This window comes from Lontra canadensis, unplaced genomic scaffold (assembly GCF_010015895.1).
Source record: "Lontra canadensis isolate GAN:19392208 unplaced genomic scaffold, GSC_riverotter_1.0 scaffold13, whole genome shotgun sequence".
In the NCBI taxonomy this organism is placed as follows: domain Eukaryota; kingdom Metazoa; phylum Chordata; class Mammalia; order Carnivora; family Mustelidae; genus Lontra; species Lontra canadensis.
The window spans coordinates 15,848,515-15,912,089 of NW_022631007.1; the positions used below are offsets into that span (position 1 = coordinate 15,848,515).

The 63,575-nt window shown below is 40.5% G+C and overlaps 2 protein-coding genes across 7 annotated transcripts in view; both read left to right on the forward strand.

Annotated features, from left to right (window-relative positions):
- LRRFIP1 (LRR binding FLII interacting protein 1) overlaps nucleotides 1-7,791 on the forward strand; it is a 139,379-nt gene extending 131,588 nt beyond the window's left edge. For 5 of the 6 annotated variants that reach the window (XM_032857604.1, XM_032857608.1, XM_032857605.1 and 2 more), the window contains 5 exons: nucleotides 1,459-1,508; nucleotides 3,275-3,392; nucleotides 4,059-4,138; nucleotides 5,218-5,322; nucleotides 6,914-7,791. In XM_032857604.1, the coding sequence (XP_032713495.1) occupies nucleotides 1,459-1,508; nucleotides 3,275-3,392; nucleotides 4,059-4,138; nucleotides 5,218-5,322; nucleotides 6,914-7,024 (464 nt within the window). In that variant the 3' untranslated portion in view covers nucleotides 7,025-7,791. The remainder of the gene's footprint in view (nucleotides 1-1,458; nucleotides 1,509-3,274; nucleotides 3,393-4,058; nucleotides 4,139-5,217; nucleotides 5,323-6,913) is intronic. The other variant, XM_032857606.1, reaches the window with a different exon arrangement.
- A 7,641-nt stretch (nucleotides 7,792-15,432) lies between these two features.
- Nucleotides 15,433-53,200, forward strand: RBM44 (RNA binding motif protein 44). The gene is made up of 16 exons (XM_032857611.1): nucleotides 15,433-15,448; nucleotides 26,059-26,149; nucleotides 29,223-30,832; nucleotides 31,309-31,367; nucleotides 32,540-32,716; nucleotides 33,196-33,379; nucleotides 33,469-33,491; nucleotides 33,623-33,707; nucleotides 35,342-35,456; nucleotides 36,174-36,302; nucleotides 39,016-39,095; nucleotides 39,207-39,280; nucleotides 41,421-41,709; nucleotides 44,988-45,133; nucleotides 45,269-45,413; nucleotides 52,856-53,200. Exons 2-15 carry the CDS (start codon nucleotides 26,077-26,079, stop codon nucleotides 45,390-45,392), a joined length of 3,168 nt encoding a protein of 1,055 aa, XP_032713502.1. The 5' UTR covers nucleotides 15,433-15,448; nucleotides 26,059-26,076; the 3' UTR covers nucleotides 45,393-45,413; nucleotides 52,856-53,200.
- The last annotated feature ends 10,375 nt before the right edge of the window (nucleotides 53,201-63,575 follow it).

Sequence of the window (63,575 nt, forward strand, 5' to 3'; positions counted from 1 at the left end):
TAGAAACGCGATGATAATAAAATTGTACAATAGATGGATGAAATTCAAGACCACTTTCTGACATACTCATTGCTTCTTAGGATGCTATGGGTTTTGTATGTAGAATATAAGATAAAATAAAAAGTTACATTGAATAAAGAGCTGGTTCATGACATTGGTGTTTCAGTGTTAGATGGGCTTGTAGAAGAGAAAGAATAAACTATCAGAAACAATTTGACTGTGTAAATTAAAATGGAATTCCAGAGGGTCATAAGTTTGTCCTCTGTTAAGCTTGACATTTCTGGCTTAATTTATTTTGTGGTTGTGTCTTTCAAAGTAACGACGTGGGGCGCTTGGAAGAACAATTAGGAAAGCGTGTGACTGGGATGAGAATATTGACAGGTGATTGTTTAGATGGAAACAAAAGTGCATTTTATGCAGATGATCTATTTCCTCTTTCACGCGGGGAATCAGAACTGTGCAGCATGGAAGCACCGTGGCCTCAGGAGGAAGAGTCTCAGGCTGGGAGTCCAGCTCCGACTCCAAGGTCTGGGTATAGATCTGAAACAACAGAGAGTACAGTGTTTAGAGGTGGGGGCCCCTGCCTGTAGAAGAGGGAGAGAGTAGCAGGGCGTACCTGTAGGGCTGTGTGGGTGAAGGTGCGGCCACTCGGGCCATGCCTGGGACAGAGTGACCATGCAGTACCCATGAGCAGTGCTGTCACCACCCTGTCTTCCTGATTTGGCCTTTACACTGGGGTGGGGTTTTGCCTGCACCCCTAAACTGCCCCTGGGCTGGTCTCCTCCTCTGTACTCTGCAGATTATATCCCTTGACACCCCTTCAGAGGAATGTCTGGGGGGATTTTGAGAGGCATGCACTCTTCAGTGACCGGGTGGCAGGGGTGACAGAAATCCACAGCGTCACTGCAGCTCCCAGGACAAGACCCACTCTACAGGAGCGGGGGAGCAGCTGTGTCATCAGCAGACCTCTGATTTGTAAATGTAGAGTCAAAACTCTGGCGCTGGGGTGTCTCTGAGAGAAAAGAGAAAGATCCCTTCTTCTGGGCCATGACCTTGGGAAGTCAAAGATAATGAAAATGCCGTTGATAACCGATCGCGATGCTCCGTCTGTTTGTACCTCGCTAATGATGTTCCGCCGTGAAGCCTGTGAGATCTTGTGTTGCAGTGTGGTTTGGCCCTAGAGTCCTTGCATGCTAACCCCAAGTAGAAGACTAGCCCGTTTGCATGCAGCCGGACGCTGCCCCTGACGACATAAGCATGTGTGAGAGCTTGACCCACGCCACTCTCCCTCGGCTGACGTCTTCCCCAGTCCCGTGTGTGGCCTCATTCACTGTGGTACGTGTATAATACCTTCATCATCAGTTTCACTAACCTGAATGCTCGCTCTCCGGTTTAGCATTCTGCCAAATGGTGCACTCTGCGGATTCACCCCAACCTCTGTCTTTCTGATTTCTTTAGATATTAGGTTGAAAAAGCTTGTTGATGAACGGGAATGCTTATTGGAACAGGTAACCATCTTTTTATTACTTTGAGTTCCCTGATGGGCGGTCCCTGAGCCTGAGAACCTTCCCATACTTACTTTCTTGCTTTCTCGGGACAACCCTAACGCATCATGCCTGAAAGCAATTACCAAGCCAGCCTGTGCCCTTACTAGTTCTTTCCGTGTAGGACATCGCAAGTCATGTGAGGTTCAGAGAGGATGTCCCAAAGACTGGAGGCCGGGGAACTGAATGTGGTTCGCTCTATGCCGATTGCTGCTTAGAACAAATATTTACGTTTGTATATAAGGGGCTAGATGAACCGTCAAGAGGCAGGTGCTGACAGCACTTCTCCGACTTCTGTTGGCTCAGCGAAGTCGGTCTGGGGGTCCCTCAGTGATCAGCACGCCTTTCCAGAAGGTACTTTCTTCTTGGTGCAGCTGACCAAAGTTGTTGACCTTTGTCACATTCTTCCACCTCCAGAAACACTCACCGACGGTCCTGCTTGGTCTTTTTGTGTGCAGGGCAGTTCCTCAGTCCTTCTAGGATCACTTTCTGAGGAAACTCACTTCCTCTCAGTTTTCTTCATAAGCCTAATCAACGGTATTTTGCTGTACTGTTGACAATTCCTCGGAAGGTTGCTCTCGAAATCGGGGAAAGCACTCAATGTGGTAGCTGCATTGAGGTTCCTGGGATCTTTTAAAAACACGTTTCCATCCTAATTCTGTAGGCATTTCCTTAGAGCAGTGCAGCATACCAGTGGGCAGTCTGTGCCTGAGTTTCTGCTCTGCTCTGTGCTGGCTGTTGGGGGAGGAGGCAGCTTCCACCGGGGGCAGAGAGGTCAGAGGTTAACAGGACAAGGGCTGGGAGACTGCCCATCAGACACCGGAACTTTCTATAGTCCTGGCTGCTGACCGCCCTTCCGGCTCAACATGCCTCCGCCCGAGGGACCAGAGCTGGGCAGAGGCCAGCTCCCTGAGCAGGGACTCTGTGAGGGAGCACACAGTTCTGTTAGGCCCTCCAGATGGTGCTTCTGGGCCTGGAAGGCTCCAGAAGGCCCTGCCCAGCTTCTAAGTGAAGAATGTGAAGGTGACTAGTGCACTGATTTGCTAACAACTCTGAGCTAAACATTTAAAGTATGTTATGTATAGTCTCCTGAATTCAAGAGGAATTTCAAACTTAGAAATAACTTTTCAGGGGCACCTGGGTGGCTCAGTGGGTTAAAGCCTCTGCCTTTGGCTGAGGTCATGATCCCAGGGTCCTGGGATCGAGCCCCACATCAGACTCTCTGCTTGGTGGGGAGCCTGCTTACCCCCTCCCACACACACACCTGCCTGCCTCTCTGCCTGCTTGTGATTTTTCTCTGTCAAATACATAAATAAAATCTAAAAAAAAAAAAAAAGTAACTTGTCACCCAGAGTTACAAAATAATTTCTGCCTGATACGGTGAACCTGATTCCATTTTCACCCATTATGCTCTTACTTCCTGAGAAGAGTACCAGTGGGCCGGAGGTGTTCATCTATTTATTTGGATTGGTTATTAAAGGTGAGAGACCCCCCCCCCCATGGTGGCTGGTGGATTGTAACCATTTACTACCTTTTTCTTGTGCTTGATTATGTAACCCCGATCTCTTGGGCACCTTGAAGACCCAGGAAATAACCCCATAGCAACACTCAACTGTTATTATGGGGCATTGGTTTCTTCACACCTCTTCCTTTGTCATAGGCTCTACGCTCAAATTCCGGCCTCATTTAGAGTCGAGAAATTCACACATTTTATTGGTGGGTGTTTTCAGATTAAGAAACTCAAAGGACAGCTGGAAGAAAGACAGAAGAATGGCAAGCTGGACAACCCACACCCCGGAAATGACATCTTAGAAAACGGGACAGACATTCACGTAATGGATCTGCAAAGTAAATGTCCATCCTCTTGGGGGAGTAAACGCTTTACATGTCCTGTTTGTGTGATCCTTGGGCTAGAGAAAAGCCGTCATGGCCAAGAACACCCGGCGTTCCCCTTGGCCCCCAAAAGCCCTTGAGTACAACAGTGCAATGATGTCTCTGTGTGGGATGGAACTGGAACGAGGCTGGGCAGGTGGGCAGAGTGGGGATGATGCTGTCTGAGCCCTGGGACTCGAACAGGTGTCCCCCAAATGTGCACCAAGTTACCACCATATGATACACTGTGAGAAACGGTGTTTTCCAGGCTGCATAGGACTTCAGCCGATGGTATGGAAAAAGTAAAAGGTATTTTTCCATACAAGTAAACTAGAAAGAGGCTTAAAGGGAGATAAAATTACCAGAAGTCTCCCGCCTTCCCCTCCCCTGACCACTTCTTTGTGTTCTGTGCTCAGAGGGGCTCTCCTACCTCGCACCTGCCCAGCCTGGGCACAGGGAGAGAGTTTGCCTTCTCCAATCTCAGCTTCCCCCTCTCCTCCCCCAACCCTCCTTACCCTCATGGGCCCACAGGCCTGAACTTCCAGGTTTGCATGCCAATGACTCAGTAGGGGACTTGGATCCCATTTCACATTTTAAAAAGCCCAAGAGCTTAACAGATTTTCCTTCTCTTTCAACCTTTAGGGGATGCCAACAGACAGATCAGCGACCTCAAATTTAAACTTGCAAAATCTGAGCAAGAGATAACTGCATTAGAACAAAATGTATGTGTGTGTACTTTTAAGCAATAAATGGGGAGTGAAAGCGGTGATTAACTGAGGTGCACTTGCTAGAACTCGCCCTGGAGGGCTGAGCGCAAAGAGGAGCAGAGAGTCACAGAGCCAGAAAGGGCTGTCTGTGTGTTTCCTGCAGAGAGAGAAAGTAGGGGAGGGAAGATCACTGGGAAGATTCTGGTTGTTATAATGGATACTAACCCTTTATAAACAATGGCTGGTTCTGGAAAATCACTAATGTGGGCGGGAGTGGGGGGGCTTAAAAATGTTCTTTAAAAATAATTAGAAAGCATTTCACGTGGGGCCATCCCTCTTTCCCAGATTTTCTGCCTCTCTCCTTGGTTGGCTCGCTCTGGTTTCTAGATAGGGGGTGTTTATGCCTCTAGCACGTTGGGCCAATCGGGCAAGCTGCGTCCTCAGCCAAGGGAGAGATGAAGTCGGTACTCTAACCCCCTCAGTTATGGGTCCCTGTGGCTAGCACTTTGGGGAGTTTTAGAGGAAACAGAAATGAGAATAGCACGCCTGGGACCAGACGAGTTTAGGAAGCAGGCTTTCGGTCTCAGTGGACTGAAAGTCTCAAGTGGGTGGTGGCTGCTTCTGTCCCTTGCCACAGGCCTGGCTATGGAATGCCATCCTCAAGCCTCCTTCCTTTCCTCTCTACTAGTTCTGGCCTTTCCTTCTCCCTTGCTTCCTCCCCTCCATGCCACCCCAGGGAGAGTGACAGGAGCTGAGGCCCTGGCTGAACCTTTGTCCAGAACATCATTCTGCCTCAACATACCTTCACCTGCAGAATGGCCCCATCTTGGGGAGGGAGGGCAGCACTGTGGGAGCCACGACTTTGGACTAGGATCAGAAAGGGGAGGGGACCCTCACAGCCATCAGCGCTGGGCTGCCCAGAAGGGCTCACTTGGCTAGAACCTATACACAGCCCAAGGTGCTAGGTCTTAACGATTTGCATGGTCTGTCCTCCCATTTGATAACTTTGCCTTTTGATTCCACATGTGATAAAGCAACTGGAGAAAGAAAACAGGCCTGTTAATTTACACATAGGATGTTTCCCTTCCTTCTAGGTAATAAGGTTAGAGAGTCAAGTATCCCGTTATAAATCGGCTGCTGAAAATGCCGAAAAAATAGAAGATGAACTTAAGGCCGAAAAACGGAAACTCCAAAGAGAGGTAAATTTTCTAGGCTGTTGGCAGGGAAAGAATGGGAAGTGATGGTCAAACTGTCAGCCGAGAGGGCTTCTACCCCTCCCCCCACCCCAGACTGTTCCCGGGCCTGGCGCCAAAGCCATCCCAAAGGGCCCTGCCAATGCCCCTGAGAGCCTGGGGCTGAATCCCAGGTCTCCCCATGATGGTGGCTGTGGGGCATTTGTAGGTGGCCTCTTCTCTCCTGCTTCTCTCAAGTTCTTCTTGGTCTTTGATTTTCTGCGGCTTCGCCCTCATGCGTCCTCTGCAGGTTTCCTTGGGATGTATTGTATTTCTTGCATCCATGAAGTCTGTTTCTAAGTCAAGTTTGGAAAGTTTTCACCCATGATCTCCTTATGTATTCCTCTTTCCTAGTCTCTCCACTTCCCCTCTGGGGCTCTGACCCTGAGGTGGTCAGACCCTTTCCCTGCAGCCCCCATATTTTATACCCACCTGTCCTGCCCAGCTCCTTACTGCTTTGCTGGTAGGTCTCCCCATTCACCTTTCATCTTTTTAAAGTGTGTTCATTCCTGATGGTTGCTCATTGTATGGTTGTGTATGCTTCTTTGTTAACTGTATCCTCTCTTTAAAGATATTGTACAGGAACACTCTTGTGTTTTCCATGCCCACCCAAGGACTGACCCATGTTCAGTCTTGGCAGCTCGAATTCCCTTGCTGGCTCAGAACGCTTATCCTTCGTGTGTTTCGTGTCTCGTGAAGTGATGCTTGATTTTGATGTGCGGGGTCCTCCGGGCCTCCCTTGGGGAAATTTCCTGCAGAGGGGCTTGCTTCTGCTTCTGCTTCTGCCTCTGCTAGTGAGAGGGGGTGCAGGGAGACTAACCCATGCCAGGACCCCAGGACCCCACCCCCCAAGGCCTTTGGATCAGAGGTAGAGGTGCAGTCTCCGTTCTGAGGATGCGTGTCTCTGCAACCACGGGGCGGTTGTACCCCCACCTGTCCGCCCTGTGGCCTTGATGGTGTGGCTTCCACTCTGACCCCAAGGCTCTTGTGGCCCGGGCTCTACGGTGTGGCCCTCTTGGCCTCCACCATTCCCACTTTGGTTTCTGGTTGTAGAAACCTTGCCCCCGGCTGCCCAGGCCTCAGGGACCAACTCCTCCAACTGGCCGGGGCTCAGCTCTGATCTGTTCGCCTCACTTATGTTTTGTCAGACCATTGGAACCCCCAAGACTGTGCCGTGTCTGGGGTCGAGTTGTTTCAGAGGAGGGTTGCCTAGTCACTCCTGAGGCCAGGATCTTGTGCTTTGAGTCCCTTAAGGAGTAGTTAAGAAATATACACATGCCTAGTCACTCCTGAGTCCAGGATCTTGTGCCTTGAGTCCCTTAAGGAATAGTTAAGAAATATACACGTGCCTAGTCACTCCTGAGGCCAGGATCTTGTGCCTTGAATCCCTTAAGGAATAGTTAAGAAATATACACATGCACACACACAGGGCTTGTACTGCAAGGAGCTCAGTGTGTCCAGACGACGACTGTCCTTTGCAGTGGGATGGAATCTTGGCAATCCTTTTATGTTGGGAGGAAGCAAGTTCCTCAAAGCTGCCTTTCCTCTTTGCTTCCAGCTGCGCTGTGCATTGGACAAGACAGAAGAGCTGGAGGTGAGCAACGGCCATTTAGTGAAGCGCCTGGAGAAAATGAAAGCAAATAGGAGCGCACTCTTGTCCCAGCAGTAAACATCAGCTCTGTCCAGGAACCCGGTCGGCAGATGGAGAGCATGGTGTCGTGGGCTTGCCTCTGTTCCTGTCCCGGGATTGCTGCTATGTCCCCTGCTTCTGAGAGTGCCCAGGGAGCACTTGGCTCCCACGTGCTCCCAAGCCGGCCCAGCCACAGCCCCGGCAGCCACCAGATGCCTCTGACTGCGGACCCCGACCCGGGCTGGGGCCACCACTCTGAATCCGCAGGTCATTTAACAAGCACACCGGGCCCACGGGAGCTCCGTGTCCCACGACGCGGCAGCCTCGCAACGCCACTGAACATGGCAATCAAAGTAAAGATTAAAATGCGACTTGAGTTTTCTTTTCATGTGTCTTGCTGAAAGTTGAGGGGAAATGTTACAGTGTCGGGACTTCCTTTTGGGGCAGAATCTACAATTGGAGCGACTTTGGTAGTATCTTAGCCTACGCTTTTCATACACAAAACACTGTGGAACCACAAGCCATTACCAAGCAAACTCTTTCACTAGAAACAAGGGGATGGTCTGGAAGTAAAAGTGACCTTAAGAAGACTCTTTACAGGCAACAAATGAAGCTTTTCTAAGGGATTTTTGCATCAGTTCAACCCTATGAACACTTTTTTCCAGGGTAATTAGGCAATAGCTCCACTGAAAATGACAGCTTTCCATTCGCACTATGTAACCCTTCTATTTGGACTTGAAGTTGTGAACTCCTTTTAAAGAATGTACTATTAGAAAAATTAAAAAATGAAATGCTGAAAAATTTTAGTAATGTGGTTTTTATATTCTTTCTCCACAGAGAAAGAAGATCTTTATTCCGTATTCATTGTTCATATGTTTTGGATCATCTCTTTATTTTTTTGTGTATATCAAATCAGTTAATATTTCTTTTCCTAGTTGAAAAAAAAAAAGTGTATTCTGAACAAACAAGAATAGTGAGTGCACTTATAAGAGTCTTAGAATATAAAGCAAACCAAGGAAGTTACACACTAAATTCACCTACATGATCTTCTGGAGCAAAGTAGAGAAAAGTTTGGCTACTTATGGATTTTTAGTTATTCCTTGTGGATGTTGTACTTCAAGGCAGCTTGGGTCAGCAAGCCAGCTTTTCAGGATATTAGCCAGACAGTGTCTCCCAAGTATACGTCATGCTACCACTTGGAGAATTCTGGTGTAAAGGACATGACCTGGGTGTATACCACTGAGACAGCGCTCCTGACATAGTGCTAAAGGTCATGGGGGTCCGTCTCCCAGCACCATCTGGGTCCGGGATGCACAAGGTAACATTAGGCACAAGAGGAGTTTGTGTCTCCTTGTGCCAAGGACAGTTTACAGTTCAGATCTTCTTCCTGAGCATGCCACAGGTAAGATCATCCAGTCCCCAACCACACATTGGTGCCCACAGACATGCTGTACCTGCTGCATATTCAAGACCCATGTTTTTATTTTTATTTTTTTAATATTTTATTTATATTAGAGAGAGAGCACAAGTAGGCGGAGAGGTGGACAGAGGGAGAGAGGGGGAAGCAGGCTTCCCACTGAGCAGAGAGCCTGATGCAGGGCTCGATCCTAGGACCCTGAGACCATGACCTGAGCTGAAGGCAGAGACTTAACCCACTAAGCCACCCAGGCGCACCAAGACCCGTGGTTTTTTTTTTTTTTAAGATTTTATTTATTTATTTGACAGAGATCATAAGTAGGCAGAGAGAGAGAGAGAGGAGGAAGCAGGCTCCCCGCTGAGCAGAGAGCCCGATGCAGGACTTGATCCCAGGACCCTAGGATCATGACCAAGCCGAAGGCAGAGACTTTAACCCACTGAGCCACCCAGGTGCCCCAAGACCCGTGTTTTTAATACAGAAACCTACTCTTGCATTGATCCCACGGAAGCACCAACTCTCCACGACAACATGGTTTCTATATTTCCCTAGGATCTGTCAAAACACATCGGTTTCCAACCACTACTAAACACTTCTAATTTTGAAGTTCTACTTCAGGAGCATTAAGCTTTCCAAGTTCTTTCAAGAATGCAAGGGATCAGGGTCCAGTCCAACAATAGAAACTACCGGTAATCTGAGCAGTGGAAATTTAATGCAGGGAGTGATCAACCCATAGGAAATGAACTACAAAGAAAGGATGGATGAGAACTCTAAAGAATGACCTAGAGCTGAGGAAAAATACCCAAGAGAGGACAAATTGGGACCGAAACCTCACTAGAGGGGTTGGGGCCACCACCCATAAGGGGACATACAAGTCACAGGGCCAGGGACTGATGCCAGCGGGCAGGAAACCAGGGGCCAGGACTGGGGTACAAACTTTGCTGGAGGGTAGGCACCCCTGGGTGGCACACGTTCACAACACAGGCTCCATGTGAACAAGAAGGAAGGAACCAGGAAGGGGAGTCCCTGCTTCCTGCAGGGTCCCTCCAGTACCATCTTCTTGCTATGGTGGGACAGCTAGCACAGAGGAAATGTTTCCTTCCTTGTCTTATCCTTAAGATTTCCTCCACATCATCGTAATACAAACACGTTTAAGTAGCACAACCTCCTTATCCGAGATCACAGATAATACTAAGAGCAAATACATAGAGCACTCAGGTTTATTTGCCTGATAGTTAGATATATATCTTCACTGGATTTTCACAAAAGCCCTGTGATGTTACAAGATGAGGAGGCCAGAGCCCAGGGAGTTAACAGGCTGCAAGTCTTGCCACCACTGGTAAGAGGAGGGCTACTTGTCTCACTGGTTCTGGGAAGATAGCCTGCCCCAAATCTGTGGCTCCAAAGAAGTCAGACCTTCAGTCTCTACTTTTCCCACCAGTCTTTACAGAAATAGCAAATCCATTTTACACACACTTCTGAATCCAGAAGAAGATAGAACATGATTTTTAAATTTATTTCATAGAATATGAATTTTCCTCAAATATCGCTATATGGAATTTGTTGCTGGCTTTTCTCATCCCTGAATTTTCAACCACACACCACTGATATTCTGGGCGGAATCCTTCTTGCTTGCTGGGCAGCTGTCCTGTGCATCGAAGGAAGCTGAGCAGAATCCCTCACTCTACCCACCAGATGCAAATAGGTCCAGCCTGCAGTCGTGACAAACGTAGATATTTCAGACATCACTGAAAGGAAGCACCCTACCCCCCACTGAGAGTCATGGCTTTCACCTGAATTATAAAATTGGGAGAAGAGGTGGCTGAAAACCTGGACCAGGATGCTTATTGGATGTTTCCTACAATCTGTTCTCATCTTTAGAATTAAAGTGGCATTTAAGTCATTTAGGACATAAAGAAACCCATTCAAAAGACATTGTAAATGGACAATATCGGTAGATAATGTAAGTCAAACACAGTTCAGAACTTCGGTGAGGTGCTTTGTTCCATCGTTCATTTTTGACGTCCCATTCCAATCGTCTAAAATGTAAATGAAAGAATCAAAACCTACCATTGATATTTTTGAAATTTTAGGTTATTATTTAGCAAATATGGATTTCTGCTTTGCATGGCGCTGAGCTCGTGGGGAACACCAAGACGAATGCCCACCTTAAGAAGGTGGTCCTAAGGAAGAGAATGGCCACACATGCAGATAATCACAGAAGAGGGCAGCATGGGATAGTGGGGTGGGAAGTGCCAGGTGGAGACAGCCAGGTTCCAATTTTCAAACTGGGGCATAAGCATCTGGTGTGTTTCTACAAATGGTCAGGCCAGATGTGGCACATGTGTGCCCCTGCCTGTCTGGGTATTTGCACGTGAGCTGCTATCTATTGACCTGCCGGGTTTCCTACACCTGCAGCCTCATCCCCACCCAGGTATGGAGAGACCTGAGGATCTAGAGGACCTCAGCTCAAGACTGCCCTGTGTCCAAGAGCCTCCCAAGACTAGGTTTCCATCCAGTTCCCAGTCCCTCAAGAACCAGGCAGCTGTCCCAAGGCCCAGACCCACACTTGCCTCCACACTGCCTTTCCTGACTGGTGTGATGTCTATTGGTTCCCAATACCCACTGCTTGATCCTTTCCCCTCTCTACCAGAATAGCCCCCATCTCCACTTACCAGACAACTCCTACTCTGTCCCCAAGCACACTGAATGCTAGGCAAGCTCTGCTAGTCCGAATGGAGTGGCAATGGCCATGGCTGGGTGTCTCCCTTTGCAATCACCCATACCGTGGGTGGCATGTAACAACACCACAGTCTTGGAAAAAGAGTCCTAAACTCAAAACATCTGAAGTCTTAGATTAATGCTCCTGCGATATAATGATTTATAAGAAATACAGACATGGTCATTCAGATAACTAAAATGTATTTTGGTCTATATATGCTTGGTCTTCATCCACCCTACCTGAAAGTGCTTCAGAGTCATAGGGTGAAAAAGTGTCTTATTAATAAAGGTGATTTGGGGCCCCACCCAACTGTAGGGGCTAATTGCCAAGAGGACCAATCATGTGACTAGAAGGTTGAAACTTTCTGTGCCACCCTGATCTCTAGGGAGAGAAGAGGGGCTGAAGTTTGGATCGGCCAATGGCCAATGACTTAGTCAATCATGATGATATAACGAAGCCTCTATAAAAACCCAAGAGGAGACTTTTGAGTCCTTTTTCCTTTTTGGAGATCTTCCACATTTGGCGAACAAGAACGCTTCCATGTGCCACCACCCTAGGCCCCAAACTCCACAAGGACAGAAGTTCCATTGTTTGGTACCTCACCCTATAGGTCTCTTCATCATACTTCATCAGACTCATATCCTTTATCACATCCTTTTAATAAGCTGGTAAACGTAAGCAAGTGTTTCCCTGAGTTCTATGAGCCACTCTAGCAAATTCGTTGGACCTGAGAAGGAGGCCATCCGAACCACCAGTCTGTAATACTGGTGACAACCTGGAATTCCAACTGGCATCTGCTGGGTGGCGGGGTGGGGTGACAGGGGAGATAGCCTCGTAAGATGAAACCCTTAATCTGTGGAATCGGCTGCTATCTCTAGGTAGATCACGTCAGAATTGAGTTCACACCTGCTGGTGTCCAGACATTATTTGGTGTTTTGTGTGGGGACCACCCCCCCACATTGGCAGTGGGTCCAAGAATGCTAAAAGAACTCCCTAAATCTCAAGTGGTATATATTCTGTATTTAGATGTGGGTAGCCAAGATAAGGGAGGAGGGTTCTTTAGGTTTGTGTTTACCCCCTCACTGCTAGCTTTCTGGGCGGATCACCACCACCACGAGCATGCTGAAGATGGCACCCCTGTCTGACCCTCTTCCACACTGAACAAATTGTTGCCCCCTCCCCAGTTCAGGTGTGCTGAGATTTTCTGCTGCCTGAGCTCTTCTCTTATAAGTTACTCCCAGGGCAAAGCCACATTTGCTTCTCGGCTCAGGCCTGTGTGGATTTTCTTAACCTGCCTCAGCCAGCCTGGAATTTTGCAGTGACTGAGAGTAGTAGTCCCTCACCTACTGTGATTTTACTAAATGGGATTTAAGATCCTGTGGTTTAATGTTTCCATATCAAAACATTTTAATCTGCATCTTTTTTTTAAAGAGAAAGAGCATGGTGCAGGGAGGTGGGGGGAGGCAGAGGGAGAGAGAGAGAATCCCAAGAGGATTCCACACCCAGCATGGAGCCCAATGTGGGGGTCCATCTCATGATGCTGAGATCATGACCTGAGCCAAAATCAAGAGTTGGACACTTCAGGCACCGGAGTGGCTCAGTTGGTTAAGCAACTCCCTTCAGCTCAGGTCATGGTCCCAGAGTCCCAGGATTGAGTCCCCACATCGGGGTCCTGCTGCTTCTCTCTCTGACCTTCTCCCTTCTTGTGCTTTCTCTCGCTCTCAAATAAACAAATAAAATCTTTAAAAAAAAAAAAAAAGGAGTTGGACGCTTAACTGAGCCACCCAGGTGCCTTTAATTTACTAACTCAATAACCTAGTTCTAATTTGGTAAAGGAACACAAAAGGAACAAAACAATCATTGTTCCCTCCTCCCATGAACCATTTGGGCAGTCTGGGGTAATATAAATAAGATGACTGATTTCTATATACCTAATAGAAAACAAGAGGTCAGACCCAGAAAAAGAATTTCCCAAGATTTAGCAAGGTTAAGATTTTGCAAAGTAAAACAGGAGAACACAACCAAAAATGCATTGTCAAAACAAAATACATGGGAAAATATGACTTCAATGCTAAAGCTGCTAACTTCTGTCTCAGGAGAAGGAGCTGCAGCAGCACAAATGACTCAAAAAGCCAAATCAAGGCAAGAAATAATTTGCAGAACAAACTTTTAATACCTAGGAACTTGTATATGAACATTCTCTTTCATAATAGTGAAAAAATGCCCCCCCCAAAAACAATAGTAATAAACCCTGAAAAACCTAAGAACCTATATTAGAGGAAATCTATACATTCTTCTAGGAGATACACAACATAAAAAACTATAGAGATGTACAGTAAGAATAAATATAAAAATTTCAATCTTCTCCCAAATTTATAGGCTTAATCTGTTTCTTATGAAAATCACTTTGAATTGTTTGGGGGGTGAATCTTGTAGTTATTCTAATAGTCATCTGGAAGTTTAAAAAAAAATACCACTAGCCTAGATCATTTTGGTAAAAGACCATGGGGCAGTGAGTAGCCTCTGCCAGGTGCTGTGGATATTACAGAGGGGCAAGAACAGGCAGGTCCTTGTGAGGTCAGAGTGCTGGCTGCATTCCCTCCAGACTCCCAGAATATGGCTCCCATGCTAGCGAGTCTGCTCTCTTGCATCTCAGTTCCACACATTCTAGTCTGTAAGGAGCTCTCTGCTATCAGCTAGACTGTATGTACTCTGAAAGGTATTGCCTTAAATTTTGTACCTCTGGACCTGCCCGATACACAGCAGGACCTCCTCAGGTGTTTGTGGAATCAAGTGTCAACAGCTCCTGCCAGGACAGGTGGATAAGCAAAAGTCTGAAGTCTGCATGAGAGAAAGTCTCAGTGGTATCTCTCTTGATGCAGCTCCCCCCAAAATATCCACAGGGAGTCTCTATAAGATTACAGAGGATTTCTATTTGCCTGAATGCTCTACACTAAACACATGTAACTTTCACAACGTGAAAATACTGAAAAGTTATAAGGAACAAATCAATTGTCAAAAAAAAAATCAAATCAAAAAAAGCAATTAAATGTTGTGCAAATGTGAACATTTGCATGTTGTGTAAAGACCATTATTCTGAACGCAGAATGGGGTAAAAAAAAAAAAAGAAGTCACCGCTATAAACCACTAATAGATGGGACAGATTTCATAAAAATGTGAAACTTCACATCGGAACAGTGTAAGCCCGGAGTCAATTCCATGAGTCCAGACACAGTAAAGCTGCCAGGCAGAGAAGAGGGTGGAGCAGGCCACACATTCAGACACCCAGAACTTGGACAAAGAGAAGCAAGGATCCCACCCACCCACAGCTATTGGGGAATTCAGAGATGGTGTCAGAAAACTAAGCTGTTAATGGCACCTTAAACGATGCCAGGGGTGCCTGACTGGCTCGTTTGGCAGAATACGCGACTCTTCATCTCAGGGCAGTAAAATCAAGCTCATGTTGGGTGTAGATTAGTTAAAAATAAAATATTTAAGAAAAAAGGGTCTTTTTAAAAAAGCCCAGAAATTTAAAACAAACGACTTAAGCAAAAATAAAAATTAATGTCAAAATTTTGACAGAGATCAGAAGTAGGCAGAGAGGCAGGCAGAGAGGGGGTGAAGCAGGCTCCCTGCTGAGCAGAGAGCCCGATGCGTGGCTCGATTTGGGATCATGACCCGAGCCAAAGGCAAAGGCTTTAACCCACTGAGCCACCCAGGCGCCCCTAGATTTCTCACTACTTTTTTCCTTAAAGGAAATTAAAATATTATTTGTCTTGATTCCTGGGTGTTCGGCGCTGCCTTAATTGTCGTCTTTTCTCCACAAACCCCGCCTGAGTTGGGGAGTCTAACGGACAGCCCGAGGGCAGGCGTCGTGCCAGGCCAGAGAAGGGACACCTGTCGCAGAGAGCTGCCCCCCCATCCCTGCGGGCGGCGGGCTCCGCGGGAGCTGGGCCCACGCCAGGGTGCAGCTGGACCTGTGCCGGCAACTCTCAGATCCCAGGTCTGCACCACTGAGCCACGCAGCCCAGATCCTCGGGCTGCCCTGCAGGAACCAGTTCCGCCAGTTCGGAGGTGCTCTCCTGCGCCCGCCTCTGCACCACGCCAGCCCACTTCCTCGTTCGCGCGCGCGCCGGGCCAATCACAGCGCGGCCCGCGCCGACGCCGACCAATGGGAGCGTCCGCCGAGCTGGGGGCGGGCCGCCGGTGTCCGTTACCCGATGCGCACCGCGGCAGCACGAGGAGCGGGGCTTGGCTCTGAGGCGGCGGCTGAGGTCTGGAGTCTCTCGTGCGTTGGCGGCGGCTACGGCAGCGCTGTGGCTCTGAGGTGCGACGGGCATAGACTTGGGCTGGCGGGGAGCCGGCAGGGCGCCTGGGGGCCGCTATAGCGAAACCCAGTCGAGTCGAGCTCGGGTGGTGAGGATCCTTAGCGGCTGGGGGCCGGGCGGGGTAGGCCGCCGCTCTGGGTTTGCGCAATGGCGCAGATGTTCCAGAATCCCCCAATTTGGTACCTTCACATTCGATCCCGAGTGTGGCCCACCGCCTCACCTCGCAGGCGCTAAGGCGGCCTTGGCACCCCAAGAGCGGGCCTAGAGCTAAGAAGCGGGACTGTCGTGCAGATGAAGTTACTTCCGGCGGGAGGCGGAAATCCACCTGCGCGTGCATCGCTGTGACAGGCGCTCGCGGGTCCCCTGCCACTGGCGGACGCAGCTGGATAGACGGACGGCGGACCCAGACTTCCCGACGTGGGGGTGTTGGCCAGGCCGGCAGGGGTTCCCGCAGCCGGGGTGTCTGGAGGGACCCGGAGGTGGAGGGGGAGTTCCAAGTAGTTGGTGGGAAGGGGGACGCGGCAGCCGGGGAGAACGCACGGGGCTCACCTGTCGAGGACGTGTGGTGGCAGGTTGACGCAGAGCCCAGGCACTTCCTCCGAGAGGCTGGCAGGGGGTCCTGCGGGGTGTTTAATCTGCATCCAAAGAGCAGTGACCTCTGTTGCTGAGCTTTAAGCTGGGGTTTGAACTGATCCTGCATTCTGGAAAGATTGTTCTGGCCGGACAGGAGGTCATTGCTGCAGTCCGTGTGAGTCAGCGGTCCTTTACAAAGATGTGTCAGATGTTAAAACTGACAGGACTTGACAGGGATGGAGGAGGTGTCAAAGGAGAGTCCTGCGGGTGCTGGCTGGGTTCTGGGATTGAAAACACGGGAGGGAATCGTTTGGTAAATAAGAACCGGGAAAACAGAATAGAAATGAGTATGTACTTAGGAGTGGAATTGCTGGATCACATGGTCATCCTGTGTTTAGTTTAATGAGGAACAGCCAGATTGTTTTCCAAACCAGAAATTGTTTTATCTTCTCACCAGCAATGTATGAGGGTTCCAGTTGCTTCATTCCCTTGCCAACACTTGTTTTCTGTGTGTGCTTTTTTTTAAAAATAGCCATCCCAGTGGATATAAAGTAGTATCTCATTATAGGTTCGATTTGCATTTCTCTAAGGAATACTGATATATTGAGAATCTTTTCATGTGTTTATGGGCCATTTGTATATCTTTGGAGAAATGTTAATTCAAGTATTTTACTTGTTTTAAAATTGGGTTGTCTTTTTGTTGCTGATTTGTTAGAGTTCTTTATATATTCCAGATAGTTGACCCTTACCAGAAGTGTGATTTGCAAGTGTTTTTTTAATACTAAAATTTTTCCTTTTGTCCAAGTTTTTGATGTTGAATATCTGTACATATTTAAGAATGAAACTTGCATGGGCGCCTGGGTGGCTCAGTTGGTTGAGTGACTGCCTTCGGCTCAGGTCATGATCCCGGACTTTCAGGATCGAGTCCCGCATCGGGCTCCCAGCTCCTTGGGGAGTCTGCTTCTCCCTCTGACCTTCTCCTCTCTCATGTTCTCTCTCACTCATTCTCCCTCAAATAAATGAATAAAATCTTAAAAAAAAAAAAAAAAAAAAAGCTTACAACATGTTGAATGAAGATTTGAAGGCAGAATCAGACATGAACGAGAATCCATCTTGTAACAACAGATATTAAAGAGAGTGGCAGAATTTTAATGCTCTTTTTGCTAACTTTTTTGAAAATACACATTTTTACATTTAAAGTGCTGCTTAAAGGGCGTCTGAGTGGCTCAGTGGGTTAAGCCTCTGCCTTTGGCTTGGGTCATGATCTCAGGGTCGTGAGATCGAGCCCTGCATTGGGCTCTCTGCTCAATGGGGAGCCTGCTTCCCTCTCCCCCTCTGCCTGCCTCTCTGCCTGCTTGTGATCTCTCTCTCTGTCAATAAATAAATAAAATCTTAAAAAAAATAAAAAATAAAAAAATAAGGTGCTGCTTAAGTAATGGGTTTATGAGTGTTTATGAATAAATACTTAAAATTTTTCTATTTTAATTCTAATAATGTAAGTATTAGTAGGTATTATCCACATAAACAAATACTCTTTGGGGCTCTCAATACTTTATAACAATGTGAAGACTTCCTGGGTCCAAAAAATAAGAAACCACTGATATATTCTAAGTCAGTCATTTTGATAAGTTAGTTTTCTTTTCATCTTAACTTTTATTTTAAATACTTACCTGGAATTCCTAGAGTAGGATCTTTACTGACGTAAATAGAATCCCTTAAGCCAGGAGTTAGTAGAAATTTTTAGATGTAATATAAAAGTCCACAAATCCTCTATTTATGTGTGTATGTGTATGTTCTCGGGGAAGTGACTGTGAGACTTCTATAAAGTCTTTGGAAACTTCATAATCACAAACATTAACAGCCACTAGCCAGACTTAAGGCGGTAAAAATAATAAAAGGTTACTAAGCTCTTGGTATTAGGCCAATTTTTTTTTCCGTTATTAGCTAAAATCAATTTCTGAAACACTAAATTGGAGGCTGAATACTTCCAGTCCAGATTATTCCTAAGCCTCAAAACTGTGTATCAGTTTCAATTTGTACATGTTAGAGGCACTTAGAACTTGTATGTATTAAATGAACTCATCATCTCTATTTCTTCACACCCAAAAGCAAAATAATATAAATGTATTCCTTCTCCTTTGTTCCTAGTTCAGTGAGTATACCATCAATGATAGTGAGTTCACTTTTATACATATTAAGTCTAGTTGTCTTGTCTCCTCTTTTTACCCATGTTTTACTGGGGGGGGGGTCATCCCATAGTTGTTCTTTTAACTCAAGAAGCTCTATTCCCTTTGAGATGTTCTTTGTTAGTGATTGACCCCTATGTAAGCTTTATGATTTAACTTATGTCACTTTCTTTATAAGCTTTTCCTTACCTTTATCAATGTAACCATGCTATATTATTGTCTACTTAATTATTGTGAAATCCAAAGTAGATATAGGTTATATTTTTCTTACTTAGCTAGAATATTAGTTTTTAATTGCTTTTTTAAATACAACTCTCAGTTTAAAAAACTCAAAATGCATTTGTGTGTGACAGTATATCCTTTATGTCAAAGTAAGTATCAAATAGACTTAGTAATCAATATGATAGCTGACTCTTGCTTGCTTGTCTTGTAGATTTTAGTTTAAAAGACAATTTCTCAGGAAAGCCTTCCCTTAACCCTTAATCTGGCTCTTTTTTTTTTTTAAGATTTATTTATTTATTTGAGGTGGGGGGAGAGGGATATAGAGAAAGAGAGAATCTCAAGTAGACTCCCCGCTGAGCTTGAACCCCCACGACCCATGAGATCACGACCTAACATAATGGCTCTTGTGTCGGACTCCTTGCTCAGTGGGAAGTCTGCTTCTCTCTGTCCCTTTGTCTCTCTCTCCCCACTTGTTCTCTCTTGGTCTAAAACAAGCAGGGTAGAGGAGCAGAGAGAGAGGGAGAGAATTTCAAACAGATTCCATGCTGAGCGGGGAGCCTGATGCAGGGCTCAATCTCACAGCCCTGCGATTGTGACCTGAGCCAAAATCAAGAGGTGGACACTTAACCAACTGAACCACCCAGGTGCCCTGGAATATATACTTTTAAAGAGTGTCCCAAGTTTGAAAAAGGGGACCCTATAAGAAGTTATATGCTCCCTCTCTATTCTCCTATTCTACTTCTGGAAATTGCTTCTTTGTTATATGTCCATCATGTTTCATAAGGGCAGAGACTGATCACCCCTATATTCTTAACACTTAGCATATGACTTAGCAAATAGAAGTTCGGTCATTATTGACTTATATATTAAAGAATGATTCTCTAGAGAAGGATGGGTATACATTCCTGACACTGGAATGTAATTTCTTGGTAATAGGGTAGGTATATGTTTAACATCATTAGAAACTTAAAGTTTTTCAAAATGGGTTTTAGCAATTTGCATTCCCTTTAGCAGTGTTGTTATGAATTCCAGTTTGTCTACACCCTCACCAATATTTGTTGTTATCAGTCTTTTTTTTTTTTTTTTTGCCTTTCTGATGAATGTGAAATGGTATGTTGGTGATTTAAATTTGCATTTCCCGGATGACTAATGATCCTGAGCGCTTTCTCTATGCTTAAGAGCAATTCATATGCCTTGTGTTATGTATGTGTGAAGTAATACCCGAGTATTTCATCCCTTTTTTTATTAGATAATCTTTTGTTTTAAGATTTTATTTATTTATTTGACAGATAGAGATCACAAGTATGCAGAGAGGCAGGCAGAGAGAGAGGGGGAAGCAGGGAGCCCAATGCAGGACTCGATCCCAGGACCCTGGGATCATGACCTGAGCCAAAGGCAGAGGCTTTAACCCACTGAGCCACCCAGACCCCCTATTAGATAACCTTTTTTAAATTGTATTTGTGTTCATTCTTTACATAATCTAGGTAAGAGTCCTCTGTTGGATATATAAATTGTGACTATTTTCTCAGTCTTTGTCTTTTCAGTTTTTCAGTGGTGTCTTCTGATGAGCAGAAGTTTTAAATTTTTTGTGGAAGTTCAAATTAGCAACTTTTTAATTAATACCTTTTGTATTCTAAGAAATCTTTGCCTCCCCCAAAGACATGAATATATTCTGTATTTTCTTGAGAAAATTTATAGGTTTGATTTTTGCATTCAGAAATGTGATCTATCTCACTTCTGTTATATAAGATGTAAAGTAGGGAGTCTAGGCATTTTTTTTGCCTTTCAGAAATCTAGCTGTGTCAGCACCATTTATTGAATATGCCCTAGCCCTTCCTTTCCACATTGAACTGAATTAGTACCTGTCTCAAAAATCAAGTGGCTCTCTTTCCAGACTCTGATAATTTGTTCCTTAATCTATTATTCTAAATACTACACTGCAAATACTTTAGCCTTATAAATAAGTCTTGAAATATATGTCATTTAATTTTCTTCTAAACTATTTTGGCTACTCCAGGTTCATTGCATTTCCATGTAAGTTTATAATGAAATTGTCAACTTCTACAAAAAAACAAAATCATTCTGCAGTTTTGATTGAAATTGTGGTCAGTCTGTATCTCAGTTTGTAGAGAACAGATCTTAACAATATTGAGTCTCTTGATCCATGAACATGGTGTATCTCTCCTTTTGTTTAGTTCTGCCTTAATTTCTATTAGCAGTGTTTTATAGTTTTCAACATAAAATTTTTACACATCTTTCATTGCATTTAAACACCAAGTTTTTAATGTTTTGTGATGCTTTTGTAAATGATACTCTTCTAAAATTTTCATTTTCCAAATGTTTGCTACTAGAGGATAGAAATGCACTTGACCTTTTGTTTTTCAACTTTGCTTAATTTACTTATTGTTGTAGTAGTTTCTTTCTATATCACTTTGTTTTTTCTCTGTGCATTATTATATGATCTGTGAATAAAGACTGTTGTACTTTTTTCCCCTCCAATCTGTATGCCTTTTATTTATTGTAGTGCCTGCGACATCTAGTACATGAAATAAATGTAAGAGAGTAAATGTCTTGTTTTTGACAGAAATTATTCAATTTTTACTATCATATATGTTAGCCATACAGTTTTTTATTCTTTTTGTTTTTTTGTAGATACCCATTATTAAATTGAGGACATTCCTTACTGTTTTTTTTGTTTGCTGAGAGGTTTTACCATTAATAGACTCTGAGTTTTAACAAATGTCATCAAGTTCTTCTTCTGCATCTCTTAAGATGATCCTGTGATTTTTCTCCTTTATTCTCTTACTGTGGTCAATAATTGATTGCTTTTAATGTTGCCAGATTTGCTTTGCAAAAAATTATTTTAGGCTATAGGAGTCTATGTGCATGAGAGCTGTTGGCCTATTTATTCTTTTCTTGCAATGTCTTTCTTAGATTTTGGTATCAAGCTTATGCTGAATTTCTAAAACATATTGGGAAGTCTTCCCTCTTCCTTGTCTTTCTAAAGAACTTTGTCTAAAATTGAATTCTGCCTTTATTTCTACTGTAGTTGATGGGTAGAATTCATCAGTGAAGCCATCTGCATCTGGAATTTTCTTTGAGGGAAAATTTTATTTACAGGTTTAATTTTCTTAAGAGATATGGGACTATCCAGATTGTTTTTATCTTCTTATATCCATTTTGGAAGGTTGTGGTTTTCAAGGAAGTGTGTCTGAGTTGTAGAATTTATCAGATAATGTTGTTCATTATATTCTCTATTATTTTAATGTCTGTAAGTTTCTATAGTTATGTCTCCTTTATCATGCATGATATTGGCAATTTTTGCTCTTTTTCTTGAATGTTCTGTCAAGAGTTTATAAATTTCGTTAATCTTCAAAAATTTGGATGTGTTCCTTTTTTATCTCTTCATTTACTTTTATTTACCTCTCATTATTTCCACCATACTTTGGACTTAATTTGTTATAATTTTTCTAGTTTCTTAAGACAAGTAATTGATTTTTTTTTAAGACAAGTAATTGATTTTAAACCTTTTTCCTTTTCTAGTATAAGGTCTTAAAGCTATACATTTCTAAGCACTATAAATTTTGATATGTTGTATTTTCATAATCATTTAGTTAAAAAATTAATTGCTGTTGTGATATGGTTTTTTTATCCATGATTTATTTATAAATGTTTTGTTTAATTTCTAAATTTTTGGAAAGTATGGGATGCCTGGGTGGCTCAGTTGGTTAAACATCTGACTCTTGATTTCAGCGCAGGTCATGTTCTCAGGGTGCTTGGTGCACCCTGTGGTGGGTGTGGAGCCTGCTTGGGATTCTCTCTCTTCCTCTCACTCTGCCCACCACCCCCTCTTGCAAAAGAAGTATTTGGGAAGTTACCCTTTTTATTATTCTTAATTGTACTGTAGTCAGAAAACATACTTTCAAGCATATGGAAGATTCTGGCCATGATATAGTAACAGAAATTGGATTTATCATGTTGCCACAAAACAACTTGAAAACTAGGCCTTGTGTATGAAACAACTGTTTCCAGATACTGGGCAATAGGCAGTATAGGACTGTGACTTCCAAAGGAAAGAGAACATACAACATGAGCCCTATGGAGCCTGGCTTCCTACCTAGAACACATTTGCAGATCAGTAGCTGCATACTAGCTACCACGGGATGTGTTTGCTTGCTCGGGTAATGAAACCACATTTGGTAGAACAACTGCGATTGGAGTCACCACCTAGTTAAATTTGTGGTAGTCCACTGTCATCTCCAAGATCCATCTCTGTTCTGCACAGGTCAAATATGAAAGTTGAATGGAGATGTGGGAATCACAACCCTTGCATTTTTCAAGTCCTTGGTGATGGCACTAATCTCTGCAATCCCTTCAGGAATGTGATACTGCTTTAATTTACTATTTTTCTAGGTAGAGGTGATACTAATGCCTTCCTTTTGGCTTTTCCCACCATAATAGCCCTCACTCAACAAGTCAGGGAACCACTGTAAGAATTCTGCCATCTGTTAATCTGTTATGTCTCTTACAATAATGCATTCTGAAACTGGGAAAATAACCACAGGATGGGATCAGGGACCCAGTGGACCTATAGCAAAATAGACCTGAGCTAAAATTACATTGCTCATCTGACCTCCCTAAGTCCCTACTCTGATTGGAGGGCTGGGCCATGGCGACATTTTGGATCTCCTGAAATCAATGTCAGTTCAGAGCCAGTTGTCTGATTATTTCTTTTTCCCCATTGTACAGTTAGTTTGGTAAGAGGCTAACCTTTTCAGAAAGGTTAGGAGAAAGATTAATAATTTTAATTTTTAGTAGTGTGTGTTTAGGGTACTTCCTCAAGAGGACCCAGCCTCCTCTTGATTCAAGGGGTGCTGGGTCTACAAACTGGCACAGGTCTCAGAATTGATTGAGGGGCCAGAACTCTTTTTATGATTCAGATTAGAGTTTTGTTCACTTGACCTAGAACTTTCCTGCTTACACAGATCAAATAAGAATTTAGTAGGCTTGATAGGAATTGATATAGGACAGATCTTTAATGGCCTTTTCAATTTTTTCTATGATTTGTTCTCTGATTAGCTTTTTCTGTGAGTTTTTTAGAAACTATTTTCCTAGAAAATTGACTATTTTGGTTAAATTTTAATTTATCCATCAGAAGTGTATATAGCAATCTCAGTTTTTATAAGTACTTTTTAGAAGTACTCTTTAGAAACCTCTTACTAAAGTGCTTATTTTCTCGTTGCTAACTTGTGTTTCAGTCCTCTCTTAGTGAGATTCGTCTGATATTTATCTACTTTATTTTTTCAAAGAATAGCTTAGTTTTAGTTATCACTTTTACTCTTTTCAAATTGGTCACTTCTGCTTTTGTCTTAACTAATTCTTTTTTGATCTAAGTACTACAGCTGTTTTCTTGTTTCTTGAGTTGACCTCTTATTAGTCTGTTTAGCTAGACTTAATAATAAGCATCTGAAGTTGTGTCTTGTGGTTATAACTTTAGCCAGGTCCCATATATTTTGGAACTCTCTGCTCTCATGGTCATTAATTTGTTTTTAGTTGTTGAAGTTTGTACCGTTTATTAAGTAGCTAAGTCAGGATTCAAAGCCAGACAGGCTGTCTCCATGAAGTAAGCTCTCTGCTTTATACAGTTGACCCAAACAACGTGGGTTTGAACTGTGGGGGGCCACTTATATGCAGACTTTTTTTATATTATACTGTACTATAAATGTATATTCATTATGGCATTTTTTTGTTTTTAATTTTTAATTTTTTGAAAAAATTTTATTCATTTGAGAGAGAGAGTACGAGCACGAGTGATGGGGAGGGGTAAGAGGAGAGGGAGAAACAGACTCCCTGCAAATTAGGGAGCCTGATACAAAGCCCAAGCCCAGGACCCCAGGACCACGACTCAAGGCAAAGGCAGACACCCAATTGACTGCACCACCCAGGTGCCTCCCCACTTTTTTAAAGAGAGAGAGCGAACAAGAGGGAAGAGGGGGAGAGAGAGAATCTTTTTTTTTTTTAAAGATTTTATTTATTTATTTGACAGAGATCACAAGTAGGCAGAGAGGCAGGCAGAGAGAGAGAGAGGAAGAGAAGCGCGCTCCCTGCTGAGCAGAGAGCCTGATGCGAGGCTCTATCCCAGGACCCCAGGATCATGACCCGAACCAAAGTCAGAGGCTTTAACCCACTGAGCCACCCAGGCGCCCCGAGAGAGAGAGATTCTTAAGAAGCAGGCCTCATGCTCAGTGTGGAACCCAACCCGGGCCTTGATTTCATGACCCTGAGATCATGACTTGAGCCAAAATCAAGAGTTGTGCGCCCCCCCCTTATTAAATTTGTAATAGCATTTTTTTCTCTAGCTTACTTTATTGTGAGAATATTATATATAACACATATAATACAAAATATGTGTTCTGCAAATGTTTAGGTTATTGGTAAGACTTCCAGTCAATAGCAGGCTATTGTTAAGTTTTGAGGGACTCAGAGTTACACAAGGGGGCTTGGTATCTCTGTGTTCAAAGGTCAGCTATAATGTCTTCTCATTGTGGCCCAGGGCGAGTAAACTTAGATGATTTGTTCAGGATCATTTATTGAAATAGTTCATTGAGAATTAGAACAAAATCAGTTTTTTTCAAACTCCCCAGGAACCTTCCACTGACAATGCCTTATCTTTTTAGACCTATAGACAGGGAAGATAACTAGGGGCCAGAAAGCCCAAAATGATTGTGTGTGCTGGATGGACATTTCTTCAGCTGGTGTCCTCTGGAATCACTCATGTATCCATTGGGGTGCCTTGACTTTCCTATAAGTGACTAGCTTGGACTTCCCCATGTGGCAGCTGGATTCAGAGAGTCCTTGTCAGTGACTTTTAAAAAACAGCTTTATTGAGGTACATTTTACTCCTTTCAGATACATAGTTCAGTTTTAGTAACTTTACGAAATGGTGCAAACATCATACCATAAATCAGCTTTAGAACATTTTAATCTCTCCAGTAAAATCCCTTATACCCATTTATAGTTAACCCCTTTTCCCATCTCCTACCTGAGGCAACCATTATTCTATTTTCTGTCTTTTTATAAATTTGTTTTTTTCTATATATTGCATTTAAATGGAATCATCATTATATGATCTCTTGTCCAACTTCTTTCTTTCAACATGTTTTTGGGATTATTTCATGAGATTATATGCTTCAGTTAGTTTTTTCCTTTTGTTGCTGAAAGATACTCCATTATATGGATATGGATATACTTTCATCGGGCTTTAATAGGTCTATAATTTGTTTTGAAACATTTTTGATCTAGGTTTGAAATCAGTGGGTCACACTGTAGCCTTCAGTACTCTGTTTTTTGGGTTAAAGCTTTTAGTAGCTTAATACATTGTTTGTCCTTTAATGTTTCTTGGAAATTTTAAAAGAATGTGCCATGTCTGTTTAAATAATATAATTTATTACTTAGCTGTCAGTTCATGCTTTTACAAAAGTTATTCAAATGTTCTACCAGTTTTATCGCCCTCTTGTATTAGAATCTCTGATCATAATTGCCATTTTGTCAAATTCTTGATTTTTTAATAGTTTTTTAAATATAATATGCCAAATTTGATAATAGTTTAATATTTATTCCTCTTCTAGAGTGCCCATCCTTGCGAGATGCAGGCTGCTGCAGTGGTGGAGACAGCTTCTGGTAAAGGCTCCCACTATAATGGAGGAAACATCCAGAAAGGTGAGGGGCTGGGCCAGTTGGCTTTATTCTGGGTGGAGAGATATTAATGTAAATGGGTTAGTTAGTTCCCCCTCCAGTGTTGCTACTTTTTAAGCCTTCCTCCTAGTAAGGTGGTAAGATTCAGCATGTTTTCAATTTAGCAAACTCAGGTGATTTCTGGTGAATATGCGCAGCCTACACAGGACCCCTCGGATAGATGGAAGATTTAGGAAAGAAAATTCTGGTGAGCCAGAAGAGAGGGTTTCTATGCAGCCAGGGCTTCAGGGTGTAAAGTGGAAGGTGGGCGGGTTGGTCTCTGCTACCCAAGTTGTAGATGTTTTGTCTTCACACAAATCTGAAATTTTTCTGTGTTTATTGGTAGATGAGAAAACAAGAAATAGCAAGAACATAAAAAGCAAGATGACTGAGTTTTGTGTGCTTATGAATATATGTGGTTTTAACACACACACAATAGAATAAAATATAGAAGAATACTTTTATAATCCTGTGGTAGAGAAGGCTAGACAGACAAAAGCCAGAAGTCAGGCTTTTAATTTTGATTTTTTAAATTAAAAAAAATTTTTTTAAAAGACTTTATTTGTCAGAGAGAGAGAGAGCACACAAGCAGGGGGAGCGGCAGACAGAAGAAGAGGCAGGCTCCCTGCCGACCAGGGAACCCCATGTGGGACTCGACCCCAGGACCCCAGGATCATGACCCAAGCTGAAGGCAGCCGCTTAACTGACTGAGCCACTCAGGCGTCCCTTTAAATTAAAATTTTTAATTTTAATTTAAGTAATCTTAAAAAACACAGTCTAAGATTATATAGAAAGTTAAAAGATAAGCAATAAACTAGGAAAAACATCTCATAAATATGAAAAACAAAGAATCAGTATCCAGAATACATAATTCTTATACGAATCTCTAAGAAAAACAGATAAATTTAAAAGTGAAGCTGAGACTTCTAGCCTTTGCTCCAGCCCCCTATTTATAATGGTTTATCGGATACTCACATGTGGGAGCTCCTGGGTGGCTCAGTGGGTTAAAGCCTCTGCTTTTGGCTCAGGTCATGATCCCAGGGTCCTAGGATCAAGTCCCGCATTGGGCTCCCTGGTCAGCAGGGAGCCTGTTTCCCTTCCTATCTGCCTGCCTCTCTGCCTGCCTCTCTGCCTGCTTGTGATCTCTGTCAAATAAAATAAACATCTTAAAAAATAAAATAAAAAAAGATATTCACATGTGGGTGTTTTATCACTGACCTCAAACGCCACTTGCTTGCAACTGACCCCTTGTTATCTCCTCCCTCCCCTACATTTTTCTCTCTCTATTCCTCTTTATAAAGTGCATCTCTCCCTTTAGCTCCAAATACTCCCATTCAACTGTAATACCAAGTTGTAAACCTTAGCATTATGTCAGAATGATATCCAGGCAGGTGATAGCCAGTTGGTAGTCATGAAATCAATTTAGCTGATTGTGATCAACTTTTTAAAAATAAATTAAACAGACCAGAAAATACCAAAATGCATTGGACATAGAGTAGTTACTGTTTTGTAGGATTTTTGCTTCACTTACATATATCCATATGTGTGTGTGTACTGGATCTTGATATAAAACGTGGTTCTGATTATGTTCTTAGTCCAAAAATTTCAAAAGCCATTTCTCTCCTTCATTTCCCGTTCCTAATCAACCCCCAAGACTTGTCAGTATGGCGCTTTTATCCCAGTCCTATCTTCTCATCCCTCTTCTGTACTTAGTCTCTCTGCCTCAGTCTCCCCTTCAAGTTTTTATTCTCATTGTTGTCAGGGATATTTAAACTTACTCTGTTTACTTGACTACCCTTTTAAGAAGCTTTCAGTAGCTGTCTGTTGCCTTAGAATAAAAACCATACTTCTTAGCACATCATAAAAGACCTCTTTCTGTTCTTAGCTCTTGTTAGTTCCATAGAGGTGTTTTATTCCAAAGTGGCTTATAATTTCCTGAAAATGCCATGTTCTTTCATGTAGCTGACTTTCCATGTGCATGCTGTTTGATTTGCCTGAAATAACTATTTTGTTCCAAAACACTTTTTAAATGTAAATTTCCTCTGAAGTTTATTTCTTCTTTCTTCTCGAGCATCTCCCTGCTCATTAACACAACTCTGTCACTGTATTACATGTAAGTGTCCTTTTTCTTACCTGTGACCCTGAGGAAAACCGTGTTTAGGTGCAATGCCAATGTCTTTTTTCCGTTGTTTCTGTAAAGCCTAAGACAGTCATTAGGAGGCATCCAAAGATTACAGAGCAGCAGGGGCTCCTGGGTGGCTCAGTTGGTTAAGCAATTGCCTTTGGCCCAGGTCATGATCCTGGAGTCCTGGGATCCAGTCCTGCATTGGGCTCTCTGCTGAGCAGGGAGTCTGCTTCTCCCTCTGACCCTCCCCCCTCTCGTGCTCACTTTCTCTCTCTCTCTCTCTCTCAAATAAATAAAACCTTTAAAAAATAAAAAATAAATAAAACAAAGATTACAGAGCAACTGCCTTATAAATAGCAAACACCTAGCCATTGAAAGAATTCAAGAAGAATCTTGGCTATTATCTTAGCCAACTGGGGCTACCATAATAAAATATCATAGACTGAGTGCCTTAGACAACATATATTTTTTTTTCACAGTTCTGGAGTCTAGAATTCCAAATTAGGGTGTGGCATGGTCAGGTTCTGGTAAGGGCTCTCTTCCTAGCTTGTGGATGGCTCCCTTCTTACAGTGTCCTCACATGGTAGAAGGAAATAGCAAGCTCTCTGGCATTTATCCCATCTTGTGGCACTTATCTCATCCTGAAGGACCCATCCTCATGACCTTATCTAGCCCTGATTACCTTCCAGAGGCCCCATCATCAATTATTGTCACACTGGAAGTTAAGGCTTCGACGGGCATACAAATTTTGAGGGGGACAAAATTTAGTCCATAGCAACAAACATAAGGGTTATTTGTCAAGGGTAATGTAAAAAGTATTCCTATATTGGGAAGAGCTTTGATCAGATCATATCTACGGTCTTTTCTAGTGCTTAGCTTCTGTAATGTTAGTGATGCCAACATTTTCTTCTTTTTTTTTCTCTTTTAAATCAGATGTGCCTTCTAATCCTAAGAAAGAAGATTTGTTATTATCTTCCAATGGTTGTAGCAAAGCTGAATTGGCTTTTCTTAATGATGACTGGGATTCCTTGGCAGTAGAACAAAGAGCTAATGACAAAGAAGTCAACAGTACTGACCGAATGGATTTATTGGAGCTGTCTTATACTGGGAGTCCAGATCCTAACAGGGAGAGCAATCTCTCTCAGTCTGGTGAATTTGAGGACAGTATTGACTGTGCTTTCTTGAATGAAACATACTCTGTACATTATTCAGAGTCAAAACTAAAGAGTGAAAATCTCATTCATTTAAATTCAGAATTAGATTCTGAAATGCAGAAAAGAGAAGGGGTATTTTTTGATATTTTGGAATATCAAGATAATAAGATTGTTGGCTCTGAAAGAACCTGTAAGATTTCAGATGATGATTATAAAGAAACTGCTGAAGATGCACAAAAACATGATATAGATGAAGACTCACAGCAGGAATATCACAGTGCAGAAGAGCAGGAATACATAAGTACTTCTTTATCATTTGACCAAAAGAAAACATTGAACATACCCAATCTGGAAATTGTCGGATTGAGAAATTCAGGTTATGAAGTTGAGTGTGCTAGCAATCTGGAAGGTAATCATGTTAAATTGGAAAGTAATTGTAGCATCTCTCTAGATTCAATTGATGTTTATGGACAAGAAGATGCACTTCATGTCTCCAAGTTTCAGAATTCCATTGTGTTAAGAGAATATCATGAACCAAAGCATGAAATGCGTAAGGAACAAGAGACGAGTTTGATGTACCACGCAGTCTTTGATGAAATTGTACTAGGGAGTAGTCCACTTGAGAACCAGGAATCTCAATCTAAGAGTGGTTTTTTGAATCCTCAAAAAGCATTAAAAGCTAAAATGTATACTGGCAAAATGAAATGTCAAATAATTGAAAGTAAAGATTTTTGTGGGAATGCAATTGTTGACAACAAAAAGTCACACCACCTTGAAAATCCTCGCACATCACAAGACAAATCTTTACAGATGTTACTCCAACCCTGTAAAGATTGTCAAACATCCTGGACCTCTATTTTTGATGATTCAGTAATTTCTGCCTGTGGATATTCAAATTATAAAAGCCTACAAAATAGCCCTAATCCAGCCTTAGATTCTTCTGTTACTCTCCCAAGGATTGCAGTCAAAGATAATCAGGCAGTAGAAGATAACTCCCTGAAGGTTACTAATGGCAGTACCACAAGTAAAACTTGCTTTCACAATATAGAAGGAACATGTCCCAAATTAGTGACAGATGGAGCAAACAAGACAGTTACAGTAAATCAGACAGTGGATGTTAGCACTGATTTTAGGGCTTGTTTCACAACCAGCAGGGCAACAAGCGTAAGATCTTCCGTAGCATCTACATCAAGCAATACAGAGATAACAATGATGAACAAAAAACGGCCTGGTGAATGGCCCAGTGAGAAACAGAGAAGCGTGGCTTGTAACACAGATTGGTCATGCAGTCAGGCTGATGACGATGCGCCAGGGGCTGTGACAAAAGGATCATTGGGAAAATCTCTCTCAGTTGACAGTTCAAAACCTAATGAAAATGTCCTAAATAAGGTAAAGCCAATAAGATTAATAATAAAATTTTATTTGACCTTACATAGAGGCCATGTATGATAAAATAAATGGTTTGTTGAATTATAACCGGGGTTCCTAATGCTTTCATGAGGGGATGCTGGATGAGGGAAAAGGTGAATAGATTGCTTCCGAACTCTGTCCGTCTTTGGTGGCAGCTGTTGCCACCAAGTCAATTAGAAATTGGATTTTCGGGGTACCTGGATGGCTCAGTGTTTAAGCCTCTGCCTTCAGTGCAGGTCATGATCTCAGGGTCCTGGGATTGAGCCCCACATTGGGCTCTCTGGTCAGCAGGGAGTCTGCTTCCCTCTCTCTCTGTGCCCGCCTCTCTGCCTACTTGTCTGTATCAAATAAGTAAATAAAATTTCAAAAAGAAAAAAACAAAAAAGAAATTGGATTTTACACTTTATCTGTGTTTGTCATCTATTTCTAATTTCATTTTAAACCACGTTTTCCAGGATCCCCTGGAATTAAGAAAAGCGTCTGCTATCACAGACTTGAAGAAACATCCTGAAAGGTAAATCCGATGTATAAACGTATAGATACACATGGGGAAAAATCAAAACAGTAATTTGCTTTTTTTGTAGAGTATTTAACCATATGGAATAATAGCTAAATGGGACTTTAAGAGATCATCTGCTTCAGCCATTTGCCTTCAAACAAATATTAAGATAATGTATAACTTTAAAGCTTTTCACTTATTAAGATTATATCTCAATAATTCCTTCAGAAACTCATGGCTTCTTATCTTTATTTATTCAACCCAAATCTATACTGATTTAATTATTCCAATTTCCCCCATTCAATCCCCCTGTAGACCAACACAAAGTAGCACCTATGGAAAACTTACATATTTGAAGAAGTAAATAGCTGCCTTCTCTGGAGTATTTTAATCTTGATTTTAATTCATTGTGTAATTGGCTCTGCATCCATAGAGAATCTGGGGTGGGGATTTGGAGAGGAAAGGGCAGGTCTCTGAGAAATCAAATTGGTTTTCATGCTCTGAGTTCATTTACTTTTTCCTTCACTCATTCTTCATTCTCCTAATGAGTTTAATCTGGTGCTTACTTGCTCTGTCTCAAATAAATAAATAAAACCTTTAAAAAAGAGAGCAAGGCAATACATTTAAGCACCATGTCCATCCAGAATGCTTATAACTTTAAAAAATGTTGGCCAGGGACACCTGGGTGGCTCAGTCGGTTGAGCGGTTGCCTTTGGCTCAGGTCATGATCCCAGCATCCTGGGATGGAGTCCCACATCGGGCTCCTTGCTCGGCAGGGAGCCTGCTTCTCCCTCTGCCTCTGCCTGCCACTCTGCCTGCCTGTGCTCTCTCTCTGACAAATAAATAAATAAAATCTTTAAAAATGTTGGCCAAAGCTTGATTTAGGTTGAAAATCTATTAATTATGGATCAATAAAGTTGATTCTGTACTTCAGAATCCTTTTTTGGTAAAAGAAAGTATAAATTGGAAACTTTCTTACTTTCTTGACTTCTAGAAAGAATATATTTACTTGGATTTGACATCCTTACTTTCTAAAGATGTAATGTTTCCTACAGTCTTTCCATCTTAGTAGAAACTGATTTAAACTTGACAGAAAATAGTAAGAAATTTAAAATCTCTTTGAGAGGCATGTCATTAACAGAGAAAAATATTTGGAATCTTACCTAATCCAGTCTTTTATTTTAAAGGGAATGTCAACTTTCTAAAGAGCCGACGAAGAGTTTGCCATCAAAGTGCTGTCAGAAAATCATGCAGAGAGCCATCAAAGCAGAGTTGCACCTTTTAAATGTTCACTATCAAATGTGTCACCGCCACTGCACTGATATTTACAGACTCGTAGTGGAGAACAGGGCAGGGGTAAATAGGTGATTGTTAACTTTAAATCTGTATCTTAGAATGTTATTACAAGCTTTAAATTTATAACAAAATTTCCTTAATTTTTATTTTTGAAAGGCAAAGTGAGGGATAGACTGTAATTGGGTTTGTTAGCTGGTCTAGGGTTAATGGACTTTAAAAAGTCATACATTTTAATTTCATGCAGAGGCAGCAGGGTATGTCAAGATGGTGAATCCAGTGAAAAGACAGATTGGATGTTTCTTTATAAAGTCCAAGTATGGTTAAGTCAGTAGCAGAGTTTTTATGACATTCTGCCACATTCTTTCTGGCGTATATACTGAGGGCTGCTTCTGCTACTCCGAGAAAAACATCTTTGGTTTTCTTTTACTAAATATTTAAAAGAAGATGTCTTTACAAATATGATAGAGTTAGAACTCAGTGTATAATATAATAGTGTTAAATGGATGACTTGTGTCTAAGGAGTTTTGTAAATTTGACTTTTGAACAGAAATTTATCAAGTGATTCTACTAAGAAGGAATTAGGTTCAGCACTACTGTCTGTTTTGGGAGACTTAAAGGTTAGATATGAGAGCTTGAAAGAAAAAATAAACAAGGGCATGCCTCTGGAAGAGCTGCCCCCTCTGGCTGTGGAATCAAAATTGTTATCAACCTTGTCTACGTTTGCTTCCACGGTATGTATGTTTTATAATTAAAACTTTACTCTGTTTGCACAGAATACATTTTTAAACTAAAAAACTTTTCTTCCTTTTTCTCTTTCTAGCTGATGAAAGAAGAATCACATGTGTAAGTTATGGTTTCATCTAATATAGAATTCATTAGATCTTAAAAATTGCTTAATTTGGTTAACTTTAAGTGTTCTGTTGATCCTTTTCAGAACATTGATGAGCTGTTTAATAAAATGTTTGTCTGTTTAGCTTTTCAGGACCAGATCCTGAACTAGATAATCAAAGAACACGTGATGTTGACGTCTCTTCAAGCCTAAAACAGACACTCTCTCAAGTGAGATTTTTTTTTAAAGTAGCTCATTAATGTAAATCTGTAATTTTATGGCTTAAGCAAAGTAAACCATAATTTTCAGAAGTTCTCACATCTTTTTTTTCAGTCAGCTGTCTTTGTGTAGTACCACTTGAGGGATATAACTGATTAGAAGGAACAGTGCCATGATCAAACAGATGTCAGTGGTATCTGTTCAGTAGGGTAACCATCAAACCAGGAGACTGCTGAGGATGAAAGGCAGTGAGTGACATTAATGACTCACCATGACAGCTGGTATAAACTTGAATTGTCTAAGGCAACCATGATTTATGGCCACTGACATGCTGGTACACTGTGCTTAAAACTAGTAAATTGTTTAGACAAGGCAAAATTTAATTCCTTCTTTACTGAAATGACAAAATTAGTTTTTAAATGCCTTTTGTAGGTGTTCTTGAACTTTTTTGTCCCCCTAAGGTATTGTGTGTCCAGTGACAGTCTGTGTAAGAGCACTCTGCAGAGGGTGAAGTGGGATAGAAACACAGGCTTTATTCCTTATGAAGTGAGGCAGTGCTGTAAAAAAGCTGAACTTTGTTGCTGTTTTCAGATTTTGGTCTTAACCCTGAGGTTATACTATTTGGGTAGTCTTGAATAATAAGATGCATTAAGCCAAAAGTTAATTTCTTGAGTTATATACTTTTCTATTAACAAATGATTTAAAGTAAATTACTTTAGCAAATTATGTATTCCATCATTCTACTTGATCAAAAAAAAACCTCAGTTCTCCACAAATATTTAATAAGATGCAGATATATAATCTTAGTTTGGGCTACAAGACAATACCTATTATAAGTTAGGATGAAATTTTAATACCTATCATTAAATTAACAGGTTATGTGTGAAAAGCAGTATAGTGATAGGATAGTTGCTAAATTTCAGCTACTCCTGTACCATCTTCACAATTTTCCATAGCCATGTATTACCTATTACTTCACTTGCTTCGTATTTTTCTTTAAATGATTCCCCCCACCTTTTTTTTAAAGATTATTCATCTATTTCAGAGAGAACACACACAAGAGGAGGATGGGGAGGGGGAGAGGGAGAAAGAGAATCTCAAGCAGACTCCCTGCTGACCACGGGCTCCATCCCATGACCCTGAGATCATGACCCAAGCCGAAATCAAGAGGCGGACGCTCAACCTATTGAGCCATCCAGGCGCCCCTAAATGATTCTCCTTTTTAAATAAATTTATGGGTAAAAAGTAACTATTAAATATGGGAAAGAAATGCCACTTTTTATAAATAAGAGGATCCTATAAGCACACATTAAATATATTACTGTTAATTGTTAATGTGAAAAATCCTTATATGAACACTTCTGAAAATCATTTCAAGTACTTCTTGTGTGTACGCGTGCCACACTTTGCTAAATAATGGTAGTGTTGGCAGTCACTATGCACAGGCTGAGTTCAAACTCTTATTGTGACCAGCATAAAGCAGCAAGTTACTTTCAGTTTGCTCACTTACAGAAAATGATTTTGTTCTGTTTGCCTTCATTGTCGTGAGGACTGAACGATGCTAGTGAAGAGTACCTGCCACAGAACGTCAGAGCAGTAGCCACCAGTCCATATTTATTGTCGTTTTTATTATTTTCATCCTCAGATGTCTTTCCTGTCAGACAGTAGTCATCCTAAACAGGATGCACTACCCAAGGAAGATGGTTTGGAAAATGGTGACATCGATGTAGACTTTAGTCAGCTGAAACTTGATGACAAAGGTCAGTGTAAACAGTTCTGTGCATCGCCCAAAAACAAATCGCAAAGTTTAAAATACTCCTAGTGCCCATTCATTAAATCAAAATCAACATTTTGGATTGACTGAATGGCATCATTCTCATTATGAACATTAAGTATGTTCTTATTCCATCTACTTAGCATCTGTAAGGTTACTTAATATATTTGATAATGTCAAATAATACAGATTTTTTTCTTCTGGTTCATATTTTCCAATCTGAAAATTATTTCTTCTGTCCAGTTTGTATCTGTAAATTGTACTTTTTTTGTTTTTGTCTTCTATGAGAAGAGATTATAATCATTCCAGAAAGATCATTAATTCAATTTTTAATGAAATAGAGCTGCAGTACTGATTAATTCCTTTTTAAAGAGGTTTACTACTATTCTGTGTATAAAAATGTGTCTCTTCGTCAGTAAAGGATACTTTAAAAATCAGAAATGTAAGGCTTTTAGTAAGCTAAGAATCAGTGTTAATTAAAAGAAGACTGGGGAGCAGATCACTCAGAATAGTATTTTTCAGGGGCTAGCAAAAAACATCTTTCTCAAGGAATTCTTTATGCTTGGTTTATACTTTGTTGATATTTATTTTTACATAAAACTAGTAATTGTCATCATGCTGACTTATTCTGAGGAACTTTTTAATAATTTATCAGAGTTTAACATTGTACGTAATTCATAGCTGCTTCTGTTCAATTTCTCAGACTGCAAAAATTATCGAGAAGTAAGTGAAGACTGGTTTGATGCTAAAGAAAACCTGACGGGAGTTGACTTGTCAGGAATTCAAGAAAATCAAATAGAAAAAGACAAAGGGGATCCAAAGTTTCCACAAGGTTGGCTCTTAATTTACTAAGAAATCCTACTGTAGCTCATTTTGTAATTCTTAGAACTAAACTGTTTTAATATTTTGTTTGTGGCTTTCCTTTATAATTATAAAAAATGAGAAATTGGACATTTAGAGGTCAGTTTTTCTAGAAAGTAAATCAGTTTTAAAATGTTCTTTTCTCTCAGAAAACTGCTAAAAACATAAATCCCAGATTTAGCAGTAGAGGTCCGAGTCCTTTCTGCCATTCTGGGGCAACACCACTGCTCCTCCCGGACACACTCTTCCTCTGAACCCTCAGCAGATCTGTCAGACTGGCATGAGGGATCGAAATGGTTTTCTTTCCCTTACTTTACTGAAATAGATCAAATTATTAATGTTTTCATCTTTTGATAGTCTTCAGTTGCTTATAATAGTTGGAATTTCCTCTAGTTTCTGTGATCATTGCCCTTCTATCATTTATAAATATATGCTACCTTCCTTTATTTTATTTCTGTATGCTTCCATGGATTTTTATTTTATATAATACCAATGGTTTTGGGGGGCTTTTTTGCTTCTATAAATAATGCTTACTAAGATTTTTTTTTTTTTAAGATTTTATTTATTTGACAGACAGAGAGATCACAAGTAGGCAGAGAGGCAGGCAGAGAGAGCTAGGGGGAAGCAGGCTCCCCACAAAGCAGAGAGCCTGATGCGGGGCTCGATCCCAGGACCCCGAGATCATGACCTGAGCTGAAGGCAGAGGCTTAACCCACTGAGCCACCCAGGCGCCCCTGCTTACTAAGATTTTTAAACGGGTGCCTGGGTGGCTCAGTCGGTGAAGCGTCTGCCTTCGGTTTAGGTCGTGATCCCAGGGTCCTGGGACTGAGCCCCACATCAGGCTCCCTGCTCAGTAGGGAGCCTGCTTCTCCCTCTCCCTCTGCCTCTCCCCCGCTTGTGCTCTGTCTCTGTCTCTGTCTCTTTCTCTCTCTCTGTTAAATAAGTAAAATATTTTTTAAAAAATATTTTAAAACAAAATATAAAAAAATTTAAATTACCTGAAGGTTCTTCAATCTGCAGTAACCACTATGAGTATTCTTTACCATTCATTTATGCATTTTATGCATGTATTTAATACACATACACAGTTTAAAATAAATGACATTTTATCATCTAGTTTTATTCTAACTACTTTTTTTCTTTCCTTTCATTATTTTTTTAAGATTTTATTTGACATAGAGAGAGAGATCACAAGTAGACAGAGAGGCAGGCAGAGAGAGAGGGGGAAGCAGGCTTCCCGCTGAGCAGGGAGCACGATATGGGGCCCCATCCCAGGACCCTGAGACCATGACCGAGCCGACGGCAGAGGCTTAACCCACTGAGCCACCCAGGCGCCCCAACCTTTCATTATTTTTGTCCATATCACTTACCACATACTATGTACTTATCTTACCTGATCTATAGACTGCCTTCCCACATCACATATTAGCTCAGTTTTTTATAGTTTGTTAACTACCTGTCCCCAGGACCAAGCATAGTGTTCTGCCCGTGGGGTAGTTAGTCATCCTATTGTATCGAACTAGTGCAAGGTGAAGGGGATGAGTCAAATATATGTCTCCTAATACTTATTCACTGTAGCTTCTTGCTCCCTCCACACCTCAGTGTAGAAGTATACAGATAAATAGTTTCACTCTCTTCTTTACAACTGTATATTATAAACAAAAGAGATCAAGCAAGCTAAAGGAAGTAAGTTAATGAAGAAGGTTGGGTTATTATTGCCTAGGGATGAAAAAGTCTGCCTGCATTGCAGCACCACCACTTAACTAGATTTGTAACCTGAAGACCTCAGCAGCCGCCTCTGGAAAATGGAAATGATAACAATTGCTAGGTTGTGGGTGAAGTGCTGGGCATCCTGCCTGCAGTGGGAGGGGCACTCAGGAGGTGTTAGGCTATTACTACTGAGTGAAAAAAATAAAACTTACAACTATCCCATTATTATATAAAAATTAAACAAATAAAACTACTCGAAGAATTCATTCAACAAATATTTATTGTGTATTACCTATGTGCCAGGTATTGGTTTTGACAAGAAACTAAAAGAATCTCAATTCAGTGGATCCTTTTTGATTTCAGACCAAGTTCTCTTCAAAATGGAGACCATGAAAATGCATACTGAGAATGGAAAAATCTGTATCTGTAATCTTAATATTTGTGGTTCCCAAAAAGTGCCGTGTAAATCAAGTTGTTTGTACTCCCCCTTTTTTTCCTAATGTGCCATTACCATTAACAGGCTATATACCTGTTCTTGATATTTTTCTGATTTCAAGGTTCTGTTGGTGTGATACTTCCCCAGCCCAGGAATATCCATAAGGCCTAGCCAGGATTGACATGGGGGCAGTTAGGGTCCTCTGCATATCTCCCTTCCTAGATAGCGCTTCTTTGAACCAAAGACAAATGAAAGACATCTTTCTTATTATGATGTAATTGATTATCCTGACCAGATGTTATTGACCCATTTTTGAGCTATGAGAGACTTAATATCAAACAATCCAATCTCTTTATTTGGAAGATGATGTGATTAAGGCCCTAAAATCTTAAAACTACACTCTAGGCTCTTGGTCTTCAGACTAGGGCTGATATTCAGTAATAACTTTATAAGCTTTGTGATAATAAAAAAAGTTTTCACATTTCTTTTTAAATATCAAATATTAAATATCAAATATCAAATATTTCTCTATAAGCAGAAATGAAGAATATTGAAACTTTACGAAAAGATAAAGGTTACTTGATACATGTTGGTGGTCTCTGCCCTTCAGTATCTGAGGTATGCCAGGACTTATTTTCTGAGTTTCATTTTAAAATCTATTAATTGTTCATATTTTGATTTTTTTTAAAAATTTTTTCTACCTTTCACAAACTTTTATTTTTCTTTTAGGCTGATTTAAGGTCTCATTTCCAGAAATACCAAGTTTCTGAAATTTCAATTTATGATTCTTCTACTAATTATAGGTAGGTTTTCCAAATTCAGTAAGGTACATTTACTGGGTATGTGCTGTGTGCCAGGAGTGGACACCAGCCACAGTGGTGGTAAAGTCATGGGCCATTTCTACAGAGCTTTCCCAACCTGGTTGGGGGAGACATGTTGACAGCTACATCACTAATGGTGCTGTTCCTAATCAAATCTTCCATTATACTTTTTAATTTGGTATTAATGGCTTACTGATTTTTGTGTACTTAATCCTATTTCATTACCATTTCACACAGGGGCAGTAGAGTGCATTAGTTAAGAGAGTGGGCTCTGTAGCTAGATGGCTTATGGCTTGGGTTCTGTTCCCAGTTGCATGAGTAGCTTGCTGAATAAATTTGGACAAGTTACTTAACCTTTACATACCTCAGGCACTTCATCTGTAAATGAGGATAATAATAGTACCTTCATCACATTGCTATGAGACAGTTATTAATAAGTAAAGCAATAGGAATGCAGCCTAGTATATCATAGGCACTCAGAAAATTGTACTTTGTTTGATTATTTTTTATTTTAATTACCTTTTAGTTGATGCTTTTATGTTTTTTACCTTATCTACGTATAGTCATTTCCAATATTTATCATGCTACTTTCTGTTTTGTGACATTGTAGGAACATTCAAAATTATCAAACAAAATGGTGATAGCTTAGTGGAAAGTTATTTCATCTCTAACAAGGATAGCTGTTTATTTCAGATAAAGAAGTCTTTACCAATTAAGAAAGGATCCTATATGGGTACCTGGGTGTCTCAGTCAGTTGGGCACCCAACTCTTGATGTCGACTCAGGTCATGATCTCAGAGTTGTGAGATCAAGCCTGCGTTAGGCTCTGTACTGGGCTTGGAACCTGCTGAAGAGTCTCTCTCTCCCTCTAGCTCTGCCCCTTCCCCCTTGTGCTCTCTCAAAAAAAAAAAAAATTGTTGTTGAATTTTGTCTTAAATGGAGTCACTTAAGATGATGTACTCTTTTTATTTGACCTGTTGATGTGTTGTTAATACACTCCACTACATTAAAGTAGTTTGTAATCCTAGAAGTATTACTTGATGTGAAATATTCTTTTAGTATTTGTTGAATCATTTTAAAAAAAAAACTTTTATTACTTGAAGTATTATACATTCTGTGTGGAAATTTAGAAAACATGTTTTAAAAGAAAAATAGAGGAACTTGTAATAATAGATCCATAGTTCTGTCCTTTGAAAACAACTCCTTACCAGATTTGGTATATGTCCTTCTGTTAAATCTAGGGCTGGTGATTTCAAAAGAATGACTCTTGCCTAACTTTCTTCTCAATCAAATGGTTAAAATTCTGGTTAGATTTTCCAACTTTTTTTTTGGTTCTCATATTTTTCTGTGATGAGGTCCTAAGGACATTATCTATTCTGCCAAATGTTTTTAAAATTTGCCTTTCATATTTAAATGTTTGATCCACCTCAAGGTTATGTTTTGTGTATAGAGATTAATTTTAATTTTTTTAGTGATAACCAATTGTCCTAAGACTACTAATCTGTGTTACTCTGTCATATAGCAACTTTGCAAATGTTTTATATTAAATTTTAATATAAAATTAATAGAGAATTTCTAAGAAATGCTGTCTTTTACTTCCCATTTTTGTTCATTTTTTTTAAAGATTGTATTTACTTATTTGACAGAGAGAGTACAGGCAGGCCTCCCACTGAGCAGGGATGCAACTTGCAGCTTGATTCCGGGGCCCTGGGATCATCACCTGGGCTGAAGGCAGATGCTTCACCAACTGAGCAACTCGGGCGCCCCTAATTTGCTTTTTTGTTTTTTAAGATTTTAGAGAGAGAACTGGAGTGGGGTGGGGGCAGAGGAAGAAGGAGAATAGGCTCTTCACTGAGCAGGGAACCCCATGCAGGGCTCCATCCCAGGACCCTAAGATCATGACCTGAGCCAAAAGCACATGCTTAACCAACTGAGCCCCCAGGCGCTCCTAATTTCTTTTTTTTAAATTTATTCTAAATAATTATTTTTCCTAATCCCAAGGTAAGTATAGTAACCTTTTTATTTTTAAGGGCAAAAGTATGTATATATCCAGTAGTTACAAAGTGGAGTTTGAGGCAATTTAGTCATTAACAGTCTTTTGGTTTTCTGCTTTTGTATGTTAGATATGCATCCCTTGTTTTTAAAAAAAACATTGATGCAAAGATGGCTGTGAAAGAAATGAATGGGATAGAAATAAATGGAAAATCAGTAAACGTGCGGCTTGTTAAAACTCCTGGAGAATATACATCACCACTTTCCTACAAAAATGGAAATAAAGTTACTTGGAATAATTTGGAGAGAAGCACCAACAAAGAAATTACCTCAGTCTCCTCTATTTCAAGATTGCCCAGAACTAGGCCAAGGCAGCTGGGATCTGAGCAAGACAGTGAGTTTTTTCCTTTTGACCAGAAGGTTAGTTTTCTTGATGGATCTTTTCGGTGGTCTTTGTATAGGCCATACTGCAATAAGTAGTTTGGTAGCTCCAGAATCAGGGAGCTTGAAGTGGGGATGAGAATATTAATCTTTATCCTTTTTAACCATGGATCCATCCTAACCTGTTTTTGTACAACTCCAGTTGCTCTTGGGGAGTGGGGAATGTAGATCTTTGTAGGTCTGGCTATAGACTGTTTCTCTTTAACTAGACTCTTTGCCAGTACTTTGCAGTCTTTTTTGTCCCTATTCTTGGATAGTATTCCTGTGTAAGTAGTTAATTACTCTCTATTCACCCTTTCTCAAAGTTAATCTTGGCTTATAATCATTAAAACCATAAAATATAGTCATCTTATTATATATGCTCTCAATTTTACCTCATCAGGGTTTTAAACACTACATGGAAAATAATGATGTTGCCCCTTTTACCCTCACCTCTCCACTCTTCAGCAGTGTGCCTGGGGTCCTACAGGAATTCCACAGGTTTTTAAAAGATTTACATAGAATAAAATACACTCTTTTTGGTATTTTCAAGTTTAGGCAACCGCACATGGACGTGTAACCACATCCCAGTCACAATACAGAACAGTTTCTTCATTCCAGAATGTAGTCTTCTACTCTGTTTCCTCTCCTTATGATTTTCCTTTTCCAGAGTGTCATGTGAATGAATATTACATAACATTATTAGCCTGACAGCTAGCTTAATGTGTTGGAGATTGATCCCTATTGCTGTGTATATAGCATTTCATTCCTGTTCATATTTTGGCCATTTTTATTGGGCTGTTTGCTGTTTGGGGATTTTTATTTAAATTCAAGTTAGTTAACATATAGTATATTGGTTTCAGGGGTACAATATGGTAATTCAGCACTTCTTAAATCAACTGGTACTCCTCACTACCAGTGCAGACCTTAACCCCGAATCTTCTTTAACCCTTCCCCCCACCCACCTCCCTTCTGGTAACCCTCATTTTGTTCTCTATTGTTAAGATTCTATTTCTTAGTTTGTCTCTCTCCCTTTTTTCCCCCTTTGCTAATTTGTTTTGTTTCTTAAATTCCACATATGAGTGAGATCATGTGACGTGTCTTTCTCTGACTGTCTTATTTCACTTAGCATAATACACTCTAGCTCTATTCGTGTCATTACAAATACAGCAAGATTCCCTTGTTTTTTATGGCTGAGTAATATCCCATTGTGTGTGTATGTATGTATATATATATATACACACATTTATATATATATATAAAATATATATATGAATGAAAAAAATATATATATCACATTTTCTTTTTTCATTCATCAATCCCAAAAAATGAGTAATCTGATTAAAAAATGAGCAGAAGACATGACTAGACATTTTTCCAAAGAAGGCATACAGATGGCCATCAGACACATGAAGAGATCACTAACATCATTTATCATCAGGGAAATGCAAATCAAAACCATGGTGAGATACCACATCAAACATGTCAGAATGGCTAAAATCAACAACACAAGAAACAAGAGGTGTTGGTGAGGATGTGGCAGAAGGGGAACCCTCGTGCACTGTTGGTGGGAATGCAAACGGGCACTGTGGAAGTGACTCAAAAAGTTAAAAACAAAACTACCCTGCAAGTCAGCAATTGTACTACTGGGTATTTACCCAAAGAATACAAAAACACTAATTCAAAGGGATACGTGGACCCCAGTTTTTATAGCAGCCTTACAGTAGCCTAGTTATGGCAATCACCCAAGTGTCCATTGATTGATAAATTGTTGTTTATTTTATTATTGAATTTTGAGAGTTTTTTTTTATTTCCTGAATACAAACCTTTTATAAGATATGTATGATTTGGGAATACTTTTTCCTAACCTATACTTAGTCTTTTCCTTCTTTTAATACTGTCTTAAAGGAGTTTTTAATTTTGATGGAATACAATTTATCAAATTTTTTTAATTTGTGCTTTGCAAAACCCATGGTCACAAAGATTTTGAGTTAATTTTTATTTAATACATGAGATATTCTCAGCTTCCCAACATTTATTCATTACATTCATTTATTTAGAAAATATTTATTGTCTACCATGAGGGGCAGAACCTGACCCTGCTACCTGCTCATTATGTGACTGGGCAAGCTACCTAACCTCCATGTCTGAGCTTCCTTATTTTAAAATGGGAATAATAGTTCCTGCTTCACAAATGTTGTGAGGTTTAAATGAATTTAATACAGAAAAGTCCTTAAAACAATGCCGGGCACAGAAAATGCACTCAACTTAATAGTAGTTGTTACTGTTGTTGAGCAGTAATTTGGCTCTTTCTTGGAAATCTCATCCTTTCTGTGGTTTAAACTATCACTTAAACTATTGTATCCCAAACTTCTATTTATTCAGCAGTTATTACATACCAATTGTATACATAAATATTCTAGGCACTGGGAAAACAGCAAAGCACAAAACAGGCCAAAAAATATGTGGTCTTGTATAACTTAAATCTAGTGAGGAAAGATAATAAACAGTTAAGTAAAATGATAATGTTCTGATGGGATAGATAGAATAGTTGATGTATTTTGCCCTGTCTTTTCATCTAGACTAAAGTCTCAGCTCTTTGTTTAGCCGGAATTGTTATGGGATATGTAGTGGTTTCATAAAATTTATAACCTGGTGAATACTAATTAATCATTTTAATTTTGTCTGTTTGATCAGATTGTAAGATTCATAGGTGGAGGGGTTTCTATTTTATATAACCAGTTTTCCTTCCATAGTATGTGGTCCAATTCTGGATATATAGTCTGTGTTGATGCCATATTTAGTAAGTAAAATGTAGAATATTTGTAATTACTATGTAAACTAGCCTTTCGCTTGTCAAGTTAAGTAAGAGAACTAAGCCTCCATGCCATAAGCCTTAGATATCCACTGTATGTAGTGAATTAACCTCTCTCCTACACTGAGAATGAAACTAATTATGTCCTATCTTTGGGGAAAATGAGAGAATAGTTAACATCTGTGTTCTGTGGTTCAGATGAGGAATCCCAGTTGAGAAAGGCTGATTTAGACTTCAAATATTTTGTCACTATTAGAAAACATGTGGGACTTTTTTAATTTAAATACATGGTTCACAACACAGCTCAAGTAAATCTACTTGGCATAAATAATCCCAACTCAAAGTAAATTTCTTAGGAATTTTTATTTTACCATTTGTAATTTTAAACTTTATTTTAATTAAATAAGCTAAAGTGTCTATGTAATGGTCACTGTTTTAGGAAAACTTTAAAATGTTTATTTAGGGTGTCAAGAAGAATTGTAAACAGATTGAATCTACTAAACTATTACCTGATACACCTATTCAATTCATACCACCAAATACATTGAATCTGCGTAGCTTTACCAAAATCATGAAGAGACTGGCTGAACTACATCCAGAAGTTCGCAGGTAATGACTACAATTCTGTTACGGTGGTTTTAATATTTTTATGTAAAAATATAGTTCAGTGTGATAACTTAGCCATATTTAGAATGTGTTACTTTGGAAAGGACAGGTGCTTACGTGTGTTTTCCTTTTGCATAGAGACCATATTATAGATGCTCTTCAGGAAGTGAGAATAAATCATAAAGGTTTTCTGAATGGCTTATCTATTAATACTATTGTGGAAATGACTTCATCTGTCTTGAAAAATTCTGCTTCCAGTTAGGACTAAAAGAAGCAACAAGAGGTAAATCAAGCATATCTTTTATATTTAAATATTACTTAAAATTTTTAAGCTATTGTTTTTTTCAAATAAAAAATAGTATTGAATTTAAAGTAATAAAATAATGATATTATAAAATTAAAAGGCAAACATACTGCATTCGTTAACTACTAATGCAAAACCAGTTACCCAAAACTTAATTACTCAAACAGTATTCATCATCTCATAGTTTGCAGGTCAGGATTCAGGAATGGCTTAAGCTGGGTAGTTGTCACTTAGGAACTCTCGCACTGTTGCGGTCAAAGATGTTGCTTGGGTTGTAGTCATCAGGAGGCTTGGGTGAGACTGGAGGTTATGCTGCTGAGGTGGCTCATTCACAGGGCTTTTGGCCCCCTGGGCCTCACCACATGGGCCTCTCATTGGGGCTGCTTGAGTGTCTTTACATTGTGGCAGCTGGCTTCCCTAGAGGGAGAGCAAGATGGAAGCTGCAGTGTCTTTGTAACCTAGGCACGCTCCATGGTTTCTGTCACATTTTAGATGTGAGTTATTGTATGCAATCCATACTCAAAGGGAAGGGAATTAAGCTCCCTCTCTTGAAGAAAAGTGTATCAAAGAATTTGTACGTACTTTTCATTACATGCACTAACATGGGATTCTTTGTTATAAAATAACGAATGGGGATTTGTTTTCAGTTAGAGCTGTCTAGTGATTAAAGCCAGCTTTCTATGGTGAACAGCTAGAAAAGTTGAATAAAAGTAAAGAGTACCTGTATAAACAAGACACTGGGGAACTACCACCTAGTCATGAATTAGTGGGCCAAGGTACAGAGATGAATCTCAGGAAAATAACACAATGTTTGGGACCACATGTCCCCTAGTATTATTTGTAGAGGGGTAGCTAGTTTAAAGGACACTTCTGATAACATTGAAGCCAGAGAGATGGGCCTTGGTGAACACTCAGCACTGGGTTGGAACCCCAGCAGGTTGTACCCTAGTAGTAACTATAAACCAGAAATACATAGTTCTTCAGAGGGACTATAACTCAGCTTCAAAATTTATTCCCTGAGTTGGATTGAAATGATAGTGGGGTTATTTCTGACATGCGTCTAGCAGAAATGAAGATAGGAATTCTCTGAAATAAAGTAATGTCATTTTAAGCTTCAGATTATTTCTACCCACAATTTTGTGCATACATGTTATTTTGTAAATAAGAGTGCACAATCCAAAATAATAAATGAAATAAGGCCACATGAATGAAAACTACTGGATAATAAACACTACATAATAGAAACCAGCCACAGGGACTCCAGATATTTCAGTTATCAGACACCCTTAAAGAATATATCCTTATAAGTGATAGACCATTTGTAAAAATGGCCATAATTATTCTCTTCCCTGCATTTGTGGACCTTTACAATGTGACTTTGAAGCTCCTTTCATCAAGATGTAGAATCTGTTTTGCCACCCATTTGAATCTAGACCAGCCTTTTGAATTACTTTGACAAGTTGTGCCATTTCCAAGCCTTGTCTTCAAAAGGACTTGATTACTCTGCTCTCTTGGAAATGTGTTGCAGCCACAGGAAAAAGCCCAGTCTGTTGGAGGACAAAAAATTACATGGAGGATAGCCAAGGCATTCTAGCCTATAGCCAGCTGCTCCTAAACACATGACTGAATCTGGCATAGACTGGACATCAACCCCCACCTCCCAACCTGGCAGCTCTCCACAGAGCCATGAGCAAGCCCAACCAAGATGTGAACAATCCCTCATCTACCTGAGTCTAGCCCATTGCCAGTGGGCAGAATTATAAGCTTAAATAGGTAGCCATTGTTTTAAGCTACTAAGTTTTGAAGGTGATTTACTGCCCAACAAAAGCTAACTGATTCAGATGTGCTATATTCAGGGGGACAAAGGACAAGATTGAGGATTTCAATATAGAACTGAAAATACTTTAAAAGTGGAAGTCCCACTAATGAAAAAAAGAAATTTAAATTAATAACTCAGTTAATAGTTTCTATAACATATTAGACAATTAGTTGAAGTGAGAATTAGGTTAGGAAAAAAGAAAAGTAGGTCAGAAGAAACTATGGAATGAAAAACAGAGAAAGAAAAGATAGAAAACTTGAGAGAAGGTGAGAGAGAGGGAGAGTGAGACTGTCTATGGATGTAACAAAGCTTTAACAAAAAGAAGAGAGAGAAATAGAGCAGAAAAATTTTTCAGAAAAAAAATGGCTAAAGTATTCTTTAAATGATGAAAAACATCAAGCCATAAATTCAGTAAACCCTTTCAAACCCCAAACAGGAAAAACAAAAAGACATCAGTATATCAGAGAAAAAAATAAAGCTAAAATCTATAAAGCAGCCAGAGAAAAAAGAATTTACCTCAAGAGTACAACAATTAGATTGATATCTGATTCTTAACAGAAGCCATCAAATAATTCTACAAACTTTGGGTTCTGTACTAAAAAAAAAAGCCTTCAGGAATAAATGGGAAATAAATATATCTTTACTCAAAAACTAAGATAATTTGTTACTTAAAAGACTCATTTATAGTAAAGAAAATACTAAAGAGTGTTCTCTAGGAAGAAGGAAAGTGATTTTAGATGAAAGGTCAGAGATGTAGGAGAAGTAAAGATGAAAATGTATATATCAATTGGTATTGACTGTATAAACAAGAATAGTGGTATTTTACAGGTCCGATAAAAAATATATGACAATAGTAGCATAAGGAAATTGGGCACTTACTATTCTATATACCTTGTAGGTTGGAAAGAGGGTAAAATGTACTATATTGGGGGTCCAGATTACTACCTCTCCCCAACCTGTTATTCACTTGGAAAACTCACATGACTCAGTATATGGCTGTACTCATGGCTTCAATTTATGACAACACAATGATACAAAGCAAAATCAACAAAGGGAAAAGCCACATATGGTGCTGTCTAGAGAGGACCAGGCATAGGCTTCCAAGAGTCCTTTCCCATTGGAGTCACACAAGGTGTGCTTGTTTCCTCCAGTAGTGAGTTATGACAATACATATGGAATGTTGTATGCCAAGAAAGCTCATTAGAGAACCAGTGCTCAATATTTTTATTGGGGCCTGGTCACATAGGACCCACTTGCCTAGCACATTCCAAAGTTCCAGACACTGAAAAGGAAAGCAGCTGTTTGGTATAAACCACATTGTTCATACAAGTTTTGGTACAGTGAGCCACTCGGATTGGTGGAAACCCTTCAAAATCCAAGTTCCTAGATTCTAGCTGGGGGCCAACCTTGCTAGCAGGTCTTTTTGTAAGGAGAGTAGTCCCGATCCTGCTATGTTAACTCTCCTTTTACACATAAACCAGCTGATACCAGACTTTGATAATAAGTAAAGGATGCATGTTGTCATCTTTAGGGTAATTACTAAAAGAACAATTTTAAGAGAATACACAAAATGAAGTTGGAACCTTACCTTAAGCATGTACAAAAACTAATTCAAAATGGATCAAAGACCTAAACATAAGAGCTAAAACTATAAAACTCTTAGAAGAAAACAGAGGAAAAGCTTCACAACACTGGATTTGGCAATGATTTCTTGGAACAAAAAGATAAATTAGACTTCATCAAAATTAAAAATGTGTATCAAAGGATACCGTCAATAGAGACAGTGCACAGAATGAAAGTACTTGAAAATCATTTATCTGATAAGGGTCACTATCCAAAAATACATAAAGAATATCTATAACTCAACAACAATTAAGAAAACACCATAATTTTTAAATGGGCAAAACACCAAAAAACCCCAAACAGAAAATGACAAATGTTGATGAGGATGGGGAAAATTGGAAGTGTTGTAAATTACTGGTGGATATAGTGCAGCCACTGTAGAAGAGAGTATGGCAGTTCCTCAAAACATTAAACATAGAATTACCATATGATCCAGCAATTCCACTTCTGAGTAACTGGAAGAACTGAAAGCAGGGACACAAATGGATAATTTGTACACCCATGTTCAAAGTAGCATTATTCATAAGAACTAAAAAGGTGGCAGCAACCCAAAGATCCATCAGTGGAGTAATAGAAAAAATGTGATATAGGCATACAATGGAATATTATTCATTCTTGAATGAAATTCTGACCCGTGGTGCAACATGGATGAACCTTGAAGATAAGATTAGTGAAATAACCCAGTCGCTAAAGAACAAGTACTGTATGATACCACTTATACAACATACCTAGAGTAGTAGTCAGATTCATAGAGACAGAAAGTGGAATGATGGTTGTTAGGGGCTGGTGGAGGGGGAGAATGGTGTAGCTGTTTAATGGTAAGAATTTCTGTTTAGGAAGGTGAGAAAGTTCTGGATGGGGATGATTACAGAACAATGTGAATATACTTAATGTCATAGAACTGTAAACTTAAACATGGTAGATCTTATGTATATTTTAACCACAGTGTTTAAAAGCTTATGATTCCAATGCTAATATAGAGGTTATGGATTAATAAAAGTTTTTTTTTTTTTTAACCTACAAAAGTAGGTTGTAAAGGAGAGTAAAAAGAACACATAGAATAGGCAGGACAAATATTTAGTAAGATGAGGAAAACCCAGTTATGTCAATAATTAAATATTACTGTGAATGAACAAAATATTCCTATGAAAGACTCAGATTGTCATATTGGGTTTTTAAAAACCAATTATATAGAATCTCTAGAAACACATCCTAAAAACATCAGGATATTAAAAGATAAAAGGATGGAAAAAGAGCCACACTATATTAACATTAGAGTAAATGCTAGAGCAGTAAAATTACTGAAGAAAAAATATTTAATTTACCAAGAATAAATAATTTGAAATTTGTATGCATCTAATAAAACACCTTAAGATATAAAATGGAAATATTTCCAGAACTGTCAGGAGAAATTTTCAAGTTTATAATTAATAATGAGAGATTATACCTCTGGTAGAAGCAGCAAAAAAAAAAAATCAGTAGTGGTATTAATGATATGAACAGTCCAAATAACCAGTTTGACTTACTGGACATTATATAGAATGTAAGACACATCACAACTGCAAAGTCTCTTCAGGTCATTTGAAATATTTGCAAAGCTTGGCCATATGCTAGACCATAAAATAAGTGTCAGTAAATACTACAAGATTGAAAAGAGTGTGTTCTCTGGCTACAATCCAAATAATCTACAAATCAGCCATGGAAAGATAAATAGGAAATCCCCATGTTGGAAATAAATGTCTAAATAACTGGGGACTAGAAGAAGAAATCATATAATGAAAACTAGAACATAGGTTTTAGTTAAAGGATGATAATGAAAATCCTCCACATCAAAACCTGAGGGATGCTGGTAGAGCTTTGTAAATAGAAATGGATAGCCTTGAATTCCTATGTCATAACAATGATAAACAAAATTAATGAGCAGAGTATATAACTTAAGAAGTTAGAAGAAAAAAAGAAAAGTAATAACCCAGAGGAAGTATAAGAGGTATGAAAACTACTGAAATAACAAATAGTAAGGCTCAACAAATTTGATTCTGGAAGAGAAAAAATAAAGTTGATAGACCCCTGATGAGACTGATAAAGCAAAAAAGTGAAGATACCAGCAAGGTAATATTTTTCACAAAGGAAATATCACAAATCTTAGTCATTGCAAAGATGAGAGGACATTGTGAATGACTTTAATATATTCAAGTTCTTTATTAAATCTTCCTAGGAAGATTCAACTTAACAAAAACAGACACTAGAAGGTATAGAAAATCTTACTAATCTTGTATTTATTAAAGAAATTGAATCATAAATAAAACTCTTTCCACAAAATAAAATGCAGGCTCAGATGGCTATATTAATGAATTCCCCAAACATTTAAGGAAGAAGGAATATCAGTCTGAAGTTTTCCAGAGAAATCAGTATAGTCATGACACCAAAACCCAGACCAATGGTATTGTAAGATTGGAAAATTGTAGACCAGTCTCATGAACATGGATGCAAAAATTCTTTTAGAAATATCAACAGACTGAATCCCACAGTTTGTAAAAAGAATAATACTTTATGGCCAAACTGACTATTTCAAGAATGAAAGATTGATTTAACATTTGAAAGTCAATATAATTTACCTTATGTAGAGAACAATGGAGAAAAACCACCTTACTATTTCAGTAGATAGAGAAGTAGATAAAATTCACCATCCACACATGGTAAAATTCTGAACAAGCAAGAAATAAAATGTCAAATATTTTCTTCATGAGAAATCCCAGGATCTTTTTATTTTATATGCAAACTAACAAGTTAACGTGCCATAATTTCATTAATGCTGGCAAAAGACATGAGCCTCCTGGGACAGAGACAAAAGAGTTTGTTCCCACAGCGATAGCAGTAGCCAGAATATTATTTTCTTGCCTTGTTCCTCGAGCCTCAGTGCAACCCAGTTGCAGGGCAACTCAGGGCAACCCAGTGAGAGCCAGCTGACAACCACATATCCAGCAGGGTACATTCCAGGAAGAGCCCCATGCTTAGGAAACCCAAATATTTTATTACGAGGCTGCAGGCAGATCATCAGACCTTTGTCATAGAGGGAGACATCTGTATTATACTCAATGTATTTGTCTTTAAAGTAATCGTAGGTGTTCATTAATAAACCGGTTTGTGAGTCTAACTGTATCATACCAGCCATGGTGCTTCCCAGTGAAGAAAGTAGACTTCACATGTCACTTAAGTGATTTCTGTTCCAGACATTGCCACATTTTTACCATGATGACAATCTGGTTTTCTCTGTGGAAATAGTCAAAATAGTCCTCTATATGTATAATATCTAGTGGCCTGTTTCTATTTTGACATAGTAGTAGAGTTTAGTGATATGCTTAGTCAAGGGATAGAATTTTATGTGAGTATTTTTGATATTCATAATATGAAAAATGAGTTTAATGATAATGATTGGTTTTGTAGTAGAGTGTACTGATAAATAAGTACAGTAGTACCCCCCTCCCATCTTCAGGGGATAACTTCCAAGATTCCCAGTGGGTGCCTGAAACCAACAGATCGTACCAGACCTTAGATATATACTGTGGTTTTCCTATACACACAAGTCTGTGATAATGTTTAATCTGCAAATTAGGCACAGTAAGAAAGTAACAACAGTAACTAATAAAACAATTATAACAATGTAGTGTAATAAAGGTCATGTGAATGTGGTATTTCTCTCAAAATACACTGTCCCTAGCCTTCTCATGATGGTGTGAGATGGTAAAATGCTCCTGTGGCGAGATGAGTGACGTAGGAGGTGACATAGCATTAGACTCCCACTGACCTTGTGACAGTACTTCAGGAGGGCCCTCTGCTCCTGCTCCTGGACCCCAGCTGACTGCAGGCGGAAGGAAGAGCGCAGAGAACGGGGGACTTCTGTATATACTTCTGTGGAATATTAGATTTAAAGCAATATGTTCTATGGTTGATTTCTCCTTTCTTTTCTTGATCTGTATAGAATTTCCTTGGAAAGCATGAGCTCCCTCCTACAGAGAATGTTCTACAACACTTAGGAAAAAATTGTGGCAATAGCAGATGCCGTGATTAAATAGGCTTAATAAGCGGATTTAACTGTGTATATTGTACTTTATAGCCTTCCCTTCACATCTAGCAGCTGTTGTTTCTACAGTATTACCACCTCCTCTATATTAAAAATAAGAAAATAATTTTAATGTTCATAAACTTTATATTTCAAACTTGTTACTTAAAGACTTCAAGCTGCATATTTTGGATTAGAAAAAATGGTTGTGTCTACTTTTAAAAATTTTGTTATATCGGTTTTTAAAAATAGTGACCAAGACAAGGTTTATTATTTCAGAGTCCATTAAGTAATTTCGATCCAGAAAAATATAATTTACCTGAAGTTCTTAGTTCCAGTTTTCAGTAATCTTAAGACTTAATTGGACCACGGGATAACAGATAAACTGAATTTGAATTCACAGATACATAACATTTTGGAATGTGTATATTTTTAAGCTTCCTAGACAGTTATATTGAAGCTCTGATACATTTAATGTATTTTTGACTTTAGTATATATATATATATATATATATATATATGCACACTTTACAGTATAAAACATTAAGCTGTATTTTCCCTAAGAAGAGTGAATCCACGTGTGCTTTGGTAAAACACTAGTCACCATGTTGTTTATTTTGTTTTTTGAGTAAGTTCTGTTATATTAGGTTAAATTGTAAATTGCAACAATTTTCAAAGCCTAATTTTATATCGTATTAATTTCTTTAATGGATTACTTTTTAAAAGTTTCTTCTTTAACTTCTTTTAACTTCCTTAAAGTTTAAAATTGCAGTTTTGCCAATATTAAGATGAACATTTAAATATGCATTTTCTTCAAATGTTTAAAATGTTTAGAGCATTCAATAGTTGGTATCATTTGATTAAAAGTCAGTCATTTAACATTTATATTTGATGTATTTGTATTTAATAAAGGCAGAATCTGTAGTACGATTTTAAATTTGATACTTTCTGCAGGTTTGATGGCATTTTCCAGGTGTGAATGAGCCTACGAGTGTTTATGTGGAATACACATGGATGGGAAGGAAGGCTAACTATCCAACTCCTGGATTTCAAAATTTTCATCCTTTAAGGGATTTTTGGTTATTAATTTGTCTCCAGATATTACCAGATCCACCCCAGATATTCTACCAGGAGTTGGGTTCAGGGTGGGAAAAAAATTCTTTTTTTTTTTTAAGGATTCTTAAGTGAAACTTGAGAACTCTTGCTTTTTGGCCATACATCAAATCAAAGGATTGTGGAAATTTTTTCCCGTATGTTAAATTATGTAGTTATTTATATGAAAAGACTGCATTCAGAGTTAACATTGAGTAAAGTTGAAACATGGACTAAACATTATTTTCAACATGCTAGCAACAATAAGAAGCATACCGCTAGTCATTGGTTTCCAAAAGGCTTTGATGAAGTGAAATCCCCTTTTAGAATACAAACAGACCAAGTTACTGCATTCAATTTGGGGAAAATATACAAAGGATCATTTGACATTATAATCTCAGATTTCTTAAAGATGTCTTATTCAAAACCAAAGGTAAAGCTCAGATAACTTTAGTAGATCAAAAAGTTAATACCAGTAAATTGATACTGATATGAAGCTTCCCAAGTTAAATATAACAACTGGAGTAATTGGTGAATATCTTGGAACTCAAGTAAAAAAATCAATATTTAGCTTACTTTAAAATCTCTAATTTGACATTAGTTAATTATATAAAACTCTGGTAGAATTCTAAAGATTGATCAAATTATCCAAGTTTCCAAATATCTTAAATTAGCAAAGTTTTAGATAATTTTAGCAGACATGTTATTGCTCAGAATCACTTTTTTTCATACTGTATTATTGGGACAATGAATAACATTTTAGCTATATCAACTCGAATACACAAGTAATTATGTTTAGAGAACACCAGAGCTCTGGAATGTTGTTGATACCCTTAAGACTATCACTAAAAAGTGGGACCAAAGTTCCCAGTTGGTTCTGCCGGATACCAATGTCAATTCTGGTCCAAGGAGATAATGTGTGTAACTGAGCAACCCAGTATAATCAATAGTCTCTTTCAAAGGAAAAGTTCTCCAGCCAGTGTTCTGTGTGTATTAACTTCACTGCTTTTTCACTATTATCATTGTTAATTATCACGTATTTACCTCCACATAAAATGTTCAGTAAGTGTTAGCTCTTCTGGTCAGCAGAGTAATGACCGCCAACCCATCCTGTCCTCCTCTCCCCAAGTATGTGGATGTGTCACTTGGCAAAGGGAGTTAAGGGTGCAGAATTAAGTAAGATTGCTAAACAGCTGACCTGGAAGATGACCCTGGCTTAGCTGGTGGGCAAAAGAGAAAGCCAGAGAAATAGCATTTCTAGAAGCATCTCTACCTGCTGTTGCTGGCTGTGAAGATGGAAGAAGGGAGCCAGGAGCCAAGGAGTGAAGGGTTGCCTCTGAAAGTTGGAAAAGGCAAGGAAACAGATTGTTCCCTAGAGTCACTAGAAGGAACATGGCCCTGCTGACATCTTGATTTTAGCCTAGTGAGACCTGTGTCTGACTTCTGATCTCCAGAAGTGTAAGATAATGAATTTGTATTGTTTAAATCACCAAGTCTGCAGTAATGTGTTTCATGAGTGTTAGGAAGCGAATGCAGATGATAGAAGTTTACAGGTTCTGTGTATCTTTACCTGAATTTTGACTCTCAGGGGAAACAGTTCTGTGTGAGCTGTGAGTGCTGTAGAACCCCTCAATTGCTACTATTTATATAGAACTTATATCTTAATAACTGCATGATAGTTAGGGCTGATAGTCTCCTGATCAGAGAATATCATGATATGTATTATGGGCATGATTGCTATAAATCACTTTGCTTTTATGGCCAGGAAGTAGAAAGCCTGGTAGCACACTGTTTAAGAATATAGGCTCTGAAGCTAGGTTCCCTGGGTTCAAATTCCCACTCCAACTTTCTTAGCTGTTTAGCCTCGGACAAGTTAGATAACTTCCCTGTGCCTCAGTTGTCTGGTGTGTAAAATGGAGGCAAGTATCTTCCCTCATCATGATGGCATAAAGTAGAACACAGTATTTGTTCTAATAAAACAGCCTTCAGTCAGAGTGTGCTGCTGATGGTGGTGCTGTCAGCTAGAGGGGTTCAATAATGCCTCTCTTCATGTAGTAAGTTTGCTCTTTGTTGTATCTTCCTGCTGTTCTATTTTCATTTTACTTTATTTTTTTCTCTTCTATAACTGTCTGTAACCTGATTCAATATTCCTTAGAACAAAGCAGACCATAATAGTATATTAGTTAGAGGCTACTTGATGACAAATTATAAAAACACAACCCTAACAAAAGCTGAAGAAAAAAAAGGAAAATCAGCTTATAGTTGACAACTCCAGAAACGAATTCAGGTGTGGCTGGATCAAGAGGCTTCTGTCTTCATCTCTCTATGTCTATCACACACACAATCCTGAAATAATTAGGAATGGTTACAGTGTTCATTCACCAAGAACTTCTGGGAAACAGGCACACAGGAAATGTTCCAACTGAGTACTTGGTATAGAGCTGTTTAACTTCTATTTATCAACATTTAGACTTACAAAGCAGTTGCAGAAATAGCACAGAGTTCACAATTTATAGAACCATAGCAAAGTAATCAAAACCAGGACATTAACATTGGCACAGTACTGCTGCCACAAACCTTACTCGGATTGCACCAGTTGCGCCCCTAGTGTTCTTTTTTTGTTCAGGACCCAATCAATCCAGTATGTCATGCATTTAGTTATTGTTTTCTGTACCCCTTCTAGCCTAGGTCAGTTCCTAAGTATTTTCTTGTCTTTCATACTTTGATGCTTTTGATGAGTAGTGCTTGACTACTTGGTAGAATGCCTCTTAATTATAGTTGATCAGCTGTTTTCTCCTGATTAGACTGAGGTTATGCATTTTTTTAAAGATTTTATTTATTTGACAGAGATCACAAGTAGACAGAGAGGCAGGCAGAGAGAGAAAGAAGGGGAAGCAGGCTCCCCGCTGCCCAGAGAGCCCGATGCGGGGCTTGATCCCAGGACCCTGGGATCATGACCTGAGCTGAAGGCAGAGGCTTTAACCCACTGAGCCACCCAGGCCTCCCGGTTATGCATTTTTTGAAGAGTGCCATAGGAGTGCTGTATCATCAGTACCTCCCAGCTGGGGATACGTGATAGGTCTCATACAGGTCATGCCCTTCAGTTGGTTATGGTGGCCTCTGCTGGGTTTCAATGTAGAGTTACAATTTTTCCTTTACAATTGAGGGAGCTCTTTGACAGTATGAAAACACCGGTTTCTCTTAAAATGTTTGCTCACTGCTTTCGGCTCCATTAGCAGATCTTGCCTGAAAGGATTATTCTTGTGGTATTTGTTTGATGATGATTTTGTGTGTTTCCTTTCGTCCACATTTATTACTTAGAATTTGCCTGTGAGGAAAAGCTGTCCCCCCCCCCCATCTATTTATTCAATTGTGGAGATCAGTGTGGACTCACTGATGTCTATTTGGTCTGTGAGTTATATAATACAGTACTATTATTTCTTATTTTGTTACTCAGATTATTTCTTTTTTTTTTATAATTTTATTTTTTATAAACATATATATATATATTTTTTTTCCCCAGGGGTACAGATCTGTGAATCTCCACGTTTACACACTTCACAGCACTCACCATAGCACATACCCTACCCAGTGTCCATAACCCCCCCTCTCCCAACCCCCCTCTGCCCAGCAACCCTGTTTGTTTTGTGAGATTAAGAGTCACTTATGGTTTGTCTCCCTCCCAATCCCAACTTGTTTCATTTACTCTTCTCCTACCACATTAACCCCCCATGTTGCATCTCCTCTCCCTCATATCAGGGAGATCATATGATAGTTGTCTTTCTCTGATTGACTTATTTCGCTAAGCATGATACCCTCTAGTTGCATCCACGTTGTTGCAAATGGCAAGATTTCATTTCTTTTGATGGCTGCATAGTATTCCATTGTATATATATACCACATCTTCTTTATCCATTCGTCTATTGATGGACATCTAGGTTCTTTCCATAGTTTGGCTATTGTAGACATTGCTGCTATAAACATTCGGGTGCACGTGCCCCTTCGGATCACTACGTTTGTATCTTTAGGGTAAATACCCAGCAGTGCAATTGCTGGGTCATAGGGTAGTTCTATTTTCAACATTTTGAGGAACCTCCATGCTGTTTTCCAGAGTGGTTGCACCAGCTTGCATTCCCACCAACAGTGTAGGAGGGTTCCCCTTTCTCCGCATCCTCGCCAGCATCTGTCATTTCCGGACTTGTTAATTTTAGCCATTCTGACTGGTGTGAGGTGGTATCTCATTGTGGTTTTGATTTGTATTTCCCTGATGCCGAGTGATATGGAGCACTTTTTCATGTGTCTGTTGGCCATCTGGATGTCTTCTTTGCAGAAATGTCTGTTCATGTCTTCTGCCCATTTCTTGATTGGATTATTCGTTCTTTGGGTGTTGAGTTTGCTAAGTTCTTTATAGATTCTGGACACTAGCCCTTTATCTGATATGTCGTTTGCAAATATCTTCTCCCATTCTGTCAGTTGTCTTTTGGTTTTGTGAACTGTTTCCTTTGCTGTGCAAAAGCTTTTGATCTTGATAAAATCCCAATAGTTCATTTTTGCCCTTGCTTCCCTTGCCTTTGGCGATGTTCCTAGGAAGATGTTGCTGCGGCTGAGGTCAAAGAGGTTGCTGCCTGTGTTCTCCTCAAGGATGTTGATGGATTCCTTTCTCACATTGAGGTCCTTCATCCATTTTGAGTCTATTTTCGTGTGTGGTGTAAGGAAATGTCTATGCTACCTAAAGCAATCTACACATTTAATGCAATTCCTATCAAAGTACCATCCATTTTTTTCAAAGAAATGGAACAAATAATCCTAAAATTTATATGGAACCAGAAAAGACCGCGAATAGCCAAAGGAATATTGAAAAAGAAAGCCAGAGTTGGTGGCATCACAATTCCGGACTTCAAGCTCTATTACAAAGCTGTCATCATCAAGACAGCATGGTACTGGCACAAAAACAGACACATAGATCAATGGAACAGAATAGAGAGCCCAGAAATAGACCCTCAACTCTATGGTCAACTAATCTTCGACAAAGCAGGAAAGAATGTCCAATGGAAAAAAGACAGCCTCTTCAATAAATGGTGTTGGGAAAATTGGACAGCCACATGCAGAAAAATGAAATTGGATCATTTCCTTACACTCAGATTATTTCTTAAGGGATTAGGAATCATCAGCCTTTAGAGATTAGAAGCTGCGTTAGGTTGGGTTCTGTGTCTCTGTGAAAATCGTCATCCTTTCTCAAGTGCTCATTTTCTGCCACCACTATTTTAGGCTATTTTAGGCTCATCTTACTGGCCCTGCCCTGGAATCAACTACTTCTCCAACAAACTTCATTTTCCTTTTTTTTTTTTAATGTTTTATTTATTTGACAGAGATAACAAGTAGGCAGAGAGACAGGCAGAGAGAGAGGGGAAGCAGGCGCCCCGCCGAGCAGAGAGCCCGACACGGGGCTTGATCCCAGGACCCCAAGATCATGACCAGAGCCGAAGGCAGAGGCCTAACCCACTGAGCCACCCAGGTGCCCCAAACTCCATTTTCCTTTATCGGAGAATGCTATCCAGGAGCCAAGCTCCAGTCAGCAGGGGCGCTCCCTGCTGTTGGAGTTGGTCTTGGGCCCTCTCTGCACACAGACTCCCCTCGACTTCCTCAGTCTGGTAGACACCTGAAGTGACCACAGTTCTTGGTGTCTTTAGCCTCACAGCGTGCAGTCAGGATAGCGACTGTTTTCTGAATGTGCTCAGGTGTTTCCTATTCCTGACCGCCCCCCGCAGTGTGGTTATGTTACACATATGTAACAGCCTCACAAGAGGGGAGAGGGGTCCTCTGGTCATGTGTGTGCAATCTTATCTCTTGCTTTTCTGCAGTAGCTCTGGATAGGTTGACTTCTCTTACTATTTTATATAGTGTTGAGATACTTTAAAAATTATTTCTTGGATGTTTTATATCTTGGATGTTAAGATTTAATCTGAGGGCCTGTGCCAACCCCTGTCTCCTGCCCCCCAGTTCTTCTCAAGCTCCCTGTGCTCACTGAGGTGGGCTGGCTGCAGGGGGTGAGGGACATCACACTCTGGCATTTGGTGACTTTCCTCTTAGTTTCTGTGCAGCTCCCAGATTCTCCCAGTGACGCTGACAATACAGTTATGTGCAGGATTTACTTTCCCCTTGTTTTTGTTTGCTTTTGGAGAGGGCATTTGGGGAAATCAGAAACTCTGCAAGCCCTTCTCAGCCACTGGCAAGTCCCAAGTGTTTGGGTTTTACCAGCAAGACACCCTTGAGGGATTTGAAGAACTGAAGCTTGATGAAGCCGAGTGCTCCTGCGATGCTGTTCACGGAACAGAACAGAGTCATTACTGCTCATACATGGCTCTGGAACCCCCCATTCATCGCTGCTGCTGACTAAATCTTTACCTCTAACTCGCGGACCTAGTGGTGAGGATGCCAGCAAAATCTTCCCCTTTGTGTCAGCAACTTATTGAAAAATTGTACAGAACCCTTACAGTTTTCCTCTCCCAGTCTTTAATGCTGTTGCTGCATCTGTGTCTGGTCGGCGCTGTTTCCCAGAAGAACGCTTCTGTCGTTTGAATCTGTTCCTCTGTATTGAAGGTGCTTTTGTCTGGCTGCTTGTAAGAGTCTTTATTACTGGTTTTGAGCAACTGGATTGTGATGGGCCTTGCTGTATTTTCTTCTTCATGATTCTCATGCTTAAGGTTTATCTGTATTCTTGAATTCGTAGGTTTGTAGAGCAACATCTACACAGTCGTTTCCATATTGCTGTCTGACTGGACTCTCAGTCACATGTGGGTTAGGCCATGTGAGGTTGTCTTACGGTTCCCTGGTGCTTTGTTCTTTTGTTTTTCTTCTCAAGTCTTTGTTCTGGGATGTAGTAGTTACTTGGAAATCATTTGGCTTGATCAGTTCTTGCTTTTAATCTTTTGTTAGGTGGCCCCGGGGCAGCCTGTGTCATTTTTCTGACTACAAAGGCAATGCCCTGCTAATTACTCCATCAGATGTTCTGCCTGTCTCAAGGTTTTTCCCCTAGGATTGGAGGAAAGTGGAGCCATTCCAGGCCCTGTGTGAGTTCTTGGGGATTGTGCCAATCTGTTCCTTTCCGGTGGTCCTTTTCTCTGCCTTAGGCAATGTCCTTCCATGTGAACACGAGTCAGTATTAGAGTCCCAGGCTCCGGGTGGGGGTGGGGGGCTGCAGACCTTCCCTGTGCAACATTCCTCCCCCGTACTCCCAAGCCCTGCCTCCCTAGCTGCCTTAGCCAGGCCTTCCCTGGACTCCCAGCATTCTCCTCTACTCCACGAGACCCCGGGCACTGTTTGGGTTCCCAGCTCCCTGTGGTCTAGAATTTACAGGCAGCAAGCAGTCATGCTACCTCACTAATGTGCCTGCCATCCGGGATCGCGGTCCTGCCCTGCCTGTGGTCCAGTGTGACAACTGTGGCTTCATTGGTCTTGTCCAGTGTTTTCGTATAAGGGGGGATGGTAAATCCGGTTCCTGTTACTTCAGCGTGGCTGGAAGCAGAGGTCTTCTTATGTTAAATTTGAATTTTTAGTAATGTTGAGCAGTTTTTGACCCCTCAAGGTTGTGTCTCTAACCTAGCTGCGCACACAGCCAAGCATCTGGCCATTTTCTCAGCTCTTCCATTGTGCACCTTCATGTCCATCTAGCTGGAGGTGCCTGGGAGTAGGATGGTTTTCCGTGCTCCCTACTAGAAGTCCACATGCTTCTGACAGAATCTAGCCATGGCAAAGTCACCGCCTCTTGTGTGCCATGGCTGTGGGACAAGCGTGGAGATTGCTTGCGTTCCCACCCATGCAGAAGAGGGAACCTGTTGTAATTACTGGGCATCTCTTGACCAGACCCCCCAATGCAGACATGGAGACCCTAGGGTGTCTGCGGCACACCCACATACACACAACACACACACACTCTGGCACTCTCAAGAGAATTGTGAACCTACACAGTTCATGAGCTTGAGAAGTACAGCTTGTTTTTTTAGGGGTGTCTGTCTGTTAGGGGGTATGTGTAGGCACATGGAGAGAGGAAGTGACGAATGCCCCCCCCCTTACCCTGACCTTGCGTCCGGTTGCTGTTGAGTTTCAGAGAAAATATTGCCAAAAAATGTTTCCTGCTCAGCCTCCTGATGAGAGTACAGGAGTCCCAAAGGACCTGATGAGGAGAGGTCACACAGAGGTTCATGAGCCAAGAGTTGGAAGGGCTGCGCCATCTATGAGCGTAGGGCAAGTCTGATAGCCTGACAATGCATGCCCTTGGCCCTCCTGGTGGCTGATGTACCCTAGCACAGGGCTCACAGTGGAGCTGGCCCAGGGCTCCGGCCCTCACCATTCCCTTCCCGCTGGCCTGCAGTCCCTCTCCTGCACTTCTGCCGGCCAGCCCTCAAAATTCCCTACACTACAGTCGGGCCCGGTGTCCCTCATCCTGTATGTTCAGTTCCTATATCTTGGCTTTTGGGTTGTTATTGAGAGTTTTAATTTGCCCATTAGATTCACAAACCGGAGGGCAGGACCTGCATTGTTTACCTAGCACAGTCTTGCTCACAGTAGGGGCTCTGTTGTCTATTAAATGAATAAAGTGGGGGAAGCCAGGCTGCCCAGTAAGGTGTACTTTCCTAAGGTTCAGGAAGAGGGGCTAATTAAGTCAAGAGAGCTTGTGCCCTGCCCCGCCATCTGATGCAGACCCCTCACTCCTAGGACCATTTGGGGTCCCCAGTTGTAGGCATGCTGGCCCTGAGCGCCCTCCCAGCCTGTATTCAGAAGAAAATGGATGACCACTACCCACCATCAGCTGCCTCCTGTTCTCTGAGCAGACAGCAGGTGGCTCTACTCCCTTTCATTTAGCTAGGAACCAAGCCTTCACTGTGGACCTGGGCCAGCCACTGGGCTAAGTGCATGAAGCCAATGTGGCCATTGCCCTCCAAGTAGCGATTCCCCCCCGCTCCCGCCTTCAGTGAGCATAAGTTAATTTCTCAGAGTTCTCCTTGGAATAGGATGTTACAGGAAGGAACCCCTGGTGAGATCCAGCCACCAGGAGAGCTTTCTTATGTCTCCCATTCATGCCTCTGCACGGGAAAACCTCCTTCCCCAGGGCTCTCCTATGCATCCCTAGGAGCCCTTCTCTGACCATTCTATAAGGTGTGTGCCCAGGCTTCTCGTCCCCTCCCCCTGTGAGTTCTCCAGGCCCGCAAAAGCCCAGAGTGACCGCCTTCCAAGGCAAGTCTAATGCTGTCCTCTTTCTGCTGGAGTTGGGAGTCTGGTGAGCTCTGGGAGTAGGTTCTCCAGCCTCCTCTGCCTCTCGTCAGCCATCCTAGGCAGCAATCCACGGGGGCACCTTTCAGTCCTACCAGGACTCCCAGGGCCTTTGGGCACCCCTGACATGCCCCTCCTCCCCTGCGCCCACGCCATTGCTTATCCTGAATTTATTCCAGTTCCTCATTGTGTGTCCTCTTCTGATTAGTAGGAGTCTCCCCAGGTTCCGGGGCTGGTTTCGTCCCCACGGGTGCCCCAGTGCCCGCACCTTGGGGAA

Coding starts and splice junctions, on each gene's coding strand:
- RBM44 (XM_032857611.1), top strand. CDS start 26,077: ATGCAGGCTGCTGCAGTGGTGGAGACAGCTTCTGGTAAAGGCTCCCAC. Junction 36,303..39,015: donor GGATCCAAAGTTTCCACAAG/GTTGGCTCTTAA, acceptor CTCTATAAGCAG/AAATGAAGAATATTGAAACT. Junction 39,096..39,206: donor TCTGCCCTTCAGTATCTGAG/GTATGCCAGGAC, acceptor TTTTTCTTTTAG/GCTGATTTAAGGTCTCATTT.